The sequence below is a fragment of the Ipomoea triloba genome, chromosome 7 (genome assembly GCF_003576645.1).
Source record: "Ipomoea triloba cultivar NCNSP0323 chromosome 7, ASM357664v1".
Lineage (NCBI taxonomy): Eukaryota > Viridiplantae > Streptophyta > Magnoliopsida > Solanales > Convolvulaceae > Ipomoea > Ipomoea triloba.
In genome coordinates this window covers 8,805,321-8,866,268 of record NC_044922.1, presented here as the reverse complement: position 1 = coordinate 8,866,268, position 60,948 = coordinate 8,805,321, and the positions used below count along the sequence as shown (strand labels likewise).

At 38.5% G+C, this 60,948-nt stretch overlaps 2 protein-coding genes across 3 annotated transcripts; both read right to left on the bottom strand.

Annotated features, from left to right (window-relative positions):
- Positions 1–890: 890 nt before the first annotated feature.
- LOC116024071 lies at positions 891–2,135 on the bottom strand. The gene is made up of 2 exons (XM_031264974.1): positions 1,386–2,135; positions 891–1,220 (listed from the first exon to the last, which is right to left on the bottom strand). Exons 1-2 carry the CDS (start codon positions 2,133–2,135, stop codon positions 891–893), a joined length of 1,080 nt encoding a protein of 359 aa, XP_031120834.1.
- Positions 2,136–16,785: 14,650 nt separating this feature from the next.
- Positions 16,786–21,468, bottom strand: LOC116025622 (probable inactive receptor kinase At5g58300). Of its 2 annotated transcripts, none has more exons than XM_031266923.1 (3): positions 21,066–21,468; positions 18,324–19,610; positions 16,786–17,804 (listed from the first exon to the last, which is right to left on the bottom strand). In XM_031266923.1, exons 1-3 carry the CDS (start codon positions 21,073–21,075, stop codon positions 17,176–17,178), a joined length of 1,926 nt encoding a protein of 641 aa, XP_031122783.1. In that variant the 5' UTR covers positions 21,076–21,468; the 3' UTR covers positions 16,786–17,175. The 2 variants fall into 2 exon arrangements, with proteins under 2 accessions (XP_031122783.1, XP_031122784.1); XM_031266924.1 differs by lacking the exon at positions 21,066–21,468 and adding an exon at positions 19,777–20,300.
- Between the last annotated feature and the right edge of the window lie 39,480 nt (positions 21,469–60,948).

Genomic DNA, 60,948 nt, shown 5'->3' with positions numbered 1-60,948 from the left:
TCTGTTTGAGTGGGTCCAAATAGGTCCATGTGGAGAAGTTCCATAATCCTTGAGGTATGAATTCCTGTTGTTCCTTTGTGGCTACTTCTTGTCATCTTGTTTTCAAGACAAGCATCACATTTTCTATTTTCATCAATGTCCAGTTTTGGAACACCTCGGTATGCTCCTCCTTTTAGTCCCTTTTTCATATCATGAAAATTTATATGCCCCATTCGTTGATGCCACAGGAGTGTTTGATTGATGGTGATTTGATTGCATGTTAAATGGCTATCCCATGTGTAGCATCTATCCGAGGACCTTTTTCCCATCATGACACATTCATGTCTTTGGTTGTACACTTTGCAATTTTCTTTCGAAAATTCTACCCTCAGTTCATCTTCACATAGCTGACTTATACTGATAAGGTTTGCTTTTAAACCTTGTACCAAGAAGACTTTTGGTAATCTAGGTAGACCATGGACATTCAGTGTTCCACTGGCAATGATTTGCCCCCTTTCTCCATCTCCAAAGGTTACATGTCCTTCACTTTTGTAATGGATGTCCTCTAGATTGTTTGGGTTTCCGGTCATGTGTCTTGAACATCCACTGTTAAAGTACCAAACACTCGTTTCTTTGCTGATTTTTGAAGTATAGGCTGTGAATGGTGTTTGATTTTTTCTGACCCAGACTCTTTGGGCTGGTTTTTCTTGCCTTACCCAGGTTCTGTTATGGAGATCATTTTGTCTTTTATAGCAGTGTGCCTTGATGTGTCCTAATCTGTGACAGTAGTAACATCTGATTCTTCTTCGGTGTTGAAAGTGATGTTGTAACACTTCTCTGTTTTTGACTGCAGAATCTTTTCTTGTCGCTGAGTCTGGTTGTATGGTACCTTCAGTTAGTCTTCTTATTTCCTATAGCAACCTGTCTTCTTCTTTCAGTGATTTCATTAACTTTTCTTGAGTTTCTTTGTGAAGAAGTATTTCTTTTTCCTTTTCACTTTTAAGAAAGTGATTTTCTTGCATGAGATTTAGGTTTACTTTGATGATTTCTTCCCACTTGGCTTGCAGCTGTGTGTAGGAGTTTAATAGATCTTGCATGTCCTCCTCTGATTCATCATTGCCTTCATGATTTGTCAGAAAGGCCACAAAATTTGTGTTGTTCTCTTCTTCACTATCTGAATCATCACTCAAGGTTGTTACATATGTTTTGTTCTTCCTCCTTAGGTAGTTTGGACATTCCGACTGAATGTGTCCATATCCTTTACATTCATAGCACTGTATTCCATCTAGGTTTGAATTTCCTTTCTTCTTGGTATTAACGGATTGGCTTTGTGCAAATGATGGATTCCCTTGATTATTTGAAAAACTCTTGTTTTTGTTTATGAATTTGTTAAATTTCTTGAGAACTCTGTTGAAGTTTTTTGTCAGCAATGCAATGGATTCTTCCATGTTTTCAGTATCTTCATCTGAGTTGGTTTCATGTTTTGATTGAAGGGCTATTCCTTTACCATTAGACTTTTTGTTTTGCAGCATCTCAAGCTCATATGTTTTAAGGTTTCCCATTAGATCACTTAACTTGCAAGTATTGAGATCTTTGCTTTCTTGAATAGCTGTTACTTTCATCATAAACCTTTCTGGTAATGATCGCAACACCTTCTTTACTAACCTGTTTTCAGGTATGGGTTCTCCTAAGTTATAGGCTTCTCCAGCAATTTCTAGTATTCTTCCATTAAACTGTGTGATATCTTCTTCTTCATCCATCTTCAGATTTTCAAATTGAGTTTGGACCATTTGTAGTTTTGATTGTTTGACTGTCGAGTTTCCTTCATGATGATCACACAATATATCCCATGCTGTTTTTGCTACATTTGTGGCAGCAATTAGTTTGAATGTTTCTTCACTTACGGCTCCGTAGATGGCATTCATAGCTTTTGAGTTATAGTCGAATTCTTTGAGTTCTTCTTCGCTCCAATCAGCACGACCTTTTGCTTTGTTATTGTCATCAAGGGGATGTTTCCATTCGTTTTCAACATCATTCCATACTCTTTCTCCTTGGGCTAATATGTAAATCTTCATTCTTGCTTTCCAATAAGAGTAGTTTGTACCACTTAGGGTTGGTGGCCTGTTGTTTGATAGTCCTTCTCTGGGGAATTCCATTAGGATCCTGCTAATAACTTAAGCAGTTTGGCTCTGATACCAATTGAAAAATGTAACGCGCAACACACAGAGATGTTAAAACAATAGTTGTAACACAAGAGACTTGATAACGCAGTTTGGGAAAAACCCTATTCTGCGAGGCACTTCTCAGTTTTGAGAATTTGCCTAAATCCACTAAAAGCTTAATATTCAAAGTACATAGTTTTGGGACCAGAGATCACACAATAGATTGATCTTCTCCTATCTAATCTATTGTAACCTAAACACATGTACTACTTTCTAGGGGAATTTAGAATCCTCTCAAAAACCTCTTATACCTCACAATGTTAGCTAGGGAATTCGTGTCTTGGGTTTAGTTGAGAAGTTCTTTAAATAGCCAACTAATCAGAATAAAAACAGTACTAGTATTATTCCTGGTTTGTTTGGGATTTGATCTTCAGTCTTTGTGATCTTTTTTCCGACTTGAATTGGGATTCCTTTTTGCCAACAATTAAGACAAACTTTTTAATTCAACATGGCCTTTTCGGGAAATCTTCCTCGAGAAATGTACCTAAGGCACCTTTTGCGTTGGTAACATTCTTCATGCACTTTGAGGTTTTATATTGTTCGCTCAGAGAATGTTCGAGTTGTAGTGTACAAGGAGTCACTTTTAATATTTGACGAGTAACTCTTTGTAGCTTACCTCAGCAACCCTTTGAATTTAACTTTCTTTAGTCAATCCTTACTCTTCGAAAATTAACTTTCCGTGTCCCTTTACTATCCGGCTAAGGTTGACCCTTCCATTCTTCGGTCAAACCTTCTGATCTTGTACTGTTCGAGTTTTCATTCTCTACTATTCTAGTATTCTACTCTCGTAGTTGTGACTGTTCGACCCTTTGCAATACACTTTTCAAATGTCTCAATTAAGACTATGACTAATTTGACTCGTGGGTTTACTTTTTGAATGCATTTTACTTCCTGGTTAGTTGACTTGTCGATTGGTAAGATTTATTCTCTAACTTTTACCTTTCGAAGTCTGATAATTGTTCGAAGACTAATGGAAATCCTAAAGTTCCTTCACGAATTGATTTTACTTTCCAGATTAGTTACTTTCCGGTGGATAATGCTTCATTCTCTACATTACTGTTCGAATTCCTAATTCTAAAATAAAAACTGGGGACTAAAAATCCCTAACGCTTTTGGTATCACCAAAATCTAAATTACAATGTTTCTAACAATTTCCCCCCCTTTTGATGATGCCAAAACTATTACTCTTTTTATGTGAGTGATTTTGAACTTGAATTGCTTTTTATTACAATTCAGCCCATAATTGAGTTTGACAAATTATTCTAAGATATGAATATAACTTGCAACCACGACAAAAAAACAAAACTGATCTTTAGATTAATTTTCAAAGACATTACAAACCAGGGTTAACACAGATATATTAAAAAAATAATTTAAAGTAGGAAGAAAATAAATATTACAAATCACTTAAAGATTCTGTCTTCTTCTTCCTTTCTTTAGCTGTTTTCCTTTCCCGTTCATTCAGCTGATCAAGAGCAAATTTAATGTTGTTCCTAGATCTATACACATCATCAAGAACAACATGAGATTGATAAGAACTAGAAATGTTGAAATTTAAATAGTTCCCGAAGGCTTCTGCAATTGTCTCGCATTCAAGCACTACGCATCTCCACCATACGATGCATTCATTTAGTTTTCTCCCATCAATTAGGGAGATTCTAGTATCATTGATCAATTTAAAGAGAACTTTACCAAGATGTTGATCAATGTCAAACATTGATCCTTCTTTTCCCCTTTCAAATTTCTCTAGTATTGCTTTCTGAGCAACTTCTTCAATTTTTTCTCTTCTTTCTAGCCCTTTCGGCTTCATCTTGCCTATCCTTTTCCTTTCATTATTGCTCATTCATGCCAGACCTCTAGCCATAACTTTCTACAAGGAAAGAAAGTCGATAACACTAAAGGGGATTCCTAAGCAAATTAGAATAAAAAAAGCTAGCATAAAAGAACTTTCTAAATGAAAGAAGGAACGAGCAAATAGTTTTCTTATTCATTGTACAACAGGATTGAGTCCAGAAATAGAAAATGATGAATTTAAAATAGTTGAGCTCAATCTAAGCATTGAGAAAGCTAAAGATATAGAGACTGATGATCACAAGCTTAATAGGTGTTGAAAGACTTTGTTGATATATTTGAAGAACCAAAAATATTGCCTCTTAAGAGGGATTGTGATCATGAGATTCCATTGCTACCTAACTTATAGGAATTTATAGATATTCCCATGAGCAGAAGGATGTCATTGAAAAGATGGTTGAAGAGATGTTACAAGTTAGGATAATAACTCCTAGTACCTCTCATCAGTGCTCCTAGTACCAAAGAATGATTCCAGCTTGGCAGTTTTATATAGAGTATAGGGTACCCAATGCCATTATAGTAAAGAATAAGTATCCAATCCCTATAACTAAGGATTTATTTTCTAAACTAGTAGGAACTAAGAACTTTACAAAAATTGATTTGAGGTTTGGATATCATCAGGTTAGAATAAAGGTGGGGGAGGGGGAGGGGGAGGGGGGTGGTGGGGTACAAAACAGCCTTTAGAACCCACCAAGGACTATATGAGTTTAGGGTGATGCCATTTGGACTCACCAATGCCCTTCCAACTTTCCAAGCCCTCATGAATATGGTCTTCAAGCCCCTTTTTGAGGAAATCAATACTATTATTTTGTTATGACATTATGATTTATAGCTCATCTTGGGAAGAACATGTGAGAAGTCATGCAAACTATGAGGTAAAATCAACTTTGCCAAGCTCACCAAATGCTCTTTTGCCAAAGGCCAAATAGAGTATTTTGGGCACATCATAACTGGAGAAGAAACATAGACTAATCCAAGCAAAATAGAAGTTGTGAAATCTTGGCCCAAACCTCAATCCATCAAAGCATTGAGAGGTTTCTTGGGACTCACACAGATACTACAAGAAGTTTGTAAAGGGTTATGATGTCATTAACAAGTCGTTGACTAATATGCTTAAGAAAACCTCATTTCAATGGAGTTAAGAATTTGCTATTGAGGCTTTGAAATAAACACTATGTTAAGCTCCTATTGATCACTCTTACTTTTTACTATACTAGTATTTTACCCGTGCGATTCACGGATAATATTTTTCTATTAGATATTTAAATAATATAATTAGAGGTTAAATTATAAACAATAAATAATTGTAATATTTTTTAGTGTATATTTGTTCAATGATAAGATAAGTGCAAAAGTATGAATAATATATGTCTCGATATGTAATTTTATTACTATTTAAATAAATATGGGAAAAAGTTAAATAATTTTAAAAATCATTAAGATGTGCAAAGATAATTGGAATCAAACCGTATCTTAAAGTTGTTTTAAATTACCTGATTTAAAACAGTTTTGTTCCCATAATTTTTTTTTTTTGTATAATAAATATGTTTGAAAGATTAAAAAAAATTATACAATAGTCTGGAATTAAAAATACTCGAAATTAAACATAATGATTTTCATTAGTACTGTAGTAAATTTTCTTTAGAAAGTAAAGAAGATAATAAATTTAATAACAACTATAATATTAAAATATTATTTTAGAATGAAGTCGAATATTTACAAATTTTGAAAAACTTCCTTGTATACAATGTTTGCTGTTGAAGTTGTTCTGATGCTTTCACTGTCAAATATTTTCAACCCCTCTGGTATAATTGTCCATGACTAAAGACATGTTTTTTCAAGAATAGGCCTACATGAGAAAGCGATTGTCCTTGACTCTTATTAATCGATTGGTCCCAGAAAGTACATCTTAAAGTTTTTCCCCTGTATAAAGTTGTTCAATAAAAAATATAATATTTATTTTCAAATATAGTAACATACAAAAGTAATAGAATTGTAATATGTAAAAATAGTTTTTAAACATTACTTACTCATGATCTTGAATAACAATCTCCATGAATCTTTTTTGTCGTCCAGAAACTAATGTAGTGCAGGGTGATTGCATAGATACAATAAAGCCAATCAAATCTATTTAAACAAATACATAATTGTAAATAATTAAATGAGATAACATATGCTAAAAGATGAAGTTATTGTATACTAAAAAATATTACCAAATAATTCTGAAGAAATTATATCTTCTGGTTTAAGTTGGCCAAACTTCTTGAATTTATAAATATTGTTTGGGAAACTGGTATCTACATGTTCAATCACTTCTGTGCCTCGCATGGAACTGAGCATGTATTTGTGTTGAGTGGTTTTGAATGGCATAGAACTGTTGGAAACAATGAAATTATTTATTGCGTATAAACAGCCTGTATTAAGCGTACACTTGAATTTTTCAACATGTAGTTGTTCGAATGTCAAGTGTATACGGGTACCCTGATATATTAATAATAAAATACAAATTGTGAATGAATATACACACAAAAAAACCAAATTTTGCCTATTTTTTCAATCCAAATAAAGCATAATACTCCGTATTAATGTAACAATGATATACAAAATTTAAAAAAGAAAGCAAATAAACCAAACAAAAAACAACAATGGTTAAAGCCAAATAATAAATAACAAATAATAATAATAATAATAATAATACAAAAACAACAATAGTTAGCCGTGAAACAAAAAAAAAACAAATATAAATAAACCGCACAAACAAATTTAAATAAACAATATAAACAAATTAGTAGAGGGGTTTAGAACATATATATGAATTCAAATTCAAGATATATATATATATATATATATATATGTATGTATGTATGTATGTATGTATGTATGTATGTATGTATATATATATATATATGTCAAGAACATATACCTCCACATCTTCCAGCACAGATTCTAAGCTAAGGTTGCTCATCGGTTGTTCTTGACTTCGTAAAGACGAATCAATCGTACTTTTATTGCCCACGCAATATTGTAGGCGTTTATATTATTTAGTGCAACAAAAATAGAGGCCATTATATGTAGATTTTTCTTCGCTATACTATGAGGCTAAAGTACTAAGATATAGTGAAAGATGTGAAATTGGTTAAATGATTGCATGATTTATATAGTGATATGAGAATTTATTAGATAATAAATTTATTTGGAAAACTTTAAAAATAATTAATTAATAATAATTATTGATTGACTATATATTGTTTTTTTTTTGTACAAATAAGTAAATATTATCCTAACATTTGACCATATTCTACAATGTACCTAAACTCATATGCAATCTATATTCATACCAATCACTAATAAATAATATAAATAATTATCTATATTCATACTAATCACTAATAAATCATATAAATCATTATAAAACTGTATCCATTTATATACGCATAACTTGTGTATGCACTTATATATACATAAATTTCTATATATATAACGTATATATACATTATATTATATTAATTATAAATATTCCACCTTAATAGTTATATTATATTATATTAATTATAAATATTCCACCTTAATAGTTATCCATATATATATTAATTATAAATATTCCACCTTAATAGTTATCCATATATATGTATATACCGTACAATTATACATACATACATACATACATACATACATACATACATACATACATACATACATACATACATACATACATATATATATATATATATATATATATAAACAAATGATAAAAAAACTATAATATTGTGTAAAGTAAAATTATAATTCATAATTGATTAAATTTTTTTACCAATTATAATTAATTTAAATTTTTAAATTAATTATTAATAATAATCACTCCTGTTATCATTTTAAATTAAATCAATAAATCAATTTACCATGAATCAAATTAACGAAGATAATGATTTTTGAATCAAATTAACGAATATATATGTTCAAAATATATTAATATTGCAATAGTTTATATAGAAATTAAGGAAGAGAGAGATAGAGGTGAAAAAGATAAGAAATTAATAGGAGTGGAGATACATTAATTAATTATATTATTAACAAAATAAGAATTTTTTAATTTAATTATATTAATTATGTTGTTACTAAAATGCCCTCCAGTTTTGGGGGGAAAAGTCTTGCTAGGCACTTCTGTTATTATATATATATATATAGATATAGATTTTACCCCATGCTTTTGTCTATTTGGTACATATTATGGTGTGTTTAATTGGGAATTGGACTAACTAGTGTGTCTTTGCATGTAGGTTCATCCAATTATGCAATAAAGGGAAGATGGAGCATTTTGAAGCAAAGTTGACCAATTTAGGAGCTAGAAATTACAAGGGAAGAAAGCAGAAGATCAATTGGAAGTAACCCGAGAAGAAAGTGCGCGAAATGGAGCAAAGCAAGAAAGTGGTGTGGTTTTAGCAATAGTCATGAGCGTTGTCACGCTCGTGATGTGACTGTCTCCACATATGGGCTTCGTCACGCCCGTGCACTGACCCTAGTTATTTTCATATTTGAAATAGGGAATCCAAGAGGATAGTGAACAGTAACGTAGGGAGTAAAACGTAGAGTGAGATTTCGAAAGACCAAGAAAACACTTTTTTTTTCATCCAAAAGGGTATATTCTTTTGTTTTCAAGATTCCGTCTCAAAAGGAGATAATAGAAGATAAGTTGTTTATTGCTTTTACTTTTATTGCTTTGAATATGATGTCTTACTTTAAAAAGTCTTTGCTTTATTTGTTGAAATCATGAGTAAGTAGTCCTATTTAGGATTTGGGTTGAGGTTGATATAAGATTCTAATGTATATTTAATATCTAAGAACATAATAAGTCTCAATCAAGGTTATATATCCTTGATTTATGTCCATCTTTTTGTATGCTAATAAATGTATACATTTTGCTTTAAATGTTTTACACTTCAGTGTTATTATACAAAATTGTCCCTACTACATTCTTGTTATACAAAACTACCCTTACACAGTTATAACACCGTTAATTTTAACTCCATCATTATTACCATACACCTATATCTATCATATCTTTTTCCTATTCTTTAATTATCATTTTATTAAAATCATTATATAATCAATTTAATGGTTGGTTATATTTTAATTAAATTTCTATTAATGGTAAATCATATATGTGTGTATAAAATACATATATTATTTGTGTATATATAATTTGAATTAAAAATTTTAGTTATTTATTTGTATTTATTAATGTTTTAATATTGGACATGAATTTTCGCGCATCGCGCATACAAAATACTAGTCTATTGTATAAAAGGGGTAAAACCCAGTCTAGGGTTTCGATGTTTGTGACAGATTTTGTGTATTCTTGTGTTAAGCTTTGGTACACAACATTCTTAGCACTAATCTAGTAGGGAATACAATTGCAACAAAAGTTGGATTGGTATTCCCACAACTCCCTCTCGTAGCCCCTTTTTGTTCCTCTATACGAAAGTAGAGAATTTTAGAGCTTTATTAAGGGAATTGATACATCATGATAGTTGGGCAATTCCCGCCTTTCTTTGAACTTGCATTGATCATGACAATGACATGTAATACCCTGACTTGGTGATTGGTGATCTTCGAACCTGAAATTGTGTTTGTCTCCTCTTAATCATTAGGTATGACATTAGAATCACATGTTTCATCACCTCAAATCCTTCTTTTTTATTTTGAATATTTGTTTGTGTTTGTTTGCATATTTTCCCGATTCCAATTATTGCTTAGCTTTCGCCAATTTCTCTATTTTTGTGTCTAGATTTCTCTTTCAAGATCATGCCATAGACGCCATCTCAGAGAACGATAAAAAATAAAATTCTTGTTTGAATTCCACTGGATCACCTGCTGGCACTGCCAAACTTTAAAAAAGAATTTATTGTGGAAATAGATGCAAGCCACAAGGGAATAGGGGCAGTCATAAATCATAATGCACTAAAGGAAATCTGTAGCATATTTCGACAAAGCATTTGACAACAAACATTTGGGTTTGTCCATTTATGAAAAAGAGTACTTATCCATCATCAATGCAATAGAAAATGAATATCTAGGTTATCTCTTAGGGAAGCACTTCACAATAAAGATTGATCATCAAAGTTTGAAATTTTTACTAGGTCAGAAGATAACTACAACCATGCAACAAAGAAGGCTTATCAAGCTATTCGAGAATGGATTATTCTATTCGGTATGTTCAAAGGTTTTAGGAGAATAACTTGACTGGCAGCTCTATGTCTCACAAGGTTTTGATGAGAGTACACCATTCTATATATATGATTTTGGAGGACATACGGTATGGTAACAGTTTCCATATACTACTACCTCAAAACCCTAGCTTTCAACTTTCCTACTATGTAGGATACCATATGTGATGAATATACCTTATAACACTCCCCCTCAAGTTGGAGCAAAGATATTAATCATGCCCAACTTGTTACACAGATAACTAACTCGTGTCCCAGTTAGGGCCTTCGTGAATAGATCCCCGAGTTGTTCTCCAGTCTTTACAAATCCGGTGGAAATTAACCCTTGTTGTATCTTCTCACGAACAAAATGACAGTCAATCTCTATATGCTTCGTTCGTTCATGAAACACTGGGTTTGATGCAATATGCAGAGCAGCTTGGTTATCACACCATACTTTTGTAGGGATTGGAGCTTTAAAACCAGCCTCACTCAGAAGGTTGTTTATCCACATCACTTCACATGTTGATTGTGCCATTGCCCTATATTCAGACTCTGCCGAACGAGACACCACATTTTGTTTCTTACTTTTCCACGAAACCAAATTACCTCCAAAGAAAACACAATATCCAGTTGTTGATCTACGACCCTCTTTGGATCCTGCCTAATCAGCATCAGTAAAACACTCGATCTTAGTGTGCCCATGATTTTTATACAAAATTCCATGTCCTGGAGCTCCCTTCAAATAACTCAAGATGTGTTCTACAGCTGCCCAATGCTCAACAGTTGGAGATGCCATATATTGGCTCAAAACACTCACTGGATATGCAATATCTGGACGAGTTACTGTCAAGTAGTTCAACTTCCCAACCAATCTCCTATACCTCTCAGGATCTTCAAACAACTCCCCCTCCTTTGACAATTGCATGTTTGGTATCATAGGAGTATTGCATGGTTTAGCCCCTAGTTTCCCTGTTTCAGACAGTAAGTCAAGTACATACTTTCGTTGAGACAGTAATATACCTGTTTTATTCCTCATGACTTCAATACCCAGGAAGTACTTTAGTGGTCCCAAATCCTTTGTCTGAAATTGACTATGAAGGAATGACTTAAGAGATGAAATTCCTTCGGTGTCACTCCCTGTAATGACAATGTCATCCACATAGACCACTAACCAGATTATGCCTGTTTTGGACCACTTGTAGAACATTGAGTGATCCGATTTACTTTTCACCATCCAAAAGCTCTCCACTGCTTGACTAAACTTTCCAAACCATGTTCGCGGGCTTTGTTTCAGTCCATACAATGATCATCGAAGTCGGCATACTTTCCCAGACTCCCCCTAAGCAACAAACCCAGGAGGTTGCTCCATGTACACTTCTTCATGAAGATCCCTATGCAAAAAGGCATTCTTGATATCAAGCTGATGCAGTGGCCAATCTTTAATGGCCGCCATTGAAATGAGTAACCTGACAGAAGTAAGCTTAGCCACATGAGAAAAAGTGTCAGAATAATCAACCCCATAGGTTTGGGCATATCCTTTAGCCACAAGACGAGCTTTCAATCTAGCAACAAACCCATCAGAATTTACCTTGACAGCAAACACCCACTTACAACCAATAGGCCTCTTACCTGCAGGCATGGCAACCAACTCCCAAGTATCATTGTGATCCAAAGCATTCATCTCCTCAATCATAGCAGTTCGCCACCCAGGATGAGACAAGGCTTCCTTAACAGTTTTAGGAATGGACACGGAATCAAGGGAAGCAACAAAAGAACAGGAGACAGAGGACAGCTGAGCATATGATGCAAAAGAGGATATAGGATAAGTGCAACTGCATTTACCTTTTCGAATAGCAATAGGAAGGGTATCATTCAACAATGGATCAACTGACTCAGAGGTGGTTTCAGGGATTGGAGTAGGTACCGAGGCAGGAAGAGGAGCTTGAGGCAAAGCAGGAACGGGAGCAGCAGGCCGAGGGCGACGAGAATAGACTTGTAAAACTGGAGGAGTAGGCCGAGGGCGACGAGAATAGACTTGTAAAACTGGAGGAGTAGGAACAGGCCGACGAGAATAGACTTGTAAAACTGGAGGAGTAGGAACAGGCAGACGAGAATAGACTTGTAAAACTGGAGGAGTAGGAACAGGCATAGGGACAGATGTCGTGACAACTGGAGGAGTAGGAACAGGCATAGGGACAGATGTCGTGACTGTATACATCAAGATGTCATCCCCCTCATCCTCCCCCTGACCAATGGCATCCGGAGAAGAAGGAAAGAAAAGAACATCCTCGTGAAAAGTGACATCAATAGAAACAAGGTACCTACCAAGCTCTGGAGAGTAACACATGTACCCCTTTTGCACACGAGAATAACCAAGAAACACACACTTCAGAGACTTTGGATCAAGCTTGGTGAGGTTAGGACGGACATCTCGAACAAAACATACACAACCAAATGTACGGGGATCAATATGAAACAAAGGTTGTGATGGACACAGAATATGGTACGGAGTTTTCCCATCCAAAACCACAGAGGGCATGCGATTGATTAAAAAACATGCAGTGGAAACGGCATCAGCCCAAAACTGCTTAGGAAACCCCCTTTGAAACAATAAGGCCCTTGCAGTTTCAAGCAAATGCCGATTCTTGTGCTCAGCTACCCCATTTTGGGAAGGTGTGTCAACACAAGAAGATTGTTGCAACATACCCATGCCATGCATATAAGAGGAAAAGGGGTACGAGAAGTACTCTTTAGCATTGTCACTGCGTAAAATTTTGACATGAACACCAAATTGAGTTTTAATTTCAGCACAGAATCCACGAAACACATCAAACAATTCAGAATGAGACTTCATTAAATATAACCATGTCATTCGAGAGAAATCATCAACAAAGGTAACAAAATACTTATAGCCAAGTTTAGAAGTCACAGAACACGGACCCCAAACATCTGAATGTACTAACTCAAACAAAGTAGACACACGTTTGCTAACTCTAGGACTCAAATGCACACGACGGTGCTTAGAAAACTCACACGACTCACAATGTAAAAACGGCAAACTATGAAACTGTGGACACAATTTCTTCAACAACGGGAGGGAAGGATGCCCCAAACGACAATGAGCATCTACCAGAGTGACAGCACCCGAACAAGCAACCAACTTTGACCTCTTGGTGTCAAGAATGTAGAGACCCCCAGACTCACGCCCCTCACCAATAACCCTCTTCGTCATAAGATCCTGAAACAGAGAATGATTAGGGAAGAACGTAACAGAACAGTTTAAAGCACGGGTAAGCTGGCTGACAGAAATCAAATTGAACGAGAAACTAGGGAGGTGCAAGACAGACTGTAAGGGGAGCGTGGGGATTGGCGTAATGGAGCCAGACCCAAGTACATGGGAGGTGGACCCATCTGCTAAGGTGACAGGGGAACTATGTGGAGAAGAAGAAATGGAGGAAAATAAACTCGAATTACCTGTCATATGGTCTGTGGCACCCGAGTCTATAACCCATTTGGATGATGATGAGAGAAGACAAGAGGTCGGATTACCTGAGTCAGCAATAGCAGTGACCGATGAGGATGAATGCTTCAAACAGTCTTGGTATTGAGAAAACTTGGCAAACTCATCAGCAGAGACCATGATAGTCTTTGAAGACGCCTCAGGTGTAGATGCAACATTGGCAGAAGAATCCCTACGATCCTTTTGCAACTTCCGACAGTCCCTCCTTATATGCCTACGATCCTTTTGCAACTTCCGACAGTCCCTCCTTATATGCCTACGATCCTTTTGCAACTTCCGACAGTCCCTCCTTATATGCCCTCGATCCTTTTGCAACTTCCGACAGTCCCTCCTTATATGCCCTGGCTTTTGACAATAGTGACACACAATGGTGGAAGTACGCCCCTGGGAATATCCATCGTTCCCACTGTGAGGATGACCGGAAGTGTGCCCTTGGGAATTGCCACCATTCCCATTGTGAGGATTACGACTAACAAGAGCACTATTTGGTGGGATGGGAACTTCGGGTATCTTGGACTGCTCGGATCGAATCAAGCGATCAAACATCAGCTAGGGTAGGGATTTCAGATGTACTAAGAATTGTGGACCTAGCTGTGTCAAACTCAGAAGGAAGACCTGCCAAAAAACTCATAACAGCCAATTGTTCACGTTGCTTTTGTTGCTCTTTAACGTCAGCAGTGAATGGCATGAGTTTATTAAGGGCCTCATATGTTTTCTTAAATTCCATAAAGTAAGCAGTGAGAGACAAATTTTGCTTCTCGGCACGGTAAAAGGACTTGCAAACATCATACATACGAGTGATATTCCCCTTCCCAGACTTGCAAACATCATACATACGAGTGATATTCCCCTTCCCAGACTTGCAAACATCATACATACGAGTGATATTCCCCTTCCCAGAGTACAAGTATTCCAAATAATCCATCAATTCTCCCTTCCCAGAGTACAAGTATTCCAAATAATCCATCAATTCTTTAACAGAAGAACAATGACTAACGAACCCAAGAATACCCTCATCTATAGAATTACGAATTTGTAAGAACCCAAGAATACCCTCATCTATAGAATTACGAATTTGTAAGAGCAAACGTGCATCATCCTTCACCCAATTAGCATCCTCTTTGGGCAAACGTGCATCATCCTTCACCCAATTAGCATCCTCTTTGGTCTCAGTGAGGTGGTCTTTTCTATCCAAACTAGTGAGATAAAGCTTAATGACCAGTGACCACTCTAAGTAATTAGAGTCATTAAGCTTACAGTCCGTGATTTTGGAATTCATAGGAACAATATCAGTAACAACAATCGACTTATTCTCAGCCATACCCACAAAAAATGGAGCCCAAACAGATCAGAAACAGACAAAAAACAATAACCAGAGGGCGTACGAGACAACCTGATTGAAGACCCGCAATAACCGAAGCAACACTGGTCAAACCAAGACCAGATCCGAGTTCCCTGGAGCAAGGCGAGCTTGGAGAAGGTGGCCAGAAAATTTTCCGGTGGCCGGAGCAGGCGCACGCGCCGGCGCGTGCGGAGGAGGGCGGCTGTTTGCGGCGGCGCGTGAGGCCCATTCGCCGGGCAGATTGGCGCCGAACTTCACGGGTGAGGTCGCCGGTCGCCGACGATTCTTCCAGGACGGGAGGTGACGACAGCGGAGCGAAAAAATTTTTTTATCGTAAAGGCTCTAATTCCATGTTCAAAGGTTTTAGGAGAATACCTTGACTGGCAGCTCTATGTCTCACAAGGTTTTGAGAATAGTACACCATCCTATATATATGATTTTGGAGGACATACGGTATGGTAACAGTTTCCATATACTACTACCTCAAAACCCTAGCTTCCAACTTTCCTAATATGTAGGATACCATATGTGATGAATATACCTTATAACACGGTACAAAAAGGGGACATAATAAAAAAAGCTGGCAGATGCCTTATCAACAAGCTAGAATGGAAAATTGTGAACCTTCATTGAATGTTGTTACAATGGTTAGTCCAAAGTTGGTGGAAGATATGTTACTAAGCTACTAAAATGATGAGTGGGTCAAAGAAAAAAATAATTACTCAGCCTTTTGACCTCTTATCATCCACAAACTAATGGGTAGACAGAAAAGGTTAATAGATGCTTAGAGATATGATATTTCATAAACCTAAACAGTTGGCTAAATGGTTGCATTTTGCAGAATTTTGGTATAACACCAGCTTTAATTTCACTCTCAATTCATTTCAGGCTTATCCACCCCCAACCTTATGTACTCATGTTACTAAACCCCCAAATGATTGGGTAAGGGAAAGACCAAATTAAAGGTGTTAGCGGCCCTCAAGGATCGGATAATCTGATAGAATGAAACATTATATATATATGCAGACGATGGAGAAGATGAGTGAAAGGGGGTTGCAAGTAGAACGAAGAATGGGTTTATCTAAAATTCAGCCTTATAGACAAACAAACTTGTATTGCAGTTTTGAAGTTATCATCCAAATTTTAGGGACAAAAAGGATTAGTCCAGTGGCCTATAAGCTACAGCTACCCCCAGTTAAGGTTCACTGATAATCTCTCAGCTCAAAAAGAGTGTAGAGATGCCCAGGAGTTTCCCCTACTACTGGACCAGATAGACAAACCCATAATTGTTAGTTGTAGACAAAACTCAAAAGGGTAGTGAAAAGGAATAACATAGTGGAGGTGGAGGAACAGATTCCCAACTTTGATCCTTTTCTTCACCTCCTTTCTTTCTCTGAAAACTCTCTACCCGGCCTTCTCCTGCAGCTATTTCCTCACCTCCTTTTCTCATCTCCTTAGCTTAATCATTCGTTTTTCTCAGGTTGTGTTGAGTCCCTAAGGTCATTGTTGATTTGCCCTCACATCCAGTTTAAGAGCTCATAACTGTATGTCACTGCATGCATTTTGCTGCTCTTGAGCTCTTAAATTTTGTTCTAATTAAGAATCTAATATTGAAAAATTACCATTCCATTCTAACTCAAACCCATCTATTCAACCGTATCAAACTGCAAACAAGCCTAATATAGGATTGATTCACTTTCACAATAAAATAATGAGTTATTACTGCACCAACATTTCTTGTCAAAAGGAGTCTAGACAAAAGATCATCAATCAGCTGTTGATGGTTTAATTTTCTACAATGGGGTTTTTACAACAAATCATGATGAAAGCAAAGGCAATTCTGAACAAGGTAATGATGATTGATGAATGGCTAAACTGTCGTCTAAGAAAAGGAAAATCAATCAGTCTCCGATCCAAATCCTCACTTCAATGAGCATATACACCATGAATTCGCCAATGGGCCTTTGAATTGAATTACAACGAAATGATTCCACAACTTACAGGTCAGAACTCAGAAACAGGAGAATGAACATATCCAAATTCCAAAGAATCAAGCTAAGGGGTCTGCACATTTGAGTCCTTAGATTTGTTCTCTTCAGAAGATGGCCGGTTTTCAGAGTCAGATTGCCTCACCTCTTCGATCATCCGAACAACTTCTTCCATGCTAGGTCGCATATCTGGAACCCTTACAACACATGCCATGGCAATTTGCAGCATCTGCACCATCTCTTCTTCAATGTTTTGAAACCTCATCAGTTCAACATCAAACACTTCTGCAGTCCATTCTTCCCTAACCACCGACTGGACCCACCTCGGGAGATCAACCATATCATCACGCCCAGGTGATTGAACAGGCTGTTTCCCAGTAAGCATCTCTAGTAATAACACACCAAAGCTGTACACGTCTGACTTATGTGTGTGCTTCCGTGTTTCAATCACCTCGGGAGCACGGTACCCAGGATGCCGAGACCGAGCTGCAGGGAAATTCATGAGAGGGGCTAAACCAAAATCAGAGACACAAGCATCTATATCTTGGTTAATGAGAACGTTTGAGGATTTTATATTTCCATGAGTGAATTTGGCACCACCCATGGAATGGATATGGGCAATCCCCCTTGCTGCTGCATGGGCTATTTTAACTCTTGTTTCCCAGTCCAAAGCAGTTCTCCCAGCAGCCCTGTTTCCTGTTTTTAAAAAATGGAATAATGAGAATATTAGAGGAAAACAGAATCAGAAATTAGGAGCTAATTCTGCATTCAAGGTTGTTGAAATATATTGAAGGTTGGACGGCTCCATCTAAATAAGTATACATCTGTATTTGATTCAAGTCACACTTATTCTATCTTACCCATAGACAACAAAGGTTTACGGTAACAGATAAATTGATGATGATTTTACTTATAATGTTGTCTCCCAGTACAGAATCTAACAGCTAAACAAATATGATGGCTAACAAGAGATATATACAGGATTTACATAAGAGCAATGAATTGCATACATAATCCCTTTAACTCTGCTAAAAAGAAGAGTTGCAATTTTATTTACTTAAAATAGTTAATTTCAATGCTTTAAAGTCATTTGTGTAAATTTAAGGAGTCGTATCAAGTACTGATAAGGGGAGTGCCAAGGTGCCTCCAAAAAGCACAGATCATATTATTCCATCAAAACGAGGTACATTAAGGAAAGGAATCAATAAAGCATACCATGTAGAAGCATTGCCAAGTTGCCTCTTGAAAAATAATCATAGACTAGGAGCTTCTCATCCTTGGAGTAATAATAAGCACGCAAAGGAACAACATTTGGGTGCTGTCCAACTCTACCTATGATCTCCATTTGTTGTTCAAAGTCCTTCTTCCCTACAATGACTTCTTTTAATCGTTTAACGACCACTGTTGTTGACTCCTCCAGAATAGCCTTGTATGCCGTCCCAAAGCTCCCCTTTCCAAGCACTTCTGCTGACGCCCTCAATAAGTCCTCAAGATCAAAATTGTACGAGCAGCCCTCAAAGAAAACCAGCTTATTTTTCTCTGGCTCTTGGACCCCACTACCAAATTCTTCCCTGGGTTTCTCACTCCTACCTACACCAGAAGGCTTTCCTTTGAGTACACTGCCATCACTTGCTTTTCTCTTCAGGCAGCACAAGAAAATTATTAGAGCTAGTAGAAAGAGTACCGCTGCTCCACCCGCTGCAATGGCAATAATATATCCTAGTTTAAGTTTCTTCTTGTGACTGTGATCATCAGGTGAAGGGGCACTGGGGCCAATGGATGGTGGTTGAAGAGGGGAACAGGGACTTAAAGGTAATCCACATAAGAAAGAGTTTCCTACAAACGATGAATTGGGAAACCTTTTAAGGGTCGATGGGATAGAACCATTAAGATGGTTGTAACTTAAATTCAGATGCTTCAGCCTTGGAAGTGAGAGATTAGGTATAGATCCAGAGAGAGAGTTATTCTGGAGGTACAGTGCAGTGAGTTGGGTCAGATTCTGAATCATTGAAGGAATGCTACCGCTGAAGGAATTATATGAAAGATCAAGAATGCTCAGTTGATGAGAAAAAGTTGGTATTTGACCAGATAAGTTATTGTGTTGAAGGAAGAGGTTGCGGAGAGAAGGAAGCGAAGTGAGGTCAGAAGGAAGAGTCCCATTTAGGAGATTGGCTCGAAGACTGAGAATCCTTAAACCATCTAATTTTCCAAGGGTATTTTCAGGGATTGCACCAGTGAGTCCAACTCCCGGAAGTCGAACAGTGACCACACGGGTTCCATCACTACTACAATTAATGCCAACCCAAGATGAGCAGATAGGGATTCCAGGATTCCAGTTAATTTTGCGACCATGGTGAACAGAGGCAGCAAATGCAAGAAGAGCTTGTTCATCTGACTCTAGATCTCCAATTGCCAGGGGAAGAAGAGTTGTAAGAACAAAAAGAAAACAAAGCAATTTGTAGGCGGAGAACATTTTCATGAGGTAATTGCACTGACACTTTCCTGTGACAATACAGACAATAGATGAAACTGTTTGATATAGGCAGGAATAACAAGCAATAAATATTCAAAAAGTTAATAATAATAAAAAGCATGAGCCAGAGAGAAGGACAGCATTTGCAAGAAAAAATAAATAGAAAACAAAGAAAATAGGGGAGCCAGTGATCACATAGTTTATCAAGATGAATCATTTGTGTATTGATTCAGCTTAGAGCACCCATGTTGCAGAATGAAATATACATCAGAAAATCAATGACCAGGGCATACAAAGGCAAACTTCTTTTTTCACTTCTATAGGAAGGGCATAATACGATTCTTCAGTACCCATACTTTATGCATATAGTCTATTCAGATAACAGGGTATCATTTTACTATGTAAAGTTCATAAAGCAAAGTACCAAGTATTAATCACAATTCACAAGAAATCATTAATAGAAGGATTAGAAGCACATTTAGATTTTACATTGGCATGGGAGAGAAACAAACACTTAAACATAGAAGAGTATGAAAATCATAAACATGTCTGTTTTGGTGGCCTTCTTAACAGGAACAGTGATACTAGGTTTATAAAAAAAATAAAATTCGAGAAAAATAACAACCAATTCTACTGGAATTTCACAATTAAAATTTCTCTCAGCTTTCAGAATTTGAACTTCAAAAGTAGGGCATATTCCCCATTATGTATTGCCCAGAAAGCTTTCAAATCACAAAACCAATATCCATATGCAAAAGAAAAAAAAAAAAGCAACTTGGAGTGGAAAAGCAAAGTGAAATGCTTTTTCCAATAACTTTTACACCAAAAAGTCACAAAAATGATTATTTCAGAAGGAAGTGGATGCAAATGTAACCAATAGATAAATCATTACACCCTAAAATAAAATAAAATAAAATAAAACAGGAGAACAATGCCTCAGACACCAATATAGGACAAAAATGAAAAATAGCACACGCACACATTACATAACCATGTTGAAGTGTTGAACTTCATCAAGCAAGAGTATACAATTGCCCTGAATGATTATTCTTCTGTCTGCCATACCAAACAGCCTACTCTAAGAAGAGCTACAGTTTACAAGCAAAACCTAGGAGAAAAAAGGTGGGGGGCAGAAAAGTCTTAATTCTTACCAAATTTCAAGCTAAATTCGATTCAGAATGTGTTAGGTGGGGGTGTTAAACAGCCAATATCCCATTAGTCTCAAACACTCCACCCATAATTTCAGATGGCATACAGATATAATTTGTACGAAATCGAAAGAGCAAGACTTGTCAAGACATCATTAATTACACCAAGCTCCATATAATCAACCAAACACAAACAAGAACAAATTGCAGCTAGTCTTAACTCAGATCTGCGACCAAAGCTCCCAATAGTTCAAACCGACCCAAAGAAACGGAAAATACAAAATAAAATAACGGAATTTCAGCAGAACATCCGGCACAGCTCAAAGCGAGTATTACCTGAGAGCATTTATAGAAAACCCTTGTTGTCTGAGTAATCTTTACAAGGAATGCCGAGCTGGGAAGCTGAAATTACTGCTGTGTAGCTTCTCCGGATCGGAAGTACCAATGAAATTAATGTAACCCATGTTGAGTAACTGCATTTGGAAGGAAATGGGAAGCTCCAGACCCCCAAAATAGCAGCTCTGAGCCTGTGAGCTGGAAATTGTGGGTCAAGCTCAGAGCGTTGGATTTAATGCGAAATGGCTTTGAAAATTATTACAGGAATTGAAGAAGAAATAGAAAGAGAAACGCAGAGAGCGAAAGAGAGAGAGAGAGAGCAGCGGGTTGGAATGGGAGTGAGGTGCTAACAGTGAGCTGGCTTGTGGCTTCACTCATGCTTCAGCCACTGGAGGAGAGAGAAATGGAGAGTGTTAGTTAGCAACTTAGCATAGATTAAGAAAGGAAAATACCTTTTTTTTTCTTTTTTCTTTTCTTTTCTTTTTCTTGAAATACTACCAAAACTGGACCCTCTCAAATGTGAGGTCACAAATTTGAATCTTAGTGAAAACATTTACTTTTTATATTTTAATAGATTAAAAAATTATATATGGACAAATATTACATTTTAATAGAGTCAGTAGTACTCAAAAAATCTAATGAGGATATAGTCAAAAATATAAACAAAGATCTTACAAACAGCTATTATGTCTTTCAAACACCCATTAACTCAAGAGTAATTAGAATGTTGCCTAAAAGGGATGATTAAGTGAATAAAACATTATTCTCCGTATTATAAGGTTATAAATTTGACTTTTATCAATATTATTGTCTCGAGTAATAGCTATACAATTTTGGCATTGCACCAAAAAACAAAAAAACAAAAAAAACAAAAAACAAAAAAAAAACAAAACAAAAGAGAGAGAGAGAGAAGAAGAGAGTTGTTAGAATGCTACAAATTTTATATTTATTTATTTTAATTTTTATTATAAGGAATAAGAATTGGTTTTAATATATCTTTTGGTGTTTGAATACTTAATTTAAATTTTGGTATAAAGAGTTTAATAAAGTACCATTATCCCCACAAAAAAATTGCTATTTTTGTTCTTTACTTCCAAGTAAATGACGTTATATGAGAATTTATAGATTATTTAAAAATTAATGGACCCTACAATAATCAAATACAAAAATGATAACATGATTGAGGAAGTGAAAATAAGGTTTAAAAAAAAAAAAGGAAAAAGTGTCAAATAGGCCACTGAACTTGTAATTTTTGTGCAATTGGGTCATTGAACTTAAAAAGTGTGCAATTCAACCATCAAATATACAAAATTTGTGCAATTGGACCATTTTTACAAAATTTTTTAATTCAATTTGAGTTAAAAACATTTCAATATTGACTCCCAACTAGTATGGTAGAAGAAAATGTCACTCTTAATACATATATGTTAGTAATATAATTGGATTTTACCAGAAAATTTTTGTAAAAATGGTCCAATTGCACAAATTTTGCTTGTTTGATGGTTGAATTGCACACTTTTTAAGTCCAATGGCCTAATTGCACAAAAGCGATAAGTTCAGTGGCCTATTTGACACTTTTTCCAAAAAAAAATTATGGCATACAAAATTGATACACATTTTGCAAGGTGAGACTAATATAGTGAAGTTTTAATTGGGTCTTTGATAAGCACCAAGAATAGCCTATTTTAGGGGTCATTTAAGGGCTATAATTGTATGGTTTAGTACCCCTTTCATAAGAATATCATGCGTTAAGACTCGAATGTGACCAAAACCGCTAACAAGAGCTTGGAAGATGCTTTTAAGCTATTTTGCAGCCAAACGGAGGACCTAAGGCCGAAACGGAGCGGAAAATGGAGAAACCATGAAGCAGGAGCCTCCCACGAAGCCTCACACGCGTGTGGAGGGGCGTGGAAACATTCCAGAGAGCCCCCACGACCTCCACCAAGCGTGTGGAAGATCGTGGAGAAAAGTCTTCGCGGGCTCGACGCGTCGAGAACCCCTGTACCAGCCCTAAATCTTGCTGCGGGAAAATTACTATATTGCCCCTATTTTGTTTCCCCTATATAAGGCTCCTTATTTCAGACCTTTGGGGCATTAGTTTTTAGGTAGTAGATAGCTTAGGTAGGGGAGGAGACTCCCAATAGTTTTAGATCCAATTTTCCTTTCCAAATTCTCCTTAGAATAGATTTAGGATTTGAAGATGAAGATGTAGATCCAAGACTTCTTTGGGTACAATTTCTCTTCTATTAATATAAAGTTTGTTCTTTTATGTTTTTGCTTTGTTTCTATTGCTTTGATTTAATGTTTATTATGCTAGAGTAGATTTGTTTGGGTGTGTGTGCTCTTGTTGATCTATGGATTGATGTTTATATTTGATATTATGATCTTGGTGTTGTGGGAGTATGATTGATGAATGTATGGGTGATGATTGTTCAATCTTTGCTTCTATTTCCGGCCGGGATAGGTAGTAAACCCGTAGGAAGTGAGTGTGTGTGCGATAGCGGCCACTCACGAGCCTAGATCATCCATATCTCCGCTCTTAATCCGAAAGGATGAGACCCGAGAGGAGTGGTAGGCTAGGTGTTCGATAAAATGCCTCAACCGAATGAGGATTGAGAGTTTGAGTGTGACGCCACTCAATACTAATACCGTGACTCCCTAGATCAATCCCGAAACCCAATTCCAAGCTACCTACGATAATCAATCCTTAGACTTAACTTTGGCATGCACCCCTTTCCTTTTATCTTTTGTATTTTCCATCTTATTTTACTTTCAAACCTTTACCCAACCAACCATGAACAAATCCTCCACCCTTGATTCTTGCAACTCTTACCTTTCAACCTCATAAATGCCAACATAGATTCGGTTCCCATTCGCCATCCTTGAGAGACACGACACTCGGGGAGTCTTGACTCTTCGTTTTACCACTTCACCCTCACCACCATACACACAACATCAGTCTTATTTGTGTACTGAAAGTCACAAAGATGTGAAATAATTATTGAAAAAACTAAATTCAATACAGGATCTTCAACACAAATCATAAATGATTAAAAATCATAAACAAACACTACAAGATTTAACTCAAATTAGTAATTAGTGATTCATTCAAGATCAACTGCTCTTTAAAAAAAATCTAACACCTACGATCTTTAAAAATATGCATTGGAAGGCACAACAATGTGCATTCAAAGGGAGAAACCGTGTGCTTTATAAGAGATAACAATATGCACTCAAAGAAGGAAAATGTGCACTGGAAGAAGGAAAAAATGCATCGAAAGACAAAAAAAAACTAACTTACACAAAATTATCATAATACCATCGTGCTTTGTTTTTGTTTTTTTTTTTTTGTTGTTTTTAAATATCTTCATTTTGGACCCTTGATCTGGATTGGATCAATGAATGAGATTAAACCCTATTTTTCACTCAAGGAAAGCTTCGCACCTGATCTGTTATAAATATATATATTGGGTTTATCGAGGCAAACCCCACTCCTCTTCCGAGTATGTGAGTAAACCCTCGCCCTGTGATCCTAGCCGGCAAAGGACCGCAAGGAGGTTAACCAGCCTAGGTTGCCCATAGCTGACCGGCTCAAACCCGGGTGGCAGACGGTTTCGAACTCAGGACCTCACGGCCGCGAGCGTCTTGGTCTTGCCACTCAGGCTGCCCTTACGGGCATTATAAATATATATATATATATATATGTGTGTGTGTGTGTGTGTGTGTGTGTGTGTGTGTGTGTGTGTGTGATTGCGTTCAAATGAGAACGGTGCGCCCAAGCGAGAACTGAGAACACATGATATCTGTTCACGTGTCCAGATCAAACGGATGAGAAACACTGAATTCTAAAAAAATGCGGTGGCATTTTCGTAAGTGCAAGTAAAATGTATAACAGGTGCAAGTAAAATGTATACTGAGCATCAATACAAAGTGCACCTAACGTTATAATTAGTTGCACGGTTGCACCTAGGTGCATGAATGCCAACCAAGTAAATTACTTGCACATATAAGTCAAAATAGGTGCACTTGTAAGTGATTTTACTTGCACTTTATCACTTGCACAAGTGCACAAGCTATTTGCACTTATAACACATTTACTTACACCAAAGATTGAGTTATTTACAAAAATGCCACCACGTTGTTTCTTTAAAATTACATCTGATTCGTTGATCTGGACACATAGACGGCTGCGAAGCATTCTCATTTCTCTCCTGGGCACTCGTTCGCATTAGAGCGTGCCCCTATATATATATATATATATATATATATATATATATATATATATATATATATATATATATATATATATATATATATATATATTTTTTTTTTTTTTTATTCAAATGCGGCGAGGAGCTCGCATGCGGTCATGCGGCCTAATCTGCGTCGTCCGATTTCATTAATCCTACTGAAATTCGCGTATGTTTAAGTGGGGTTATTATGGTAATTTTAGTATTTATATTACATGAATTGGAATGGTGCATTTTAGTACATAGTGTGGTGCGTTTGAATACATGTTGTGGTGCGTTTTATTACGTATATTGGTGCATTAACTGTGTTGTGGAATGGTGTGTTTTAATCTATCCGCTGGTGCATTTTCATAAATAGAATGGTGCGTAATTGTGTTGTGGAATGGTATGTTTTAATACGTCGTCTGGTGCATTTTAATACGTTGAATGGTGTGGATTTTAACACGTGTTTCTAATAAGTGTGTTGTGGAATGGTGTGTTTTAATCTGTTCTCTGGTGCATTTTAATATGTTGAATGGTGTGTATTTTAACACATGTTTTCTAATAAGTGTAATAGTCCATGTTTATAATATGGGGATGGGAATTTTCAAAAAGTGGAATTGTGCATTTTAACAAACATTGTGGTACATTTTAATACGTAAAATGGTGCATATTTTAGCACATATTTTGTAATATGTGTAAATAGTGCATGCTTATAATTTGACATGAGGCACGTTATGGTACATTTTAATACGTAGAATGATGCGTTTTATTAAGTATATTGATAAATTTTAAGTGAATATGTGCATTTGGTATATAGTGTGGAATGGTGTGTTTTTCGGTCCTATGGTGCGTTTTAGTACGCCAAATGGTGTGTTTTGTAACATATATATATATATATATATAGTCATCATCAGGTGCGGCCTGGTCAGATCAAGTCATCAAATCAACGCACAATGTATATATATATATATATATATATATATATATATATATATGCGTCACACTTGTGTGAGACCGTCGCACGAATCCTTATTCGTGAGACGGGTTGGGTCGGATCGAAGCAACATACAAATGTCATACTTATATGTGCAAATGTCATACTTATATGCTCAAATATAATACTAATTAGGAATACAATTTTTGTTACTTATAAGAGAAAAAATATTACATTTTTCATAATAAGTAATGTTGACAAGTGTTTCTTACTTATAAGGGAAAATATAATACTTTTGAGGAAAAATGTAATTAAATCGAAATGTAAAAGTATTGTATTTTCCTTTAAAAGTATTACATTTACCCTTATAAGTAACAAAAAATTTATTCCTGATTAGTATTACATTTGAGCATATAAGTATGACATTTGTGCATATAAGTATTACATTTTCATCATGACCCAACTCGTCTCACGGTGATACGGTCTCATATATATATATATATATACGGTGAAAGAGGAATTTCTGCCTGTTGACGCATTTCATTATAATTGGTTGTTTGAATTTTTTTTTTTTTTAAAATCAAATTTCTTTAACTATCCATGATTAATTGATGCATCAAATTAAAAGATTTGACGCATTTCATTATAAAAAAATTTAAAAAAAAATCAAATTTCTTTAACTATCCATGATTAATTGACGCATCACCAATCATTATTGCATGGACCATGGTCCACACAGCTGTGTGGACCAAAAATAAAAAGTACATTATTTTTGTACTGAAAGTACATTATTTTTGTACTGTAGGTACATTATTTTAGGGTACATTATTTTTGTACTGAAAATACATTATTTGATATATACTATCAAATAATGTACCTACCATACAAAAATAATGTACTTTCAGTACAAAGATAATGTACTTTTTATTTTTGGTCCACACAGCTGTGTGGACCATGGTCCATGCAATAATTTGCCACGCACCACATTAAAAGATTTGATATCTTACCTTAGTACAACCCTTATAAAAAGTATTTAATTTAACTTTATATGTCTCGGCATACCTACCCAATATATTTTACTTCAGATTTGTTTATATTTGATTCTCCAAACCTCATGTGTTTGTATTTTGGTGTAGCATCTAAATTCCATCCTTTTTGTTTGTTTTATGTTTCCTGAAACCCCCCTTTTTTTCAATTTATTTATTAAGGGATATTATTTTAAATTCAGATTTGTCAATTTTGTAGCTTTTATTCCTTTATATATTAGCAAACTACCAGAATCATTTTTTTTTTCAACTCCATTTGCTTCATTGTTTATACCAAGGATGTTGGTAATCATTGAGCTTCAAATGATATTAAAATTAGATGCCACAAATAAATTAATGATTTTATCTCAAATTATAAATTGTTTTTATGATTTAATATAATTTACGTGTTTTTTTTTTGAAAACTATAATTTACGTGTTGATACTATTGAATGCGCACTCAAGTGAGTTCTAGAACCATTTGAGAATGTGCGCTTTGGGTGAACCTACGTTGTTCATAGCTCACCGACTCAAATTGAGAAGATAAATAAGCATCTCTCATAGAGAGTCTGGTGGAATAATATAATATTCCATATATTATTATTATTATTATTATTATTATTATTATTATTTATAACAATAATAATAATATTAGTCAAAGAAGAAGTCAAACAAGAAAATAGGGAAGACTAAGGGAAGTTATAATTGCGCAAAAAGACCTTATATATAAAGGGAATCAGACAAAAGGGGAGGCTTATTAAGTCCTAAATAACCTCTCTCCTATGTACCTTTCTTCTTCCTCTTTCATTACATGGCCATGACCTGTGTACATGTACCTGCAACAAATATAGTGGACTTCGGTTTAGCTTAGCCTAAAAAAGCCTGTGATTTTCACTGTTTTGGTTTCCAAGTTAAATATCCTTGTGTATAGAGCCGTCAAAACGGGTTTAGCCTGCCAGGTTAGTCCGTCCCGCCCCGCAAAAAGGGCGGGACATGCTTTGATATTTTAGACCCGTATTTTGGCAGGCTTTTTAGCCTACGCCCGCTTAACTCGCGGGCTTGGCGGGCCGACGGAAACCCGCCAAATGTATAATAAAAAATTATTAAACTAAATAAATGCTACAATTATATATATATATATATATATATATATATATATATATATATATATATATATATAATGAAGTTAAAATTTTTTTAGTATATTGTATAAATGATTTGTGTTAGACATGTATGCCCTAGGAGCCAACATTTATTGTTTTGGACATTGATTTCTAATTAAATAAATATAATAAATAATTGTTTAATTTATTTTCTTTTGGCTTAATTAATATTTGATATTATTCCGTACAATCTTCTTAATTCTTCATTCTTAAGAATTAAAAAATATGAGTGACAAAGAATTAGTAAGTGAAGTATTGTAAAAATGTTCATAGTCATAAAAATTCTAATTGGGCATTAGAATTCCGATAAGACTAGCACATTATCCTTCTTATGGTGAGTCTCATGCCATTCTGTATGAGATACAGAAAGTGGACATGTGTCATCGGTATGTTGTATGTTACAAGTATGCAATAATCCTTTGACTTGAGACGACATGGTTGTCTCGTACATATGATGGACTAGTTTTTGCTAGTATGCGCCTTTTGTTCCTTATGAAACTATAAGTGTACTTGGTGGCTTAGTTCAGTATTGTACGGAGACATGTGTGCGTTCAATAGAGGATCCACCGCCTTGAGATAACAAGGATGTTCCAGTCTATTCAATAATCATACAACGAGAATCCTTGGCCAGAGTATAATGAAGTTGGATTTCAGGTTAAGAATATTGAATAGACATATTGACCAGGTTTATGGGTTTGACCAAGTTTGACCATGACATTTACCTGGTTCGGAACAAGTGTTCTGTGGAAGGAATGTTGCATGATATTTGTAACAGAAAGGCTCATTATAATATATTTAAATATATACTCATTGTCAATTAGATAGTCATGACATACTGCTATGTGTCACTCATGACTTACAGGTTATTTAATAATGAGTTATTAAATATTATTCGTTGCTAGTTTCACTATGAATCTAGAAAATCACACCTTAATGGTTCGTGGTAATGTTGAGAACTTTAAAAGCAATTGATAAAGAGTTATCGATATTGAATTAATACATTAATAAATGATTAATGAATTAATTCAATATTGAGTAGTTTTGGGCTTTTAAAGGCTAGCACATTTGAGCCCAAACCAGGCTATATATATAAGCTTTGCCCTATTTCTTAAGTGATAGAAGTGATACAGAGAATAGTCAGGAGTTTTCACGTAAAAATCTCTAGAGTTCTCGCGTGCCCGGCCCATGGACGGACTAGAGGCCGGACAATTGGACGGTTCAAGCCGTTGACTCTGTTAAAGCACGCTACAAGCGTAAAATATTCTAACTCATTCTTTTACATAGAATCTTAGAAAAAGCGAATTGATGCTTCCGCTGCACATGTATGAATTTTTCTAACAATTTGTTATTTACTTATGGATTAATACAGTATTTGATTATTTATTAGTTATTATTGTGTTTATAAAATTACAAATGCATTAATATATGTTTAAACTATCCAAATTATTTTAATATACACTTATTAATTTTTATTTAAATTTAAAAATTTTAAAATTTGGCAGGCTCCCGCCAAGGCCCACGGGCTTAAGGTGGGGCGACCTCTCATAGGCCTGTAAGCCCGCCCCCGCCATATGGCGGGCTTTGGCGGGCCCCGCCCTACCGACCCGTTTCGACAGCTCTACTTGTGTTGTGTACTTATTCTTTCGTTCTTCCTAACACTTTATCATCGAATATTTTATTATGGAGAAATCAATTTTTTCCATCAATGGTGCTCTTGTTGAGAGCTGATTAAATACTCAAGTTTAATTTGCTCCCCATTTTATATCTCACAACTAACAAAATATATTATTCATCTTTATAATATCCATCCTTGTTCATCATTTAATTCTTTCATATTTATCATCACCAAATCATCTTCTCCGCCTACCTAGTATTCGTTATGCAGCTCGGCTTCCCAATGCTCTGCGCTGGCTCTGTGAGAGTGAAAAACACCATGAACATAATGCTGACCAATGTGATCACCGCCGCCACCGGCGTTCTCTTTGACTTCGTGAACAACACCGGATACTCTGTCATCGACGGGCTAGCCATGGGGATGGAGCCATTTGCAGTCAGGCTTACGGTGGGTGGGAAACAAATGAAGCTTCATGGGCTAACCTTACATAGAACCGATTGGGAAATCGCGTCAATGGCGCACACTTTCATCATCTTCGGGCAGTAGATTAGATTACATCAGACGACAGATTTTCTCCACTAGCAGAAATGCACATCCATAATAGCACGACAGTTTTCGAGCTCCCACACCCCTACTATGGGCCATGCGATGATCATGAGTTCAATACTCTCTTCGTCAGCTGTGAATGAAGAACCTCCGTTTGTGTCGCATCAAGGGTGGCGAATCTACACATTCTAGAAGATTAGAAGCTGCACTGCCATGCCCCATGAGGAATTTTTGGAAGAAATTTTGAAAATTACAAAACGCATTTATAAAGTTGTTTTTTTTTTTTTTTTTGAGTTGCAAGAAGTTTTATAAATATCTATGTAAGGGTTTATTTTTCAGATGTATTTGAAATTAACACAAGAAATATAATTTCACAAGGCCTTTGTTATTTAGTTAACATGTAGCTTCGGTTGTATATAGTATATGTCCATACATACTTTCCCACTTTCCCTACCTATTGAATCACAAAGAGTTAGTGCCCCCATTGGAGTTCGAACGACATCCCAATTGGAAATGACTTAAATTTGTTTAAATGTATTCTTTTTTCAATTGGAGATATGTCATTTCTAAATTCATATTGTCATAGTGAAACTCAATAATATGTGAGCCATCACATCTTGTATCCAAACCTAAGTAAAGTCAGTAATTAACTTACCATTAAGAAACATTTATGAGCATATGCACTATAAAAATTACGTTTAAAAAGTACTAGTTATCACACGCGCGTTGCGCGATTAAATCAATGCCCAATGCTTATTTTAAAGTTAGTGTGCCTTAATTGATTAAAGTAGTCATATAATAATGAGAGAGAAAAAAATGATAGATTAATAAAAATCAAAGAAATAGTCTTGATGCTGATATATTTTAATAAAACATAACGAAATTGTAAATAGCTAAATTGCAACTAAAGTAAGTAGAAACAAATAAATCACTTACATGGGAGCAAATGGCGTGTCATCATTGTCACTTGTTTGGACACCGGTCCGACCATTTAGAATCTATGTGTAATTGTATTTGTGATCAAGTACTTTATAGTTCGTCCGGACAGGTTTGACAATGACATTTGAGATGATGTACCATTTGTTGGTTTGTAAAGTGATATCATACATTCCAATGTCATTATCAAACACTATTGATTGAACCCAAGTTCCTTGCATTTAGATATAATAATAATAATACTAATAATGATAAAAATAATAATAATAATAATAATAATAATAATATAATAATAATAATAATAATAATAATAATATAATAATAATAATAATAAAGGGAGAAACTTTTTACTATTTACTTATTGTTTATCCTCGAGTACGATGAGCATATACTTTTTCTCAGGCGTTCCAATAGCGTTTTTTTGGTTTGTTTTTTCTTAATGACATGAACTGTACAACTCTACCCCACAATTTGTATGTCAATATTAATTAATTTTATTGCATTTGTATGCCAATTTGTTTGAAAACGACAATAAAGAAACAAATTGCCTAAATAATTTAATGTTAAACTTCCGTTATATTTAAAGAAAAGAATTTGGTAAAATTATAAAGGATTATATATTAGGAATTTAATTGGAGGTTGCACAATAAGAAGAACACAAAGTATAATATGTTATAGCAGACTATTACACCAACATTTTTTTAGTTCCAATTAGGGGTCTAACATTATTGGCTCTTATTATAAGCGTAGATTATTGTGACGAAAATAAAAATCAAGAATGTTATGCATGTGACATTTTTTTTTAAATACAACTATTGACTAGAAGTAATCATGCCATAATAATTAAAGGCTGAAAGTAAAAATTACACTTTTAAAAAGATTACATTTCTTAGAAAAATTGAAGTTGAGGATTGGGAAAATAGAAGGTAATCACAAATTCATGAAAACAATATTGTAAAAATACTTTTCAATACATCTCAAAAAAATAAATAAATACTGTAAGAAGAAAATAAAAATTCTGTATATATATTAAACTATGAATAACAGCACCATCATTGCATGCCTTCAAACCATCCTCAGGTTGTGAATATCCTTCTCACTTTTGCTGTGTTTAGGGATAAATTTCATTGCAACAATTTAAAGAATAACACCTATTTTCAGCAGTGTGCGAATTGAGAAAAACCAACAACCAATTTACAACTAAAGTGTGAACTAACAATAACACTGTAGCAAGGAATAAATACATGGCCTGTATACTTTCACCTCCCTTTGTAGACCTCCCCAAAAGATCCCTCCCCCACAAGCTCTATTACGTGGTAATTTTCAACCCCAACCCCTATGTTCTACATCAAGGGAGAATATTAATTAACTTGAACACAATCATATAGAATGTTCTGGGATCAAGATTTAGGAACTATTCATAGAAGTTTCGCATGACTCATACTTATAAATGCATTATCAGCGAATGATTGTCAAATGTCAAGGAGAAGATTTGTGGTAATTTGATATTAAAACAAAGACAATTGAATGCTTGTGTAAGCGTTAAAGAAAAAAGAATTAAAGTCAACCAAAAAAAACTGCGCAACAAATAAAGCAGCTCTATAAAATTATACCTAATGTTAAAATCAATTTGTAAAAAATCCCCATAGGCACTTTCATCAACAACAATATAAAGTTAAAATAATTCCTTTATCAACAAAATAAAACTTATTAATCATACCTCGGCTTAAGATCTTCCTCTCCCCAATGGATCCGAAACTAAATCAATAGATTAATTTTATAAAAGCATATCTATCGAAACACAACAAAACAATGAATTAGCCAGTATCAATTGTGATTTTCAAAGTCACTAATCCATTGTATTTATAGGTAGAAAATGTGAGTATTATAAATTTGTATAAATTTTCAAAAGGAAAGTATAATTAATTTTAATTTCTAAAGGAAAGTGTAATTTATTTTAATTCATAACATTTTTATTCTCAACATGACTTATGACCGGGTTTCTTATATTTGGATCTTAGTACAAAATTACCATTTAATATTATAAAATTATATTATTATATTATTTTGTAACCTCCATACTATTAATACGTATGAATAATTATATTATTATATATGTAACCTCTATATACTATTAATCCATATGAATAATTATATTATATTCTTATTTTTTTGAAAACATATTATATTATTATTATTATTATATATTATTATATATTATATATTATATTATATATGTAACCTCCATATACTATTAATACGTATGAATGGAAGAATGGAAGAAAACCAATTATAATTAATACATGACTGATTTAAATAACCAATTACCATAATAACCAATTATATAATTAATACATATGAATGCCTGATTTATATATATATATATATATATATATATATATATATATATATATATATATATATATATATATATAATAAAATCAATGGTTTTACTAAAATGCCCCTGACTTTGGGCAGGTAAATTTGGGAGGGGGATATTGCTTTTATATACAATATAGATTACTGTACTACTCAATTTATTCACGAATATGGACATATTGAATTGAGTAAAAGTTAGTCTCTCAAAAAATTTTAAGAATAAGTAGAAGTTGTCCTTTCATGTAGGTTTTCTATTGAAACCTAACAGAAGGATTAACACTATCCATTAAAATATAATTGAATAACCAATCTTGGTCATTTTTAAATCTAGTGGTCAAATTTAAAACACTTCTATATTTTAGGATCCATAAGTATAAATATTTCATTCTAAATATGGCATCGCTTAAAGAACATATATACAAGAGGCGATTATGTAGATTACATTAGGAACACAAATTTTATAAAGAGAAGAAGAATGTAAAATAAACAAGTTTAAACAATTGAATATGAAAAAATAGATAGCATAAATGTTAAGATAATAACTTATTTAAGGAACCAGAGGTCGAAGGACCAATTGTTTAGGCAAAAAATAAATTAAGTTTAGAATATGGTCTAAAGTAATAGATAGAGTATTACAAAACTGGAGCTTGTGAATGTTTGTTCTTGTTAATATCAACTTAATAAGTGGTTCATATTTCACTTTTAAAATTAAAATCTTTAGTGGTATTCTAATTTTTAAAAATATGATTTTTCATCTTCAAGTTTTTCTAAAACTATAAGATCATGTCTTCGAATAAGTTTTAATACCTTGTAGGTCTTTGCACTTTTATTATCAATTGTAAAATTAGACTAAATTTTGAAAGTAAGAAAGATAGCACTCATGTTCCATATGAACAATTGTATCCATAAAGAAATTTGCATCTAATATAGTAAAATCAAAGTCTAAATGTCAAGGTCGAGGAACATGTGATATCAACGAACTGTAATTTTGACCTCTGAGTCATTTCATACATTTGGTATACATATTTCACGTCTTTTTTTTTTCTATACTACATGGAATGAATATTTCTTGGAAGAATAACAAATTTACACTATATTTCATCAAATTAAACACTTAAAAATTCTTGAAAGTTATTTTTTGGATTCCTAAACCAACCCCTTTAGTTCTTATATGATCAAACCTAAAATTATATATACGAAATATTGATGCAAATTATTGTAAACATTAAAAATGTTAAAATTGAAATAAGAAATTTCATTTTCTCATATGATCAATACATTAGCATCACTGTTAGGACTCTATGTCTTTGAGTCTTATTGTGATTCACTTTCCTACTCTTCCTATACCTCTACCTATATGTATTTATATACTCTCTCAGACTTTGTAACTGTTGTTGTCAATATACACAATTATACGTTCTCATTTGGTATCAGTTAACCTAGGTTCTCAATGGCTGATGATTCTGTGAATTCGTTAGAACGTACCGTCTCTGATGTGGCAATTTCTTCCGTCACGTCAATGGTGAATTCGTTGTCTACAGCCCATCACTTCATCAGTATCAAGCTCAATTATAAGAATTTTTTGTTCTGGAGGACGCAGGTGGTGCCCTTTCTTGTTGGTCATGATCTCATTGGTTACGTTGACGGTACCATCCCACCCCCGCCTGTCACACTACCTGCGGCTGACAAGGATTCGCTAACGGACGAGGTAATGCCCTTGGTAGTTGGTTGTCGCACGAGTCGGGCGCTATGGGGTGTAGTTACTCAGGCTTTGGCGTCGTCTACCCGAGCTCAGACTCAAAACCTCGTCGGCCAACTCCATAGTCTCCGGTAAGGAGACTTGTCTGTGGTGGATTAAATTGGCCGTGCGAAGCTGATTGTTGAGGAGCTTGCGCTTGCTGGCCGGCCGGTCACCCTCGACGAGCAGAACATGCATGTCTTCCGAGGGTTGCGGCCAGAGTATAGGGGGCTGACGTCTTCCCTTGCTGTTCGTGGTGATCCAGTCACGCTTCAAGAGCTGGCTGATCACTTAGGGCATCAGGAGTTCCTCGTTGTTGATGATTACGGTGGTGCGGCGCCGGCGGCATACAACGTGCAGCGTGGTTCTGCTGGTGGTGGTGGAGGGCGACAGTTTCATCGTGGAGGCCAGCAGCGCGATGGGCAGCGTGGTGCTGCCGGTGGTGGAGATCAGCGTGGTCGCGGCCAGTTTGGATGCCAGCAGCCTGGTCGTGGATTCTGTGGTGGTCGGAGTGCCTCCGGTGCCGGCCGTGTGTTTTGTTAGATCTATGGACGTCCCGGTCACTCCGCCGCAGCGTGTTACGACCGGTTTAATGAAGCAGTTGTTCCTCGTGCTAATTTGTCGCTTTATGATACCGGTGCAGCTCCTCTTGATTCTCAATTATGGGTTCCTGACACGGGTGCTACGAGTCATGTGATGTCAGATATTGCTGCGCTGTTTGTTCTTGAGGAATATGTGGGTACCGACACTCTACGTGTCGGTGATGGTATGGGTCTTCCTATTAGTCATATTGGTTATGCTACCTTTAGTAACTCCTCTCGTTCTTTTCGTCTGTCTAATATTCTTCGTGTTCCTTCGCTTTCTACGTCACTTTTGTCTGCTCAAAAATTCACTACAGATAATAATGTTTTTTTTTTAGTTTCACCCTTCGTTTTTTGTTGTGAAGGATATTCAAACCAAGGAAATTCTGCTACGGGGCAACAGCTCTGGAGGTCTATACACCTTGCCTAGGGGTGAGCAAACGGTCGGTCGGTCACATAACCGACCGAAAAACCGATGGGAAATTTTGACCTCCATAATCGACCGAAACCGACCGACTAAATACTCTAATCGACCGAAAATCGACGGTCGGTTTTCGGTCGGTTTTATCGGTTAACCGAAAACCGAATATGGTTAAATTATTCAATATTCAAATCCAAATCTCCAAAATCCAAATACCAAATCACAGGCAAAAATACAAATAATACAAAGTACAAACTGCTAAATGAAATAATCCAAATACTACAATCGAAACCATTGTCAAATTTGCTAAGTTAAAGCATCGGCCAGAGAGTGTGAGGGAGACAATGAGAGCCGCCAGCCGGAGAGGAGCGAACGAGAAGCAGAAACTCAAACTGAGGACGAGAGACGAGAATGAGAAGTGGATCTGTGGATGTGAGGATTGAGGAATGAAGACCGACTAGCGAGGGTAGGGACGGACCGCCGGAGGGCGTGTTGGTGTGAGCCGCAGAGCTTGCAGAAGACCGCCGGAGTCTCAACTCTCAAGGTCTGGGAAGTGGAGATTGGAAAATGGAGAAGAAAGTAGCGTGTAGCGACAAGCAGATTTGAAATGGGATTTAGGGAATTAGTGTTAAGGACTTATGGCTAATGGGCTATACAAGTTGGGCTAAAATCTAAATGGGCTAGCTGGCAGTATACATATATAATACTATATATATTGTCGGTTATCGGTCGGGACCGATAACCGAAGGTCAATAACCACAAAATAACCGAAACACCGAAAAATCGATTTTTTTTAATCAATAACCGAAACCGACCGAAAATCGACTTTTTCGGGTGGTTCGGTTATCGGTTATCGGTTATCGGGCGGTTAACCGATATTTTGCTCACCCCTAACCTTGCTAGTCTCAAGATCTAGTTCGTCTCCTTCTGCGTTTCTTTCAGCCCGTGCCTCCGTTTCTACTTGGCATGATCGTCTTGGTCACCCGCATGATCGTGTTCTTAGTTCTGTTTTACGTTTTTGTTCAGTTAGTGGGCCTCAGTCTGTGTCTCGTTGTAATTCTTGTCTTTGTTGTGCTTGTCAGTTAGGCAAGTCTGCTCGTTTCCTTTATCTCGTGTTGACTCTTCTAGTCATGATGTTTTGGACTTAATTTATACTGATATTTGGGGTCCTGCTCCCATTTTATTTTCTGATGGTTATCGATATTTTGCTCCCATTCGCTATACTTGGTACTATCCAATGAAACATAAATATGATTTATATGCTATTTTTGATAAGTTTCGTGTCATGGTTGAGCGGTGTTTTAATCGTAAGATTAGGTCTATTCAGTATGATTTAGGGGCTGAATATAAGAAGTTGCATTCTACTCTTGCTCTTTTAGGTATTTTTCATAGGCAGTCCTGTGCTTATACTCATGAGCAGAATGGGCGAGTTGAGCGCAAACACAGGCATATTGTTGAGACTGGTTTGACTCTCTTGGCTCGTGCTACTGTTCCATCTAGGTTTTGGGATTACTCCTTTGAAACTGTAGTTTATCTTATTAATAGGATGCCTTCTCCTACATTATATAATTGAGTGATTTCCACTTTTGGTCCTATTGTTATTATGGCATTGCCAATTTTAGTCCACCACATTAATTTCTGCCACATTTTAGCCAGTGTTTTTATGTCGTTGCCGCTTTTGGTCCGCCGTTAATATTTCCGTGAGTTTGCCGTCAAAGAGAGGGGTATTCTTGTCCATTCATGATCTGATCTTCTACTTAACCCTCACCGTTGATTTCCTTACGTATTTTCATACTGATGGAGACCTAAATCTCATCTTCCTTCTTCTTCCTATCATTATCAGCTACAAGTTCTCTTCTTGTCCATGAAGATTTGAGATCCAATGGAAAGATACAAAGGAGAAAGCTCTAATTCTTCGAGGTCTTCGAGTAGAATGAGGCAGTGCTACGTTTATAGGGAATGGATTTCAATTCAACAATGCGAATGCGGACAAGAAATGGGTTTGAAGACATCATGGACAAATGAGAATCCAGGCCGGAGATATTGGGAATGTTCAAGATGTAAGGTTTGTAATTTTTATAAATTTTTTGAATGGGTTAATTTGCAATTGTTTTTTTCAGCTTGGACTGCACGGCCGAGAATAATTGTTGTATTTTTTTTGACAATTTTGCAATTTTTAGGCTCATTCACGTGGGTTTGTGAGGTGGTATGATCCCCCGATGTGCCCTATGTCAAAAAGGATAATACCCGGGTTATTGAAGAAACTTAACAAAATTGAAGAAGAAAATGCAATGTTAAAGGCCAAGTTGAGAAGTGGTTGTTATTGTAATGTTTTGGAAGAAGTGAAGAATAAGCATTAGAGTAGAAAATGTACAACCATGATGGTTGTTGTAGTTGTTATTGTGCTGGTAATTAGTTTTTTTGTTGTAGGGAGCAATGAGAGTTTTGGCAAGAATGTGCCTATGCTCCCATAAGGTGAAAGGTTACTGTGGTTGGAAAATTAAAATGGTGAATGAAAATTGTAGTCTTATGTTGTGAACAATTATGTTAATGTGCCAATGCAAGTTGTACTCTTATGTTCGAAATGGTTGTATGAAATGTGCCTATAACAAATGCCTTGCCAAACAAAACTGGAACCAAACAAAACTGGAAATCAAAACTGAAACTGGTTGGGCAGTAACACAGTAAATGTCATGACAAACATAACAAATCCCCTGCCTACTAAAATTGGAACAAAACAATACTAAAACTGGAACCAACCATTAAATTTCATTATGAACTAAGTTCATTACCAACAAAATACAGTAACATGGTTATGTTCACTACTAACCAACTAAATGATCACTAATAACAGTAGCAAAATATCAAATGATCAACTGTTTTAGTTGATTAACAGTATCAAAATACCAACACTAATACATTAACATTTGATCACTACTAACCAAGTACATGATCACTAGTACCAAGATTAACAGTATCAAAAGACCAAGACTAGCAAAAAGTTAAAGTAATAGTCTTTGTATTTCATGCATTTCAGTCAATTTGCAGAGGTGTGTCAACAGTGTTGGTAAATCTTGACTTTGCACTACTTCTTGTGCCATATCTTCTCACAGGTTGAACACTGGTAGTCTTTGAAGCTTTGTTCACTTGGTGTCTGATTTTTGGCTGAGTGGTGTCAAGTTCCAATTCTGGTTGGGTAATTGAGATTTCTTCTTGTTGTTGAACATCCACTCCAGCATCAGCTACATTGTCAAACATAGCTGCCACCTCCACTGCCTCAGTCCAAAAATCAACACCTATAGTGTCCTCTATACCAATTCCAAGTGGCACAACTGGCTCAGAACCATCCCCTTGTAGTGTTGTAGCTGTTTCATTAATTTTCCTTTTCCTGGGAATAAGTTTGCCAGGTCTGGCAGTAACCTGAGTACCAACACTCTACTTCAGGTTCTTGCATCTTGGATTAGGCTACATGACCAGAAAAATTAATTAATGGATTAAGTAAAACATAGTGTTTAAAAATTAACAGTTAAGGAGACTGAGTACAACACTCTATACCTTTCTGTGGATGGCAGCAGTATCAACAACAGTGGCCTTGGCAGCAGGATTAACACCTATAGGAGTCTGAGTACCAACAATTTGGATGGCAGCAGTAGGCATTATTGATGGCTGCAGTAGGGCAGAATTATCATGTTAATCACATTCAAATTTCAGATTGCCACAGTGCCTACTATATTCCATGTGCAAAGCAATTACATTTCATGCTGATTTTATGTTCTAAAAACTGTCATGGATGTTCTAAAAGCTTATTTTCTTCTTTTGACACCTTGAAAGTAAATATTATGTAACAGAATTGAAAGTTTATACATACTGTTATGCCACCCAAGGGAGACTGAGTACCACCAGTTTGGATGGCATCAAGATCAACATCTCCTTGTTCAGCTGTAGTTTTTGGTTTCACTTTCCTTTTTCTTGGAATAAGCTACATGATAAGAATAACAAATTGGTTTAGTAAAATATACAGTATACAATTTCAGCAATTCATTTGAATAAGTAAGCATGATATTACCTTTCTGGCTCTATCAGCAGGATCAAGAGGGCATGTCCTTGCATTATGGCCTGCCTTGTTGCATTTCTTACAGTGTTTAACAATCAAACTTCGGTTCATTGAGGTACCATCTTTGGTCATCTCATGTGGGGACATCTTTCTTAATTTTTTGGGTCTTCCAGGCTTCCTTGTGTACAAAGGGGGCAGTGGTGGTTGCTTGTTAGACTTTGGCCATTCACCAGGACCAGCAAGTGGCTTTATTCTCCTTCCATAGGTATTCAAGTAACTATTAATGCTATAACAATCATTTACATAATGCTGGACAGCAGCACCTTTACCATGCTTAATCCATATAGCACACAATGCATGTTTACATGGTATTCCGGTTAAGTCCCATTTCCTACAACTACAAGCCCCCCTCAACAAGTCAACAGTATGCTGCTCTAAACTCCCTAAACATGCCATACACTTAATCTCAAACAAATTATCATCACTTTGAGTACCTAAACACCCTGCAGCAGTGATAAGTGCCAAAAACAATTAAATTTCGGGTCATGTTTAGATAATATTTTAATGTTTCTACACCCAATTATGATCACTTTCATGGATAAAATCTCTAATTAACTTCTATTTGACAAATCCAGCTCAAGAAAAATACTTCGAATCATTTCCGAAGGATACAACAAAGTTTTAGGCCAAAAGAAGCAACAAACAAAGAATTCATCAAGCAGGAAGCTGCCACGTGCCCTCACACGCGTGTGAGCAGGCGTGGATTTAATCCAGAGAGCTCCCACGCAAGGCCACACGCGTGTGGCAAGCGTGGAAGCAGACCAGTAGGGCAACAACGGAAATTAGGTTTTTGAGCAGCTATTTAAACCCTTCTCTCTCATTTTTGGGGAGGAGGACTCTCCCAACTTTCAGATCTGAATTCTCTTATTATTCCTTCCCCTTTGGGGAGGAAAAACACACTCAATTTCCATTAGATTAATGTAGATCTTAGGATAAAAGATGGATTGAAGATGTAGACTCAACACTCCTTGGGTAACATACTCTTCTCATTTGAATTGCTAGACTAGATTTATTGATTGAAAGTAGTCTTTATTTTATTGCTTCTATTTATGTTTATTATGGTAGAGTAGAGTAGTTGGGTGTGTGTGTGCCCTTGTTGATCTATGGATTGTTGCTTATAATTTGATATTATGATCTTGGTATTGTGGGAGTATGATTGATGAATGTATGGATGATGTTGTTCAACCTTTGCTTTTATTTCCGGCCGGGATAGGTAGTAAACCGAGTGGAAGTGAGAGAGTGCGCGATAGCGGCCTCTCACGAGCCCAACTCTGTTGGTCCCAAGGGGATGGGGTACAAGTCTAGAGGGGGGGGGGGTGAATAGACTTGTATAAGATTTTGCAAATCTTTTCGACCTCTCGTGTGTATTGAACTTAGGATGTTTAGGTTCGATACCTCACGAGGTGAAGACAAAGTTTTATGCGCAGCGGAAATGTTATCCCCTTTTTGTTAGCACGAGTTTGGGTTAGTTCGAGAGGTGTGATTATATGCAGTGCAATCGAGAAGTTAGCGAGATAAAAACAGAAAGTAAATGCAAGAGAGATTTTTAAGTGGTTCGGCCAACCCGCCTACTTCCACTCTTCTTCCAGAAACTCCCTGGAAGGATTGCACTAAAAACTTCCCTTTCTAGTACAATATCGAGCGCTTGAGCTTTGATCACGAAGCCCGCCTCAAGCCTCAGGTTTTTCGCCCCGCTTCCAGTTACTCCACCTCTCGAGCACTTGACCTTTGATCACCAAGCCCGCGTCAAGCCTCAGGTTTCTTTCGCTCGGACAGCAGCCAGGTTACTCCGCCTCTCCTCAGGTTTTTCTCCCCGCTTCCAGTTACTCCACCTCTCGAGCACTTGACCTTTGATCACCAAGCCCGCGTCAAGCCTCAGGTTTCTTTCGCTCGGACAGCAGCCAGGATACTCCACCTCCCTTGCTTAATCCAAAGCAAGACGTTGTTGATAGTCACAGTTGAATGTAACAATCTCCAATCTGACCACAAGCTATCGTTGAATCAACTTTGATGTAGAGCAGCTTTGGTCACCTTCTGGATGTATGACAGTTTAGCTTTGTAACTCTCTTCGAACACTAAGATGTGTTCTCTCGCTGTATTGAATATCAGGATGATATTCCAAGTTAAGCACTTTGCACTGGAACGTTTTTATCAGACACCTCTTGTTAACCTCTTGACCTCTTTCACAACCCCCGTTTCTTCTGTGTCTTTACGTCCTTATATATGAGAGTAGAAGAATAGTTCCGTTGGAGGGAAAACTATTCCGTTTGAAATTGGTCTCCCACCGAACATGGGTCTTTGCACAATTTCAGCATTTTTCATGGAGTAGTGGTCTTGTAACTTGAGCCTTTTGTTTTGTAGTGAATATTCCATATTCCACTTTCTTGAGTTCATGCTTCACTTGCTTCTTTTGGATAAAGTTACTCTTTTTGTGTTCCCATCATTCCTTGTTTGGGGAATCTGACCACTTCAGGATTGGTGCACTTCTTGACCGTTTGTGGTGGAGGTCTGACGTGTCATCCACTTCCGTCCATTTTGAAACCTCCCGCTCAGCACTTCTTCAATATTTTATCTCCATGATATTCTTCTTCTCCAAACTTAGAGTATTTTATCTGCACATGTTGACTAACATTCAGCCTCTTGGAGAAGTGCCGGTTTATCGAGACCATAAAAGATGTCTCGACCACTTGATGTTTCAATCCCATGTATCGAGAGGTCTATCTCTCGAATATTCTTTACGTCTCGAACTCGATAGGTATATCGAGAGGTCCTTACCTCTCGAACTTGGCTTGTGTCTCGAGACTTAGTTGATGTCTCGTAGACCCTTATTCCTCCAGAGTTGTCTCGTGCCTGCTTCTGATCTATCTGTTTGCTTACAACACGAAAACTTCTAAGTTGTTCAAACAAGTTTACCTTAAGCTTAAATATTTCCCGAGTTGAGCTCAAATTACCCGGTTGTATTTTCGCTCTTAGTTTACTTATCGAACTTACATTGTTTTGCCTATGTATCGAGACTTGGGGATTCTTACTTAACAGTTGGTATCATCAAAACCTATTACATGATGTTCCTAACAATTTCCCCCTTTTTGATGATGCCAACACTTATACTTACTTATATGGCTGATTTGAAAAAGAAAAACATTGATTTTATTTTCAGCGCATATGGTAAGTTTGACACAATTCTACTAAACATGAATAAGTAAACTCACGCAACACCCCCAGCAGAAGATATATGTATTAAGATTAAGGGAATGTTTACATAACAGAGTTTAGTGGAAAAGATTCAAAGAAGTAAGACCAAGAACAACATAAGTATCAATACATTGAAATAAGATGGAGTTTGGACCACGAGAGCTTACTTCTTGTTGCTTTCCTTTTCTTGTTAATGGCTTCTCGTGTCTTGATGGGGTCTTTCGGATTTACCAGGCTTAAGTATTCATCTGTGACATCTAGATGCCTGTAGTTCCTGTAGGCTTCCCCACGAACTCACCATCAATTACCCATCTTTCCACCAAGCAATGCATTCTTCTGGAGACATGTTGCTGTGTGTTGATATTCCAGTGATTTTCAGAAGCTTGAATATCTCCAGAGTCAGAATTTGTTCAGTGTCTTCTCTGTTCCCAAACTTAAAGTTTGTCATGAGAAGATCTATCTTCCTTTCTTCTTCTGACTGTCGTTCTTGTCTTTTCTTCTTCTTTCTCTGTCCTCTTCTCTCCTTCTCTCCATTTCCAGTGTACGCTGGACCCTTAGGTTTTCTGCCTGTTTGGCATCCTCCACTGCTTTGCTCATGATTCTTGGTATTTTTGGAGGTGGTCCAGCTGGTTCACTTGCTGCCCTTTTCTTGCCCGTTGTATCCCCTTCTTTTTCTCTTTATTTTCCCCTTGTTGGCATCATCAGTACGGGAGAGGAGGGTGGACATACCTTCGAAAATAGCTTGAAGTTGGGCAGGGACTTGGTTCGACAGGTCATCGAGTATGACCTTCATCACATCCTGTCGAAGTTCACTGGAATATTGGAAGGCTCGCAGCTCTGCTCGCATCTCGGCTAATTCAGCCCTCGCACTTGCAGCCTCTGCTCGAGCTACAGCGGCTTCATCAGTGGCTTTCCGTGCTGCATCCTCAGCCCATATCGCCTGTTCGAGAAGTTCGGCATGACGGCCTTGGGATTCACTTGTGCCATCAGCAGGCATTGCAGCATTGCGGACCACAGCGAGTATTCTTTCGAGCTGAGCCATCTTCTGAGATTGATCAGCCATGAATTGACGCACTTCGCCAATGAAGACTTCTTCGGCCTGTTGATCATAGTCAGAAGTAGGAGTTGAGGATCGAGATGTACCTTTCATTGGAGGGGACTTGGGTGCTTCCAGATTTCCACCCATGACTTGCATTCGTGATTCCACCTCTCGACTGACTTCCTGAGGTTCAGCAGGGACACTGGGATCAGAGCTCGAAGGTAGCTCCATATCAGGTGCTTCCCGGTTTCCACCTGAGGGATGGATCACTTCTTGCTCTTCACCTCTCGAACCTGGAGCCTCAGCTTCAGCTGCTGGTAAGGTAGGATTGGCCAAGGTGGGAGTCTCTGCATCAGATGCTTCCCGGTTTCCATCTGATTGAGGTTCCCCCTCAACACTACTTCTCGAACCAGTGCTGGGAACGTGATCATCTACTGGAGGAATTGATTCATCGGCAGGTGCTTCCCGGTTTCCACCTTCTTGAACCTCAACTCTCGAACCAGCAGGGTTCTCCTCATTCTGCTCTTGTTGCTCACTTGTTTGCACTTCAGTATGCTCTGGTGAATCTGGAATATCTATTATCTCAGGAGCAACTGGTGCACTCCACCTTTCCCTATTAACCATATCGATGGGAAAGCCTGGGAGTTGGAGCAACAAAATTTCACCCTCTCGAACTGTCTGAGCTTCATCTGTTGCATTCGAGGGTGTGGACTCAGGTGGTGGCAGTAGTAAGACAGAGTTAGGTGCCACCTCATGTGCTTCAGAGGTCTCGGATTCACCTCTCGAAGCTACCTGGTCTTCTAGCGCAGATTCACTCACTTGGGACAAGGGGATTGCTGCAGTTGGAGTAGGAGTGTCAGCATCATCTCGAGCAACCCCAGAGGTCTCTCCTGGACCTCTCGTGTGTTCTACATTTTGTCCCAAGGATATTGCTGTGGCAAGCCTGATATCCTCTCGAAATTGAGCATCTAGTTCAGGATCTTCTTCAGGCTCGGCTTCATCTTCTTGTGCATCAACAGCTATGCCCTTTCCTTTGTCAGATCGACCAAGATTACTCCTGATTACTTGCATCTCATGGGCACGGTTTTGAAGCTCGTCGGCTGGGATTTCAGTGAGATCTAACCAGTTTAGTGCAAATCGTTCCTCAGCCTCCATCTCTGCTGCTCTTGAGATCAATTGATCAAAGGGACCTGTTCTCCAGTTGATCCAGCGAAGTACTCTGGAGAAGTCGTCCAAACTCAATACATTCTCAACACTTTGATTCAATCGAGATGTGATTTCAGCATTCAGCTCATCAGAGTCAGCAGGTAGGATTTCTGTTGCTGATGCACACTCCACAGCTTGTTCAGTTATCTCTCGAACAACCGAGAGATCATGTGTCAACCCATCATTCAGAAAAGCTTGCACTGGGTTCCTGACCACAGTGCCCTGACCATCAGCAGCCACCACACAGTCTAGATCTTCAGCTGCTGGAATATCTACCTCTCGAACCACCTGTCGTGGTTCCTCAACAATACCCTGTACTGGATCACTGATCCCAGTACCTTCAACTTCTCGAGCCTCCTCTTGAGGCAAACCAACAGATTCATCAACATCCTCAGCACCATCAACAGCAAGTACATCAACACTTAAAGTTCCTGACAGGGACTTGGTAGGGGGCACTCTCTCAACCTCAGTGGCCAGTGTAGCCTGAGGTTCCCCCTGGGCTTGTGCCCTGTCCTCAAATGGTACTTGTATAACGGACGGTGTCACCTCTCGAACCTGGGTGACAGCAGCAGTCTTGGTCCTCTTGGCCTTCCTTTTCAATTCAACCCTCTTGACTAGGGTGTCCAAAAGCTCGTCATCAGAGCGCTTCTCCTTAGCTGGGGCTTTCCTTTTGCCCCTTCCCTTAGGCTTTGAGGGTGAAGATGCATCCTTAGCACCTTTTGCCTTAGCTTGAGGTTTCGTTCTACCCATATAGGTATTCCGATGAACCTCTCGCCCTTCCCTCAGTTCGAAGCCCTTCAGTCTCAATAGAAATTGAACAACAAAGCCAAAACCAACCTTTTTGTAGATTGTCAGGTCGGAGTTGGAAACTGAGCTCTGCACTTGGTGTTTGAGGCAGTCGAAGATGATGTGAGCCCAGTCCAACTTGTTGTTGTTCCAGATGGCGTGGAGGATTTTCAGAGTGTCCAGATTGACTTCGTCTGTTCCGGACACCTTGCCGAGGATGAATTTTATGATGAGCTCGGCGGCTAGGGCAAACCTCTCCTTCAAATGAAATCTGCGGAGGGCAGAGGATGCTCTGGGTGGTGCAGTCTCCAATCGGATTTTGTCCCAAAACTCCTGCTTATCCATGTTGTAGTCCGATAGGTGCTTGACTGCCTCCTCCGACGTAGCAAAGTCGAATGCTGCTCGTAAATCACCCACAGAGATTGTTATGTCTATTTCGTTGAAGCGGCTTTCAATCTTGCCCTTCGTGACCTTGGCATGAGCGAACCATTCTGTGTAGTCGAGGTCATGAATGGTTCGGTAGTCATGCGTCATGTACCGCATTAGTCCTGCCTTCTCAAATTTCTTCAGGACTCTCTCCGCCATTGTTGGATTTGGCGAGTGGGTGATGAAGCCATCTTTGTCAAGGATGCTTCCCGCCTTGACTTGTTTAATCTGAGAGCGTATGTGGTCTAGCTCTCTCTGGTATGCACTGGAGGATGAAGATGAAGATGAAGAAGATGATGATTCAGACGCCATTGAAGAAAGTTTGTGTGTTTTGGAGGGAATGTGTATAGCGTCTAAGGATTTGGGGATTTTGGGTATATGGTTTTGAGTTTGAATCCGGGTAAAGAAGAAGGATTTTGCTTTTATATTAGGCGGATTCGGGTTGGATATATGGGTAGGGTTGAGAGTTTGACCCGTGGAAGGATCCCGGTTGATTTAAAAGATGTAAGAAGTCAGAAATACCCTTGATAACGGTCAGCTTATAAGGTATTTTGGTAAGGGTATTTCGGTAAAGTATAGAACGGTTTAAGCTTTGAGACAGTGGAGTATTGATATTTTAAAATAAGCATGCTCCCACTAATCAAGATAATGCCCTTAACTGCGAAAAACCGTCAGTAACCGATGACCACGTGGCTAGCATTTATGTCCAAAGATAGCCGTTCCACCTCATATATCCGTTGAGCTTATCAAATTCACCTTTCGAAGGTGAATGATCTTCCTCATGAGTTTAAGGATCTTCCCCCTGAGTGATTGATCCCTAAGCCTCCTTATTCTTCCGTCTTGATCTGGTTAAGGATCTTCCCCCTGAGTGATTGATCCCTAACCCTCCTTATTCCTCCATCTTGATCTGGTTAGGGATCTTCCCTTTGATCCCTAACCCTCCTTATTCCTCCTTTCAGAGATATCAGTTTGTTACCTTTCGAAGTGACCTCTCGAACTACCCTTCTTCGAGACATAATGTATGTAGACAAACTGATCGGGTGACCTCTCGAACTACCTTTCGAACACAGATTGCGAGAGAAACAAGTTTGATTCATTTAAAAGATATCACTTGGAACATATCCTTAAGTTCATTTAGTGATTTCCAGATACATTACATATGAATCAATATCCTATTAAATTCCCTAGAAACTTTTGTTTGGCCTTGGTCAGCCTAATAGGAATCTATCGTTAAGGCAGGAACTAGCCATCTAAAGTCCTATTTGTCTAATAACAGAACTGGGGGTGGCTATTCCCTTTTCTTGTTCTTCTCTCCGGAGCTGCTTACTATAGTTGGGAGTGACCATCTTCATCGCTAATCCTCTTAATGTCTTTGGATTAGGTATGATCATCCCTTTGGCTGCTGCAGACCTCAGAAAGTCCCATCTGGTCTTCCTCTCCGTTTCCCTTGGTTCTCCATTTGGTTGAGGAAGGCCCTTTTCCAGAATGTGCAGCAGTAGGAGTCCCTCTTGTGCAGGACTCTTCTCCCGATTCCAGTATCCCATCGTTGTGGATCTCCTCGTATTTGGGGATCCATTCACCTTGGATGGGAATAGGATTCTTGCTTGGATTATCAGGAAGCTCCGTAATCTGTTCACCCTTCGTTGATTCTGGATAGTTTTCTCCTTGAAAATCTTTGGACTTGACTGCCGGTTTCTTTCCTCTATAAAAGAATGGAACATCATCTTTTCCTTTCTTTTTCTCCATGGGAAGTTGATGGTATGAACTTCTGAAAGAAACCCTCTTATTTATAGCCCAATAAGGTTACCACTGTTGAGTCACGGGATGCAATATGAATGACCATTCAATGCTTGTGTAACTCCAAAGCTGCCATAAAGTTGATGAAACCGCCCCTCACATGCGAAACAGTTCATGGCACTAAATACAAGAAGATAAGATTTGACCATTCATCCCAATTCTATCATTCCCAATTCTAACCTTAGTTGAGAGAATCTATTTTCACATAACGCTTTTGTGAAAATATCTGCTAGTTGCTCCTCCGTTGCAACGTATTCCAAAGTTATATCCTTTTTCTCAACATGGTCTCGGATGAAGTGATACTTGATATCAATGTGTTTTGTTCTTGAATGTAACACTGGATTCTGAGTGATAGCTATAGCACTTGTGTTGTCACACATGATCTTAACCTCTTTACATTCAACACCATAATCCAGTAGTTGTTGCTTCATCCATAAAACCTGAGCACAGCAACTTCCAGCTGCTACATATTCTGCCTCAGCAGTGCTTGTAGCTATCGAATGCTGTTTCTTGCTAAACCATGAGACAAGTCTTCCACCTAGAAACTGACATGTCCCTGATGTGCTCTTTCGATCTATTTTACAACCGGCAAAGTCCGCATCTGAATAACCCATAAGTTCGAAAGATCCACCTCTCGAATACCAAAGTCCAACACTTTGCGTACCTTTGAGATATCTAAGGATCTTTTTAGATGCATTTAAGTGGCTTTCCTTAGGACTTGCCTGAAATCTAGCACATACACCTACTGCAAAGGATATATCTGGTCTACTAGCAGTTAAATAAAGAAGAGATCCGATGATACCTCGATATGTAGTTTGATCGACCTCTCGACCTTCACTGTCGACATCGATACGTAGAGAGGTTCCCATGGGTACTTTGACTGAGGATTTCCCTTCTATATTGTATTTTCTGAGCAGATCCTTGGTGTATTTCTCCTGATTGATGAAGATGCCTTCCTTAAGCTGTCTCACTTGTAATCCAAGGAAGTAGTTTAGTTCTCCCATCATGCTCATCTCGAACTTCCCTTTCATCAACCTGGAGAACTTCTCGCACAAGTCTGGATTGGTGCTTCCAAAAATGATATCGTCCACATAGATTTGCACCAATAAGATGTGATCCCCGTCCTTAATTCTAAACAATGTTTTGTCCACTAGGCCTTTGGTGAACCCACACTGAAGTAGAAAAGAGGATAAGGTATCATACCAAGCTCTCGGAGCTTGTTTTAAGCCGTAAAGTGCCTTCTTTAATTTGTATACTTTGTCAGCTCCCACGTCCTTCAAGAAACCCGGAGGTTGTTCAACGTACACCTCTTCTTCGAGAAGTCCGTTCAGAAAAGCGCTCTTGACATCCATTTGATATACCTTAAAGTCTTTGAAGGCGGCATATGCGAGAAAGATGCGTATGGCTTCGAGACGTGCCACTGGAGCGAAGGTTTCATCAAAATCTATTCCTTCCTCCTGACAGTAGCCTTTGGCAACAAGTCTGGCCTTGTTCCTAACAATAACTCCATCCTCATTTATCTTGTTTCTGAAAACCCACTTTGTACCAATGACATTCTGATGATGAGGTCTCGGAACTAGTTCCCAAACGTCGTTCCTCTCGAACTGATGAAGTTCCTCTTGCATTGCTTGCACCCAATCTGCGTCGCTTAGAGCCTCATCGATCACCTTAGGCTCTATTTGAGATAGAAAACAAGCAAACATGCTTTCTCTGTAAGCTGATCTGGTTCGAACTCTGTCACGTACATCTCCGATCACTTGATCAGCAGGGTGACTTCTCAGCCATCTTAGGTCGGGTTGCGGCTCCTCAGTTGATACTTCCATTGAAGGTTGAGATATGGGTTGAACATCTATGATCTGGTTTTGATCAACTGAGTCAGGCGCTTTCTTCTTGGTAGACTCTTCATCATCTGATTCTGACTGGAGTTCTGCTACGTCTCGAACTATCGACTGCTTGTCTTCGAGAGGTAAGTTTGATCTCTCGATAGACTCTGGCTGATCTTCCTCAGCAGCTTCCGTTGTCTTTGATGGTTGATCTGTTGATGCCCTTTCATCAAAGGTAACATGTATGGACTCTTCAACCACCAAACTCCGCTTGTTGAAGACTCTGAGTGCTTTGCTTGTCGATGAGTATCCCAGAAATACTCCATCATCTGCCTTTTCTTCAAAAGTTCTTCGTTGAGTCTTCCCATTGTTGTGAATATAGCATTTGCACCCGAATGAGTGGAAGTGGCTTACATTCGGTTTTCTTCCATTCCACAACTCATATGGAGTCTTTCCAACTCCTTTTACTATCAAGGACCGATTTTGGGTGTAGCACGCTGTGTTGATTGCTTCTGCCCAAAATCCTTGTGATATGTTGGCTTGCGAGAGCATGGTCCTTGCGGCTTCTTTGAGAGTTCTGTTCCTTCTTTCAGCAACCCCGTTTTGTTGAGGTGTTCGAGCAGCTGATAGTTGATGATGAATTCCGTTCTCGTTGCAGTAGCTCTCGATTACTTGATTAACGAACTCTCCACCTTGATCTGACCGGATCTTTAGTATCGAGACTTCCTTTTCAACTTGAACTTGTTTCAAGAGATTTGGTAGGGCAATTTTTGTCTCGCTTTTCTTGGTTAAGAACACGGTCCAAGTGAATCTTGTGTAGTCATCCACTACCACAAGAGTGTACTTCTTTCCCTTTATGCTGGGTGGATCCACTGGGCCAAATAAGTCCATGTGAAGAAGACTTAATGGTCTAGTGGATGATGTATCGGCTTTGCTCTTGAAAGAGGATTTGATCTGTTTGCAACGTTGACATGCCTCACAGATTTTATCCTTTCGAAACGTCACTTTGGGCAGTCCTTCCACTAAGTTCCTCTTAGTAAGCTTGTTGATAGTCTTGAAGTTCAGATGACTAAGCTTACTATGCCAATCCCAGCATAAATCTTCCTTGCTCCTTGCTAGCATACATAGGGATGGTTTTGCAGACCTCCAATCCACTATGTACATGTTTCCTTTCCTTGCTGCTTCCAAGACGACTTCGAGAGATTCCTCGTTCATAATCTGACATTTGCTTTTGGTGAAGACAACTTTGTGGCCCTTGTCACAGAACTGGCTTGTACTAAGGAGATTGAACTTGAGCCCCTCAACGTAGGACACTCCTTTAATAACCAGCTCATTCTTTTGGATTTCACCAACAGCTCTTGTGCGCCCCTTCTTCTCGTTGTCGCCAAATGTCACCAAGGGACCTTCGATAGGTTGGATGTTCTCAAGCAGTGTTAGATTTCCAGTCATATGTCTCGAACATCCACTGTCAATGAACCACACGTCCCTGGTGTCCTGCAAGGAAATCAAGCAAGTTTAGGTACCCAAACTTTGGGTCCTGGTGGGTTAGTGAGTTTAGGCATCCATTTATACCTTGTGCCCATTATTCCAGGCCTAGGCGCAATGTAGCCATTGTACGTTTGATAATTATAAGGAATGCTAGCAAAGGTTTTAGGCCTCTTTGGTGCATAAATCAACTTAGGTAGAGACTTTTCGACCGGCTTATGCACCATGCCTTTCATACGCTGTTTGGTCATGTGAAATTGCTGAAAGTGAGGTTTCTTCCAGAACTTGTGATTTGATGACCAATTCTCACTAGATGGATAGAGTCTTCCTTTCTCCATCCGTGAGTTCCTAACTATGTGGATCTCAGACCTTCCATATTTGCCTTGAGGTGCATTATATGGAGTGTAGCTCTTTTTGTACTTGGAATGGCCTTGCGAGAGATAGCAAGGTGATCTCTCGATATTGTTTACCCGGCCATTCTTCGTAGCTTTCCTATACTTTCCATTGCTGGTGTATAGGGACGGTTTATGAATAGCTACTCTGGTCTTTTCTGTTGGTCCTTTATGACCTTTATTTGGTTTGGGTTGAGATCCTCCATTTCTTGAAGTTCCCAAACCATTGGTCTGTTTATCTCTCGAGAGATGGTCTTGATGGAACCCTAGACCGGTTCTATCACTTGTAGGTCTGTGATCAACCACCATTTTCTCCATAGCTTTGGAGGAATTAGTGTATGATGCTATGACCTTTCGAAGATTAAGCTCTCTCGTCTCTCGAGCTTTGCACTCTTCAGATAGTAGGATTACTTTGGCTTCTAACTCACTTACTTTGAGAGTCAGCTCCAAATTCTCTTTCGAGACGTTCTTAAGCATATCTCTTTCAGCAGTTAGCTTGCTGTTTTCATCCATCACTCTAGCATGAGTGCTATTGGCGATGTTAAGGTTCCTTCTGAGCGATTCCAACATCTCGAAGGGGTCCTCATCGCTTTTAAATGAAGAACAACGAGAGGTAGAAGTAGAGCAGCGAGATGTAGGAGTAGAGGTTACCTCGTTGTCAATGGCCATTAGGCATTGATTCTCCTCTTCCTCGGTGTATAAGCAGATGAGCCCCCTCTCATCCTCTGAGCTGCTGTTGCTTTCGCTGGAGCTCGACGTCTCGGACTCCTCGATTGTCCTCTCGAATTCTTCAGCAACAAGCGCCTTCCTGCGCTGATACGTCTTTGATGATCCTTTGAAGCCACCTTGTGTTGGCTTCTCCCTGGATTCCTCTATTCTCTTGGAATCCTTGCCTTCTTGGCCCTGATGCTTGCTTACTAGTGGGTAAGGGCATTCGGCCTTGAAATGTCCCGGTCTTCTACAGTTGTAGCATAGACCCTGATTTTCCTCCTCCGTCCTTCTGGATGGATATCTCTCATTTTTCCTTCTTGAGGAGGAAGGTGAACTTTTGTTGCTCTCCTGGTTCATCTTCATGTATTTCCTGAACTTTCTCACAAAGAGAGCAAACTGTTCGTCAGACATAACATTCATAGGATTAGAGTCTGACCTTGAAGATGTGGATGGTTGCTCAGCAACAAGTGCTACGTTTCGTCGATCCACAATGTCCTCATCTCTTGGGAACATCTCGAACTCGAAGGCTTTGAGATCCCGGAAGAGTTTGTCTGTTGTGGTTTCCTTCAGATCTCGGTGATCTCTCATCGTGATCACCTTTACTTCCCACTCCTTCGTGAGGCCACGTAAGACCTTCAGGTTCAGCTCCTTTTGTGGGATCTCCTTTTCAAGGTCACTGATCTCGGTTGTGAGCTTCATGAACCGAGACTCCATGCTGTCGATGCTCTCTCCTGGCTTCATCTTGAAGTCTTCGAACTTCTTCATGGCCACGGTGAGCTTGTTTTCCTTTTCCTGTTCGTCACCTTCACCAATTAACATCAAAGTATCCCATACCTCTTTTGCCGTTTTGCACTTCCTCACTTTTGGGAAGATGGTTTCGTCTATAGCTCTGAAGAGAATATCCTTGGCAATATTGTCCAGGTTGTTTCTCTTCCTATCATCACTGGTCCATTCTTCCCTAGGTTTTGGGATGTACTTTGGTGTTTCTTGGGTTTGAACTGCAGCAGTATTAACCATTAGGATCTTGACTGGTCCAGAAGTTATAACCTCGGCCATCTCATCATGGAGGGCTGATAAGTACGCAAGCATGCGTGTTTTCCAGTCGTCAAACCTGCTAAGATCAAAGAGAAGATGTCTCGACAACATGCTGTCCATATTGAAAGAATTATCTCGTGCTTTGAAAACTTTTAAAGGATTTTTCAAAGAAGGATCTCTAGGCAATATAAACAAAGGTTTATATCGATCAGAGAACTGGCTCAGATACCAATTGTTGGTCCCAAGGGGATGGGGTACAAGTCTAGAGGGGGGGTGAATAGACTTGTATAAGATTTTGCAAATCTTTTCAGCCTCTCGTGTGTATTGAACTTAGGATGTTTAGGTTCGATACCTCACGAGGTGAAGACAAAGTTTTATGCGCAGCGGAAATGTTATCCCCTTTTTGTTAGCACGAGTTTGGGTTAGTTCGAGAGGTGTTATTATATGCAGTGCAATCGAGAAGTTAGCGAGAGATAAAAACAGAAAGTAAATGCAAGAGAGATTTTTAAGTGGTTCGGCCAACCCGCCTACTTCCACTCTTCTTCCAGAAACTCCCTGGAAGGCTTGCACTAAAAACTTCCCTTTCTAGTACAATGACGAGCGCTTGAGCTTTGATCACCAAGCCCGCCTCAAGCCTCAGGTTTTTGGCCCCGCTTCCAGTTACTCCACCTCTCGAGCACTTGACCTTTGATCACCAAGCCCGCGTCAAGCCTCAGGTTTCTTTCGCTCGGACAGCAGCCAGGATACTCCACCTCCCTTGCTTAATCCAAAGCAAGACGTTGTTGATAGTCACAGTTGAATGTAACAATCTCCAATCTGACCACAAGTTATCGTTGAATCAACTTTGATGTAGAGCAGCTAAACTGTCATACATCCAGAAGGTGACCAAAGCTGCTCTACATCAAAGTTGATTCAACGATAGCTTGTGGTCAGATTGGAGATTGTTACATTCAACTGTGACTATCAACAACGTCTTGCTTTGGATTAAGCAAGGGAGGTGGAGTATCCTGGCTGCTGTCCGAGCGAAAGAAACCTGAGGCTTGACGCGGGCTTGGTGATCAAAGGTCAAGCGCTCGAGAGGTGGAGTAACTGGAAGCGGGGAGAAAAACCTGAGGAGAGGTGGAGTAACCTGGCTGCTGTCCGAGCGAAAGAAACCTGAGGCTTGACGCGGGCTTGGTGATCAAAGGTCAAGTGCTCGAGAGGTGGAGTAACTGGAAGCGGGGAGAAAAACCTGAGGAGAGGTGGAGTAACCTGGCTGCTGTCCGAGCGAAAGAAACCTGAGGCTTGACGCGGGCTTGGTGATCAAAGGTCAAGTGCTCGAGAGGTGGAGTAACTGGAAGCGGGGAGAAAAACCTGAGGAGAGGCGGAGTAACCTGGCTGCTGTCCGAGCGAAAGAAACCTGAGGCTTGACGCGGGCTTGGTGATCAAAGGTCAAGTGCTCGAGAGGTGGAGTAACTGGAAGCGGGGCGAAAAACCTGAGGCTTGAGGCGGGCTTGGTGATCAAAGCTCAAGCGCTCGTTATTGTACTAGAAAGGGAAGTTTTTAGTGCAATCCTTCCAGGGAGTTTCTGGAAGAAGAGTGGAAGTAGGCGGGTTGGCCGAACCACTTAAAAATCTCTCTTGCATTTACTTTCTGTTTTTATCTCTCGCTAACTTCTCGATTGCACTGCATATAATCACACCTCTCGAACTAACCCAAACTCGTGCTAACTAAAAGGGGATAACATTTCCGCTGCGCATAAAACTTTGTCTTCACCTCGTGAGGTATCGAACCTAAACATCCTAAGTTCAATACACACGAGAGGTCGAAAAGATTTGCAAAATCTTATACAAGTCTATTCCCCCCCCCCCTCTAGACTTGTACCCCATCCCCTTGGGACCAACAATTGGTATCAGAGCAAGTTCTCTGATCGATATAAACCTTTGTTTATATTGCCTAGAGATCCTTCTTTGAAAAATCTTCTTAAATATTTTCAAAGCACGAGATAATTTTTCAATATGGACAGCATGTTGTCGAGACATCTTCTCTTTGATCTTAGCAGGTTTGACGACTGGAAAACACGCATGCTTGCGTACTTATCAGCCCTCCATGATGAGATGGCCGAGGTTATAACTTCTGGACCAGTCAAGATCCTAATGGTTAATACTGCTGCAGTTCAAACCCAAGAAACACCAAAGTACATCCCAAAACCTAGGGAAGAATGGACCAGTGATGATAGGAAGAGAAACAACCTGGACAATATTGCCAAGGATATTCTCTTCAGAGCTATAGACGAAACCATCTTCCCAAAAGTGAGGAAGTGCAAAACGGCAAAAGAGGTATGGGATACTTTGATGTTAATTGGTGAAGGTGACGAACAGGAAAAGGAAAACAAGCTCACCGTGGCCATGAAGAAGTTCGAAGACTTCAAGATGAAGCCAGGAGAGAGCATCGACAGCATGGAGTCTCGGTTCATGAAGCTCACAACCGAGATCAGTGACCTTGAAAAGGAGATCCCACAAAAGGAGCTGAACCTGAAGGTCTTACGTGGCCTCACTAAGGAGTGGGAAGTAAAGGTGATCACGATGAGAGATCACCGAGATCTGAAGGAAACCACAACAGACAAACTCTTCCGGGATCTCAAAGCCTTCGAGTTCGAGATGTTCCCAAGAGATGAGGACATTGTGGATCGACGAAACGTAGCACTTGTTGCTGAGCAACCATCCACATCTTCAAGGTCAGACTCTAATCCTATGAATGTTATGTCTGACGAACAGTTTGCTCTCTTTGTGAGAAAGTTCAGGAAATACATGAAGATGAACCAGGAGAGCAACAAAAGTTCACCTTCCTCCTCAAGAAGGAAAAATGAGAGATATCCATCCAGAAGGACGGAGGAGGAAAATCAGGGTCTATGCTACAACTGTAGAAGACCGGGACATTTCAAGGCCGAATGCCCTTACCCACTAGTAAGCAAGCATCAGGGCCAAGAAGGCAAGGATTCCAAGAGAATAGAGGAATCCAGGGAGAAGCCAACACAAGGTGGCTTCAAAGGATCATCAAAGACGTATCAGCGCAGGAAGGCGCTTGTTGCTGAAGAATTCGAGAGGACAATCGAGGAGTCCGAGACGTCGAGCTCCAGCGAAAGCAGCAGCAGCTCAGAGGATGAGAGGGGGCTCATCTGCTTATACACCGAGGAAGAGGAGAATCAATGCCTAATGGCCATTGACAACGAGGTAACCTCTACTCCTACATCTCGCTGCTCTACTTCTACCTCTCGTTGTTCTTCATTTAAAAGCGATGAGGACCCCTTCGAGATGTTGGAATCGCTCAGAAGGAACCTTAACATCGCCAATAGCACTCATGCTAGAGTGATGGATGAAAACAGCAAGCTAACTGCTGAAAGAGATATGCTTAAGAACGTCTCGAAAGAGAATTTGGAGCTGACTCTCAAAGTAAGTGAGTTAGAAGCCAAAGTAATCCTACTATCTGAAGAGTGCAAAGCTCGAGAGACGAGAGAGCTTAATCTTCGAAAGGTCATAGCATCATACACTAATTCCTCCAAAGCTATGGAGAAAATGGTGGTTGATCACAGACCTACAAGTGATAGAACCGGTCTAGGGTTCCATCAAGACCATCTCTCGAGAGATAAACAGACCAATGGTTTGGGAACTTCAAGAAATGGAGGATCTCAACCCAAACCAAATAAAGGTCATAAAGGACCAACAGAAAAGACCAGAGTAGCTATTCATAAACCGTCCCTATACACCAGCAATGGAAAGTATAGGAAAGCTACGAAGAATGGCCGGGTAAACAATATCGAGAGATCACCTTGCTATCTCTCGCAAGGCCATTCCAAGTACAAAAAGAGCTACACTCCATATAATGCACCTCAAGGCAAATATGGAAGGTCTGAGATCCACATAGTTAGGAACTCACGGATGGAGAAAGGAAGACTCTATCCATCTAGTGAGAATTGGTCATCAAATCACAAGTTCTGGAAGAAACCTCACTTTCAGCAATTTCACATGACCAAACAGCGTATGAAAGGCATGGTGCATAAGCCGGTCGAAAAGTCTCTACCTAAGTTGATTTATGCACCAAAGAGGCCTAAAACCTTTGCTAGCATTCCTTATAATTATCAAACGTACAATGGCTACATTGCGCCTAGGCCTGGAATAATGGGCACAAGGTATAAATGGATGCCTAAACTCACTAACCCACCAGGACCCAAAGTTTGGGTACCTAAACTTGCTTGATTTCCTTGCAGGACACCAGGGACGTGTGGTTCATTGACAGTGGATGTTCGAGACATATGACTGGAAATCTAACACTGCTTGAGAACATCCAACCTATCGAAGGTCCCTTGGTGACATTTGGCGACAACGAGAAGAAGGGGCGCACAAGAGCTGTTGGTGAAATCCAAAAGAATGAGCTGGTTATTAAAGGAGTGTCCTACGTTGAGGGGCTCAAGTTCAATCTCCTTAGTACAAGCCAGTTCTGTGACAAGGGCCACAAAGTTGTCTTCACCAAAAGCAAATGTCAGATTATGAACGAGGAATCTCTCGAAGTCGTCTTGGAAGCAGCAAGGAAAGGAAACATGTACATAGTGGATTGGAGGTCTGCAAAACCATCCCTATGTATGCTAGCAAGGAGCAAGGAAGATTTATGCTGGGATTGGCATAGTAAGCTTAGTCATCTGAACTTCAAGACTATCAACAAGCTTACTAAGAGGAACCTAGTGGAAGGACTGCCCAAAGTGACGTTTCGAAAGGATAAAATTTGTGAGGCATGTCAACGTTGCAAACAGATCAAATCCTCCTTCAAGAGCAAAGCCGAGACATCATCCACTAGACCATTAAGTCTTCTTCACATGGACTTATTTGGCCCAGTGGATCCACCCAGCATAAAGGGAAAGAAGTACACTCTTGTGGTAGTAGATGACTACACAAGATTCACATGGACCGTGTTCTTAACCAAGAAAAGTGAGACAAAAATTGCCCTGCCAAATCTCTTGAAGCAAGTTCAAGTTGAAAAGGATGTCTCGATACTAAAGATCCGGTCAGATCAAGGTGGAGAGTTCATAAATCAAGTAATCGAGAGCTACTGCAACGAGAACGGGATTCATCATCAACTATCAGCTGCTCGAACGCCTCAACAAAACGGGGTTGCTGAAAGAAGGAACAGAACTCTCAAAGAAGCCGCAAGGACCATGCTCTCGCAAGCCAACATATCACAAGGATTTTGGGCAGAAGCAATCAACACAGCGTGCTATACCCAAAATCGGTCCTTGATCGTGAAAGGAGTTGGAAAGACTCCATATGAGTTGTGGAATGAAAGAAAACCGAATGTAAGCCACTTCCACACATTCGGGTGCAAATGCTATATCCACAACAATGGGAAGGCTCAACGAAGAACTTTTGAAGAAAAGGCAGATGATGGAGTATTTCTGGGATACTCATCGACAAGCAAAGCATTCAGAGTCTTCAACAAGCGGAGTTTGGTGGTTGAAGAGTCCATACATGTTACCTTTGATGAAAGGGCATCGACAGATCAACCATCAAAGACAACGGAAGCAGCTGAGGAAGATCAGCCAGAGTCTATCGAGAGATCAAACTTACCTCTCGAAGACAAGCAGTCTATAGTTCGAGACGTAGCGGAACTCCAGTCAGAATCAGATGATGAAGAGTCTACCAAGAAGAAAGCTCCTGACTCAGTTGATCAAATCCAGATCATAGATGCTCAAACCACATCTCAACCTTCAACGGAAGTATCAACTGAGGAGCCACAACCCGACCTAAGATGGCTGAGAAATCACCCTGCTGATCAAGTGATTGGAGATGTACGTGACAGAGTTCAAACCAGATCAGCATACAGAGAAAGCATGTTTGCTTGCTTTCTATCTCAAATAGAGCCTAAGGTGATCGAAGAGGCTCTATGTGATCCAGATTGGGTGCAAGCCATGCAAGAGGAACTTCATCAGTTTGAGCGGAACGATGTTTGGGAACTAGTTCCGAGACCTCATCATCAGAATGTCATTGGTACAAAGTGGGTTTTCAGAAACAAGATGAATGAGGATGGAGTTATTGTTAGGAACAAGGCCAGACTTGTTGCCAAAGGCTACTGTCAGGAGGAAGGAATAGATTTTGATGAAACCTTCGCTCCAGTGGCACGTCTCGAAGCCATACGCATCTTTCTCGCATATGCCGCCTTCAAAGACTTTAAGGTATATCAAATGGATGTCAAGAGCGCTTTTCTGAACGGACTTCTCGAAGAAGAGGTGTACGTTGAACAACCTCCGGGTTTCTTGAAGGACGTAGGAGCTGACAAA

Coding starts and splice junctions, on each gene's coding strand:
- LOC116025622 (XM_031266923.1), bottom strand. Junction 17,805..18,323: donor CTTGGCAATGCTTCTACATG/GTATGCTTTATT, acceptor TTTTAAAAACAG/GAAACAGGGCTGCTGGGAGA.
- LOC116024071 (XM_031264974.1), bottom strand. CDS start 2,135: ATGGAATTCCCCAGAGAAGGACTATCAAACAACAGGCCACCAACCCTA. Junction 1,221..1,385: donor TGACAAAAAACTTCAACAGA/GTTCTCAAGAAA, acceptor GGACACATTCAG/TCGGAATGTCCAAACTACCT.